At 40.6% G+C, this 71,128-nt stretch overlaps 3 protein-coding genes across 8 annotated transcripts; 2 read left to right on the forward strand and 1 right to left on the reverse strand.

The window, feature by feature from the left end:
• Positions 1-4,737: 4,737 nt before the first annotated feature.
• Prkaa1 (protein kinase AMP-activated catalytic subunit alpha 1) lies at positions 4,738-29,330 on the forward strand. 5 transcript variants are annotated; one of them, XM_090332006.1, is made up of 10 exons: positions 4,738-4,874; positions 11,465-11,606; positions 13,211-13,304; positions 13,721-13,765; positions 17,758-17,902; positions 19,510-19,597; positions 22,352-22,576; positions 25,095-25,581; positions 25,693-25,819; positions 28,680-29,330. In XM_090332006.1, exons 1-10 carry the CDS (start codon positions 4,748-4,750, stop codon positions 28,922-28,924), a joined length of 1,725 nt encoding a protein of 574 aa, XP_090188132.1. In that variant the 5' UTR covers positions 4,738-4,747; the 3' UTR covers positions 28,925-29,330. The 5 variants fall into 5 exon arrangements, with proteins under 5 accessions (XP_090188132.1, XP_090188133.1, XP_090188134.1 ...); XM_090332008.1 differs by lacking the exon at positions 4,738-4,874 and adding an exon at positions 5,442-5,499; XM_090332007.1 differs by lacking the exon at positions 13,721-13,765.
• A 3,057-nt stretch (positions 29,331-32,387) lies between these two features.
• On the forward strand, positions 32,388-54,557 carry Ttc33 (tetratricopeptide repeat domain 33). 2 transcript variants are annotated; one of them, XM_090332012.1, is made up of 5 exons: positions 32,388-32,609; positions 34,812-35,033; positions 45,846-45,927; positions 48,098-48,229; positions 51,890-54,557. In XM_090332012.1, exons 2-5 carry the CDS (start codon positions 34,813-34,815, stop codon positions 52,241-52,243), a joined length of 789 nt encoding a protein of 262 aa, XP_090188138.1. In that variant the 5' UTR covers positions 32,388-32,609; position 34,812; the 3' UTR covers positions 52,244-54,557. The 2 variants fall into 2 exon arrangements, with proteins under 2 accessions (XP_090188138.1, XP_090188137.1); XM_090332011.1 differs by having other exon boundaries at positions 32,389-32,713.
• A 3,773-nt stretch (positions 54,558-58,330) lies between these two features.
• Positions 58,331-68,124, reverse strand: Ptger4 (prostaglandin E receptor 4). The gene is made up of 3 exons (XM_090331164.1): positions 68,040-68,124; positions 66,690-67,602; positions 58,331-58,941 (listed from the first exon to the last, which is right to left on the reverse strand). Exons 2-3 carry the CDS (start codon positions 67,581-67,583, stop codon positions 58,351-58,353), a joined length of 1,485 nt encoding a protein of 494 aa, XP_090187290.1. The 5' UTR covers positions 67,584-67,602; positions 68,040-68,124; the 3' UTR covers positions 58,331-58,350.
• Between the last annotated feature and the right edge of the window lie 3,004 nt (positions 68,125-71,128).

Genomic DNA, 71,128 nt, shown 5'->3' on the forward strand with positions numbered 1-71,128 from the left:
TACTGAAGTTTTGGAGAAAAGTCGTGGCTATTTCCACAAGGATAATTCCTGCCTTCTGGGTAACCCTTAACCCTTCTTAAATAAATGGTTTACCTCCCTCCAATTTTGCATCCTTTCCCACAACCTAGAATGACCTCATCAAGTTATCTCCACCCACCACGCCCTCCAGCTAATAATCTATGGGTACAAACTTCATCTCTTAATATTCCCTCCTAAAACATATTAATGTTCACATCCTGGCAAACCTCGCTATAGATAATGGCTATGTGTCTTCTCATGTGTCTAGGCATATATGTTAAAATTTATGTATATTATATATTGCATACGATAGCATCTATCAGATTGCTTTGCTTGCTACTAGTCACAGCCATCATGTTTCTTTGTTTTATAAAGTCTTAGAGCTTAGCGAACTCCAACACATAATTTTTTGTGTTATTCATTTATTTGCCAGTCCTGGGGCATGAATTCAGGGCATGAGCACCGTCCTCGGGCTTTCCTGAAGGCTAGTGCTCTACCACTTGAGCCACAGCACCATTTCTGGGTCATGGGGCTTGAATTCAGCCTGGGTGCTGCCCCTGAGCTCTTCAGCTCAAGGCTACCACCCTACCCTTGAGCCACGCCCCACGTTCTAGAGATTAATTGGAGATATGAGTCTCAGGTCCTTTTGTGCCAGAGCTGGCTATGAACCTTGATCCTCAGATCTCAGCCTCCTGAGTAGCTAGGATTACAAGCCTGAGCCACGGTGCCCAGCCCGGCAATACATCATTAAAAAAAATCAATATCAAATATTTTCCCCAACGTAACTGCAGTGAAGCTAAGGAAATATTAGGCTGAATCATTAGAAGTGTATGCAGAACACAGATTATTTTTTTAGTTCTGACCATCACATTTAGAGATGGATATTGAGGATATGTAGCATCCATCTTGAGTCCTGTAACATCTCCGAAAAAGACTCAGGAGAGACACAACTCTCTTAAAAGCTGTAACAGAGGGCCCGGGAGTTTGGCCTAGTGGTTAAAGTGCTTGCCTAGCATGCATGAAGACCCGGGTTCGATTCCTCGGTACCACATACATAGAAAAAAGCCTGAAGTGGTGCTGAGGCTCAAGTGGTAGATCTCTGACTTTGAGAAAGTCCAAGGACAGTGCTCAGGCCCTGAGCTCAAGCCCATAACTGGCAAAAAAAAAAAAAAAAAAAAAAAAGCTGTAACAGACTGGAAACGAAGCAGCTGTTCCTGGCCCAGACCCTCCATGAGACTGGAGACGAAGTACCATAGCACTGGACTATCTGGGCATGTTCTCATCACATAAGTGGTTCATATTAATAAAAGTAGGAGAACTGGGGGCCAGGAGTTTGGCCTAGTGGTTAAAGTGCTTGCCTAGCATGCATGAAGACCCGGGTTCGATTCCTTGGTACCCCACATACATAGCAAAAAGCCAGAAGTGGTGTTGAGGCTCAAGAGCTAGAGCTCTAGCCTTGAGAAAGTCCAAGGACAGTGCTCAAGCCCTGAGCTCAAGCCCAGGACTGGCAAAAAAAAAAAAAAAAAAAGTGGGAGAACTGAAGCTTGCATACCATTCGGTTTTGTCTATTCTTAGTGTGGATTCAGTTACTTACCACTCTTGTCCACTTACAATACACCTTGCTTTAGTATGGGACAGAGTTGTGACAAGTCAGGACTATGGGTAAACCAAAGTCTATGTTTGCCTCCATCTTGGGAGAATGTTGAGCCATGTGAATGTTATTTGTTGTGGTTAGGGGAGGAGAAATATTAGAAAACTGTCACTGTAGATCTTTTTTTCTTCCAGGTAGAGACTGTGATGTTTCATGTTCTTGACAAAATTTGCGAGTGTTTGGTAGATAACAAATACTTAAAGGCACAATGAGCAGATCTGGAGAGAGATGGATGGCAAAATGAAAGGAAAAGAAAGGACTAGAAATTTTGATGAAACCTTTAAAACAATAATGAAGAAGAGAAAAAGCTGGGATACAAGAGGCTTATTTATTGTTTTAGAAATAAAATTGGACACAGGCTTTTATTGAAGGAATGAAGGAAGGAATAAAGAAAGAAAGAGAAGGAAAGAAGAAAAGGAAGACGCTGGCTCCAGTGTTCTAATTCTAGCTACTCAGGAGGCTGAGTCCTGAGGATTTGGTTCCATGCTAGCCCAGCCTGGGGAATCCTTGAGCCTCTTATCTTCAATTAACCACCAGAAAAGTAGATGTGGCACTGTGGGTCAAAGAGGCAGAATGCCAGCCTTGAGTGAAAGAGCTCAGGGACAGCACCCAGGCCCTGAGTTCAAACTCCATGATTGATTGACCAACCAGTCAACCAACCAAGCAACACCCATGAAAATTCCACCTCAAAACACTGAGCAGTTTGAACTGCTTAAATGGAGTCTGGTAAGACAGCTAAGATGACCTCTATGTTCCCACCCAACTTTCTCATCTATGACTGTGGGCCTTTTTGTTTCCCCAAGAATGCTTTTCAATTTATTAGAAAAATATCTGACAGTACAAAAACCAAAACAAGCTGGTATTTCTGTTTCCCTCCTCCAATGGCATTACATTTTTTTTCATGGTCTCATAAATAGAATGCAAATGGATTTGCAAAATTGGAGAACGATTTCTGCTTGGCGGGGACCCAAGAGGGCCCAAGCTGCAAAAATCTCATAAGGCAAGGAGGTGGATGTGAGGAAGCATGTTGATTCTTTTGCCTGAACCCAAATAGATCACTAATCAAAGAAGTCTAACCAAATATCTTTTTTAAAAAATCCTTCTATGTAAGTTTAGTCTATATTGCAGTAGAACCTGATCAATGAAGGGCAACTATTCTGTTTTCTAGCTAAGATATAGAATATCTATTAGATAGATAGATATAGAGTCTGTTCTTGAACTGTTCAGCTCAAGTCCAGCGCTCTACCCTCTGAGCCACAGCACCACTTCCGGTTTCCGAGTCGTTAAATGGAGATAAGAATCTCAAGGTCTTTAGTGCCTGGGCTGGCTTTTCACCAAGATGCTGAGATCTCAGCCTCCTGAGTAGCTAGGATCACAGGTGTGAGCTGAGATACATATGCTCAAGACCGGGATTTCTCTTTCGTGTAACATTTTTCTTGGAACTAAACAGTTAAGCTCTTTTGGTTTCATAAACAAAAATGAGGCAATTAGAAGAGCTGCTAATTTTCATTGGGATTTAAAAAAACGGCATTTTCAGTGTTTTAAAAATCCCACTTTATGGAAGAAGGTGAACTTTTGCCTATTGACACTAGCCCAAATGAGTGAGAGGAGTTGAGTAACATAGTCCCTTGAAAATTCTACTAAAAAAAAAAAAGCAAAATTTACTTTCTCTAGCGCAGGGAATGCTAGGGCTCCATTTATGTAGACAAGGGCGGAGGTCTTTGCAGATGCGATAAATATGTGTCAGTTGATCTGCGGGACGTAACTGTAATGGTTGTTTTCAAAGCTACGAAAAAGTGTCTCGCTGAAAATACTAATTTCGGTTCCCGTGAAGTCCTATCCATTTCACACACGCCTGCCGCTGGGGAGACACAAGTCCCGAGCGGCTTCTGGGACGGCGCGACGGCGGCGGAGCTGTCCGGGCGCCCCGCGGCCTCCAAGGGGCAGAAGGAAAGGAAACTCAGACAGACAGACAGACAGACAGACAGACAGACTCGATCCGGCCGGCGGGGTCCCCGGCACCAATTCAGCGCGGCCCTCCGGCTTGGATCCGAGTCCGCGCCCTCCCTGTCCTCTCGCCCGGAGCCGCGAGGGCAGCCCGGGGAGGCCGCGAGGGCGGAGGCCCGGGCAGAAGACGGCGCGGCCGGCCAGCCCCCAACCCCCGCGGACGGACAGGCCGGGGGCGCTCCGGCCACAGCCAGCGGGTGAGGGTGCGAGTACCGCGTTCCCCCCCACCAACCTCCCAGCGCCCCGCGACTTTCCCGCTCCCCCCGCAACCCCCTAGCGCCCCGGGACTCCCCCCCACCCCGCTCCCCCGCAATCCCCCAGGGCCCCGCGACTCCCCCCGCACCTCCCCCAGCGCCCCGTGACTCCCCCGCCCCGCCAGCGCCCCGCGACTCCCCCCACCCCCCGCACCTCCCCCAGCGCCCCGCGACTTCCCCCCAACCCTCAGCGCCCCGCGACTCCCCTCTCCTGCAACCCCCCCAGGGCTCCATAACTCCCCCCGCCCCCCTGCAATCCGTCAGCGCCCCGCGACTCCCCCCGCCCCCCCAGCGCCCCGCGACTCCCCCCTCCTGCAACACCCCCCAGGGCTCCATAACTCCCCCCGCCCCTCCCGCAACCACCACGCGCCCCGCAGCCCTCCCACACCTCTTCTCCGCGCCCTGCAGCCCGCCCTCCCGCAACCCCACCTTGCCCCGCAGCCCGCCCTCCCGGAAACCCCCTCACCCGCACCCACGCAGCCCTTCCTCCGGCAACGCTCCCCGCACCCTCCCCTCCGCGCCCCGCAGCCCGCCCCGCCCACACGCCCCTCCCTGCGCCCGCGCCGCCCCCTCTCGGCGCCCTCTCCGCCGCCCCTCCCGCACGCGCGCCCTCTCGGCCGCCCCTCCCCGCACGCCCTCCCGGCGCTCCGCAGCCCGCCCCGCCAGGGGGAGCGTGTGCGCCCGGCGGCCGGCTGCGGGCCGGAGCGGGCGGCGCAGGGCGGCGGCTGGCCGGGGCCCTCCCGCGTCCCCACCCCCGCCCCGCCCGCCCGCCCCCGGCCGGGCCCTGCCCGCCCCCTCCGCCCCCTCCCGCGGCGCCATGCGCAGACTCAGTTCCTGGAGGAAGATGGCGACAACCGAGAAGCAGAAGCACGACGGGCGGGTGAAGATCGGCCACTACATCCTGGGCGACACTCTGGGCGTCGGCACCTTCGGGAAAGTGAAGGGTGAGGACCCGCGAGGCGAGGCCCGGCCGCCGCCCGGGAGCGGCGCGCCCTCCTCCTCCTCCTCCAGCCCCAGCTCCCCGTCCCCGGGCGCGCCGCGTCCGGGGCCTCGGGGCTGGGCACCCCGCGTCCTGGCGGCTCCCGAGGGCGCAGAGCCCGAGGCCGCCACGGGGCTGCGACGCGGGGCCCGGTGTGTGGGGGGGCGGTCGCCATGGTGACGGCGGAGTCGCGGCGGCGGTGGGAGAGGCGGGGTCGGCCCCGGGGTGCGGACCTCCTCCCGGGGTGCGGGCGTCGGGCCACCCGAGGGCCGCCGTCCGTCCTCCCCCCCCCCCACACCCCTCGCGGGCGCTCCCTTGGCCCTGGGCCAGCCCATCGCTTCCCCGACGGCCCCGGGCGCGGCTGCGGTGGACTCACCTGTCCCCGGGTGTCCGGCACTGGGCCGCTTGGCGGGGAGCGCGCAGCGTGGTGCGGGGGTCGGGAAGGGCCGGAGTCGGTGGTGTGGACGCCCGTCCCGGGCCGGACGCAGCTCCGCGCCTTCGCGGGTTGCGTCTTCAGTGGACCAGGCCTGTTAGGTAGGGCAGATGTGTCCAGATGCCTGCCGTCTGTTTGTACTTGTCTCACCGGATAGGTACGGAACCATCCCATGCGCATCACATTTTGTTTTTTAGGAAAGTGCAGAATCTCAGATCCTTATATAATACCGCCAGTATTCCCAAATACACTTGATTGCTGGCACGCCAAATTGTAGCGCACAAAATTTTAATTATCTTGCTCTCCCTCCCCCTCCCTAAAAAAAGTTTTAGTCGCAGGCTTTGTGTGTTGTATACCTTTCTTTTTTTTTTTTTGTCCACCTTCAAAATATTTAACGTTTTTAGTAGAGGTGTTAGAGGAAGGAAGGTTGGAAGTGGTACCCCTAAAAAAATAATTCATGCATAATGCTATCAAAATATGATTTGCTCTCCTGGAAAGTGGGGCTGTGGGCTCTAGGGTGGGGGTTGGTAGCCTTGCGCCTGAAAGAGTTCAGAGATAACGCCCAGGCCCCAGCGTTCAAGTCCCACAACCGACAATAAATAAATAAAATAAAATAAATGGTTTGCTTTCTATGAATTGCATATAGTCAGGTCTTAGTACATATTTGACTTAAAAGGACAAGTTCATGAAAAGCTATACATGGAGTTCACTGAAGCTTGCCCTCTCAGAGCTAAATAAAACATTTCTGATTTTATCTTAAATTTGAACATGAAACTGGAGAATTGCTGTGTAGTCCATAGGGTAGCAAATACATGCATAAACATTTTTATGAAAATCTTCAAGGCCAGTCACATCAGGAAAAAGTGGAGCTCAGTGGAGGGTGACAGCTGTTATGTTGGGTTTCTATTAGCCTAGGAATATGTTTTTGTGCCCTTTCATTTTTTTTCTTTTTTCCTGTAGTCGTGGGGCTTGGATTTAGGACCTGAACACTGTCTTTGAGCTTATTTTGCTCAAGGCTAGCATTCTACCACTTGTGCCACAGCAACATTCCTGACTTTTGGTTTATGTAGTACTGAGGAATCAAACCCAGTGCTTCATGCATGCTGGGCAAGAACTGTACCACTAAGCCACATTCAGTTTTTGTTTTTGTTTTTTTAACATGCAATTTTATTTACTTATTTATTTTTGAGACAGTCTTGCTGTTTTTCCTCCTGCTGACTTCTGGTTTCCAACTTGCAGTTTTCCTGGCCTCAGCCTCCCCAAAGCATTTAATTTTAGCTACGCAGTTTAGCAGTTATAAACTGCTTTTGAGTTTGTAAGAAACACTCTTCATGATGAGGCACTTTTGATGCCCTCAGCCCTTCTGAAAAGTCTGCTTTGATTATGACATTCATTTCATTTTCCTGATAAGGATCTTAGGTCTCTTTTTTTTGTTTTGTATTTGAGAAGTGGCTGTTGGCACAGCAGATGGGAAAGGAAGAAGCCTTCAGTTTATGGATTTGGTCTGTGATGCTGTGATGTCATGAATCTCTCCAGTGACTCTGCTTGTCCTTAACCTTCAGTTCTCAACCCACACATTCCTCTCTTGAAAACACTATATTTGGGCAAAGTCAATAAACTCCTCAAATGGAGATTTTAGAGGATTAGACACTTTGTTTATAATTATATATGTTCATAAAAGCTGTTTGATATTGGTCAGAATCTTCAACCGGCTCATGAACGTTTATTTTTCAAACAGGACTTCTTCATGGAACTCAGGCTGACCTTGAACCTGACTCAGCTTCCCAAGCCTTGGATTACCTGGCCTAGGCCTCAAAAATTTAAAATTGACAGACAGTTGTTATGGTTTTTTTTTTGTTTGTTTGTTTTGTTTTTGTTTTTTTTATTTCCCAGTAGTCCTTTCTCCTGAGCCAGGAAACCCAGCCTACTTTGTGACTCCTTGGTTCCTTCTGACCAGGGATGTACTTGACTTACAGATGTGCTCTACCTTTGGATAGGCATGTTGGGGGGGTATTTTATTTCAAGTACTTGACAGTGGCAGTAGACAACTCTCTGCAAAGAGGTCATTAGTGATAGAGAAATGTGAATAAAAGCTCTGGGAGAAGGCTAATGTAAGGCTAACCCAAGCCTTAGCTTGACAAGAATTCTTTGGAGTAATAGGATTTGCCATACATTTCAGTAGAGACTATTTGAAATGGTTGTACACATCAGTAAATTTTACATAAAAAAAGAATAGGTTAATGCTGTGGTAGACTATTTGGGGTCCTGAGTTCAAAAGAAAAAAGAATAGAATTTCAAAGAAAAAAGAATATCACTTACTGTGATACTTCACAGTAAGTCACCTCTGGTTATAGAACGTTTAATTTGTTGGGAAAAGGAGGTTGTATATTTATAGTGGTTTATTGTTACCAATGGTTAAAAGTATGTTGGTTCCTTAATATAATTTTGAAATTTTAAAGTAAAGGTTAGTTTGGGATTACGCTAAATTATTTATGAAGTGTTACTACTTTTCTTCTGGCTGTCAAGATGTCAGCCTCTATTTTTGCAAGTTCTTTCTGCAACCCTCCTCAGTTATAAAAATATGGATGAAGCAAAGTTACCTTTCTGTTTTAGCTGGCTCATGCTTGTCCCTAGGGAGGTTGAGATCGGGAGGATTTAGATTTGATGCCATCCTAGGCAAAAGTGCATTAGGCATTGTCGATTCATACCCATGCTTCTAGCTACACCGGAAGCCAAGAGCTGAGAATCCAGGGTTCTAGGGCCAGGAAAGTCCATGGGACTTCTCTGCAACTAACCACCAGAAAACAAGAACTGGAGCTGTGGCTCAAAGAAGGAGAGCACTAGCCTTGAGCTATAAAGAGCCCAGGGACAGTGCCCAGGCCTTGCATTCAAGCCCCAGAACCGACTTCCTTCCCCACCCCCCCACCAAAAAGTGTATGCAACTCTGTCTCAACCAAAAAAAAAAAGGGGTGCCGTATCCAGCAAGAAAAGTCTTAAGTAGGAGGACTGTTGTCCATGTTGTCCTGGGCAGAAAGTGAGAACCTCTCTCCTACAGTACAAAAGGCTGGAAGATTCAAGAGGCAGGCAAAAGTGCCTGCCTAGAAAGCAGAGTTCAAAGCCTCGTATCACACTAGCTCCCACCTCCCCAAACAAGCTTACTATAACTAAATTAAAATGGCAGTTGTTTGTGAGTTTTTCTTAGAGCTCTAAGTGTATTTTAGATAATGAGGCTCTTATCTGATGAATAGCTAGTAAAAATCTTCTCCAGTTATCTTGCTAGCTGTGTCCTTTGCCAAGCAGTTTGATGCCATCCCATTTATACAGTCTTTCTCCTGATTTGTTGTGACTCTGGATCTTTACTTAGGAAATTTCTACCTATGCCTAGGAGCCACCCTAGTGTTTATATCGCATCCTGTAGTATTTTCATGGTATCTGGGCTTACATTGAGGTCTTTCATTTATTTAGAATTGATTCTGGTGCGAGGTGATAAAAAGGATCTAGCTGGGCACCGGTGGCTCTCACCTGTAATCCTTGCTACTCAGGAAGCTGAGATCTGAGGATCGTGGTTCAAAGCCAGTCTTTAGGACTCTTTGTCTCCAATTAACTGCCAGAAAACTGGAAGTGGTGCTGTGGCTCAAGTGGTAGAGCTCTAGCCTTGAGCTGAAGAGCTCAGGGACAGAGCCCAGGCCCAGAATTCAAGACGCACAACCCGGAGGGGGGGGGGGTAGGAAAGGATCTAGCCCCAGTTTTCTGCATGTATGTAGGCAAATTCTGCCAGCACTGTCAGTTGAAGAGGCTTTTTTCCATCCGGTAAACTTCAATCCCTTATCAAATATCGGTGGCTATAGATTTATGGATCCATTCTTACAAGTAGTAAACAGGTAGTAACCAGATAGCAAATTCCGGATAGTGGTTACCTCTGGGGAAGAGACAAAGGAGCAAGAGTTGAGGAGGGGTCTTTCAGGGCTTCTATATCCCGAATGCTTTATAAGCTGGTGGTGGCACAGCTGTTTTGGTATGCCTAATGTTCGTTAACAAAAAAGGATAGCTTTCTCAAATTTTCATCTTTAGAAGCTCACTCCTCACCCCTAAAACTCTTAGTAAGGAAAATAATTTTAAGCAGGAAGGAAATGCTTAGGTAGCTAAAATATATTTAGTAGATATTTGTGTCATTTATAGCCTGTTAAAAATCTTACCTTTCAAATGTATGATCTTGTTTTTACTTTAGTATTATATATTTGCGTAGAAGATTACTTGTTATAATATTCTAAAATTATACAAAGTTCCCTTTCGACAGCAATAACACGATTGTTAGCTAATCTTTAGTTGATTAATCTGCTCTGTCAGGCACTAACACTGAGTTAGTAATGTTTGCTGTGGATGAAGAGCAAGTCTATGGCTTAAATACCTGTTTACCACAGTTTTGCATTGTTGTAAATAGTAGCCATCTGGAGTTAAGCTTTAGCTTTAAAACCACGGGGTACACCCTTTCAGAGAACATAATTCCTGATTCCCAGCATGGTCTGTTTACTGCATTCACTGATTGACTGTGAAGTAGTAGTAAGTTTGACTGCAGTGAGGTTTACTCAGTACAAAATCTTTAGCCTAGTTTTGTGAAAACAGTTGTGATTTTGTGCCAAGACGTTTCTACCTTTTACTCCTTAGTGCTGGTTGGGTAAAGTGGATATGTTTTCAGACTTGTAGTTAGAAGATCTGGCCCAACTTGATCACAGTAATTTACTTAGACAAATTATAAATATATTTGGAACTGCAATTTTTTTGTTTGTTGGTTGCTTGGTTGAGACTTGGACTCTGGGCCTGGGCATTGTCCCTAGGCTCTTCAGCTGAAGGCTACCAGCCCTACCCCTTGAGCCACAGCGCTACTTCCTGTTTTCTGGCAGTTAATTGGAGATAAGAGTCTCGTGGATATTAGTGCCTGGGCTGGCTTTGAACTGTGATCCTCAGATCAGCCTCCTGAATAGCTAGGATCACAGGTATGAGCCACTGTAGTAGGCCAGAGCTGCAATCTTGTTTCTTTTTTTTTTTTTAATTAGTTATGTAGATAGTATTTGCTCCATAAGTTCCAGAGCTGCAATGTCGTTTTTTTTTGGTGTTTGTTTTTAAATTGGTTATGTAGATAGTATTTGCTCCATAAGTTTATTGTGAGGCTGTAATATACACTAACTGTGGATGCTGTCCCTGGGCTTTTTGTGTTCAAGGTTAGCCCTCTACCACTTGAGCCTCAGCTCCATTTTGGGCTTTTTCTGGTAGTAGAGTTCAGATCCTCATGGATTTTCCTGCCTGAGCTGACTGAACTGGAGATCTTCAGATCTCAGCTTCCTGAATAATTAAGTTTCTAGGGTGAGCCACTGACACCCGGTATATGATACTATATTTAAAATAAATATTATGCTTCTGAAAATTTAATATTGAATGTATGTTGGTAATTGGGTTCAAGGCAAATGTTTTTGCTCTTAAGAATGATGCAACAGAATATAACTTGCTGGCTTTAAATTACTAAGACTTTTAAAGAAAGCAGAAATTGGTAAATAAGAATTATTTCTGTTCCAAGAAAGAATATATTTTAGATTCATCAATTTTGAGATATTCTTTGAAATCCTTTTAGAGGGAGACATATCAAAATAATATGTGATTCTTTTCTCCATCTTCCTATGTCACCATGATAATGCACATTGATACCCTGGCTCAAGAACATCCAGAATGCTGAAACATACCCAGTTCTTATTATATGATACTTATTATATGGTTCTTATTATATGGTGCTCCAAAATCATATGGTTTCTATGAAGATGAAGCCTCATTACCTAATGAGTTTTGCATTGCTGAAACAGAGCCACAAAAATTTGTGAGAACTTATAGGCAGGCTAACTAAGTGTGGAGAGATTGACTCCAGAATTGGTCTGCAATTCAAAAATAGAAAAATAGCAGAATGCCTTACTTAACCTTATTGATCTGTTTTTTTGTTTTTTTTTTTTAATGGATCACCTTGGCTTTTCGTAGGGCATTTTCAATTTTGTTTAAAGTATTTTCTGAGTATGCAGCGTAATTTTTAGAGTATGACTAAATGTATTACTAATTTATTAAAATGATTTCTTCTACAGTTGGCAAGCATGAATTGACTGGGCATAAAGTTGCTGTGAAGATACTTAATCGGCAGAAGATTCGAAGCCTTGATGTGGTAGGAAAAATCCGCAGAGAAATTCAAAACCTCAAGCTTTTCAGGCATCCTCATATAATTAAATTGTAAGCACAATTTATTTTAAATCAAACACAGTCTTGTTTTTAATCCATTTTGTTAATCTTAAATTGACAAATGAGAAAGAGCAGTGACATTTCTTCCTGTTTTGCAGGAAAAATTTTCTTCCTGTCCATGTATCTCTGTAACTCCATTCATTGTCAGTTAAGCCTATCTTCATGTTTTAACCTTGTTCATATTACTGCTGTTTTTCTTGTTCTTTCGTGTTTTCTAGACAGATGCCCATCTGATAATGTTTAGTTGCTTTTGTGCTGTAGAATGAATAACTAATTTTGTGTGTAAATTTTTTTTTTCCCTAGCTTGCACTGAAGCCTTGGCTTCAATCCCAGTTGGCAGAGGCTGGGGTTGGAATAAGGAGTAGGAAAAATTCCATACTTCCTGATTTCTATAAGTTGTTAAGTAGTATTGCTGGAGGCAGTCTCGAGAAAGGATCTCCTCTCCTCACTGTGCTTTCTTTCCACAGCTTATGTAGGAAATTCGAATAACAAAACTTCAGGATGTAATGTTGCAAAGGACAGTAATTTTACTGTCGTTTTACAGTTGGTAGTTGTAGGTTATACAGATATCTCACTGCTCATCTTGCTTATATTAGGTAGGTTGTAATTTAAAGCTGCTTAGACTTTTATGTTGAACTAAGTAACTGAAAATTTATTTCACTCTTACCCCTTCTCATTTGTTCAATTAGTTTTAAATACTGTCTGTAGACTGATGACTCCTAAGTGTATATTTCTGATTGTGAAGTTTCTTTTTTGAAGTGCAATCTTCTATGTTTCCTGCTTGCTTTATATCTCCATGTGGATGTCCGTGAGGCATTTCCAGCTGTACATATTCAAATGTTGTCTCCAGTTACATCAGACAAAAATTCAGAAGCCATTCTTAACTTCCCTGTCTTTCACACTGCCTGCCATCCATGTCATCTCAACTTTCAGAATGTGTCTCTGCTCTGTTTTTCAGTACTTTATCCTCATCAGATTGAGCTGAGTCACCCTCATTCCTCTTCGGGCTACAGCACTAGACTTGGCTTCCACCTTTACTATTCAGTCAGTAATCCACATTGCTGCCATGTAATCCTTTTAATATTCACATGACCACTAAAGACCTTTTCACTTTGAGTTGAGGGCAAACCAAAGCCTCCTTGGCTTCTAAAGTTCTGGTCCTTTTGTCTTCAGTTACAACTTTGCTTTTACATTGTTTCTCTCCCAGCTTTGCTCTTAACTTTCATTCCTCAACATATCAAACAGGCTGCCATCTGGAGCCTTGGCTCTTATCCATCTCTCTACCTGGTTTTCTTCTTCCCAGATGACGACATGGTTTGCTCCTTGGCTTTCAGAAGGCTTTGCCCAAATGTGACATTATTAGAGGCTTTCCTGAAGTGCTCTGAGCAGAAGAATTTGCTGTACTGCTGTGACTGCTCATTTATTTACTGTTTTCAGGCTCCAGGAACATCTACAATATAAATGTAGAAAATTTGTTTTATTTCCTTTTAGTTTCCCTAACTCCTAGGATAGTATATTGTAGGTACCTGGGAAATATTTATGAATGAGTTAATATTCGTGTTTTAATATTAGTAGATAATGTTTTCTCTCACCAGGTACCAGGTCATCAGTACACCATCTGATATTTTCATGGTCATGGAATATGTCTCAGGAGGAGAGCTATTTGATTATATCTGTAAAAATGGAAGGGTAAGCAGTTCTGATTTAAACCTGTACATAATTTATAAGTTCCCTTGTCCCTGATTAGCATCAAAATGTCAGACAGCAATTTTAACAGGTCTACTTAATTATTATTTGTTCAGGATCATAGGCTATTTAGAGCTAGAAAGAATTTATAAGATAATAGCTTCAGCTCACTTATACAGATGTGGATATTGAGCCTCATAATTTATATATTTGCTCAAGGTCATGTGACTTAGTAATAGAATTGGATTTAGACCCCAAAACTCTTAATTCTCACATGTATGCTTTTGGGGCATATAAATAGCTCTTTATATATGTCTTGAATATAATTATTCCTTATAAAATATATTAAATACTTAAGGATCTAGGCCTTGCTGGTCAATCCTAGCCACATTTAAATTGCATTCATTTTTTGGTTTCAGAAATCTGATGTACCTGGAATAGTAAGAACAGGCTCGATGAAGGAGGTAGGAATTAGACTTAAGGAACTTAGAATGAGAAGGAACTTTAGAAGACATATTAAACAATAAGTGACATGCTAAACAAAAACTGAAATATAACCCCGTTCTTTTTTTGTTCGTTTGTTTTGTCTTTTTGTCTAGGGGCTTGAACTCAGGACCTGGGTTCTGTCCCTGAGCTTTTTTGCTCAAGACTAGCTATTTGCAGCTTTTTGGTGGTTAATTGGAGATGGGAGTCTCATGTACTTTCCTCTGGGCTGGCTTTGAACCACTGACATCAGATCACATTCCCCTGAATACCTAGAATTACAGGCATGAGCCACTGCTGCCTGACTGTTCCCTCCCTTCCTGCCTCCCTCCTTCCCCCCTCCTCCTCCTCCTCCTCCTCCTCCTCCTCCTCCTCCTCCTCCTCCTCCTCCTCCTCCTCCTCTTCTTCTTCTTCTTCTTCTTCTTCTTCTTCTTCTTCTTCTTCTTCGCCAGTTTTAGGGCTGATATTCTGAACCTAGGTGCTGTTCTTGAGCTTCTTTTTGATCAAGGCTAGTGCTTTACCATTTAAGCCACAGCCCCATTGTGGCTTTTTGTGTGTGTGTGTGATTAATTAGAGATGAGAGTCTCATAGACTTTTCTGCCTGGCCTGGCTTTAAACTGTGATCCTCAAATCTCTGCCTCCTGTTTAGCTAGGACTACAGGCATGAGCCACTTGCATCCAGCCTATACTTTTTCTTATATTCAAGTTACCTGATAGCCCCCTTTTCTCTCCCTCCCTCCCTCCCTCCCTCCCTCCCTCCCTCCCTCCCTCCCTCCCTCCCTCTCTCTCTCTCTCTCTCCCTCCCTCTGCCCTGTGTACATGTGTGTGCCAGTGTCAGGGCTTGAACTCAGGGTTTCTTGCCTTTTTTTTTTTTCCAGTCATGACAGGTGTTCTATCACTTGAGCTTTGGATCCAGTTCAGCTTCTTTGTTTGCTAATTGGAGAGAGAGTCTTTTGGATTTTTTTGCCTGCACTGGCTTCAATTATAATCCTCAGATCTCAGCCTTCTGAATAGTTCAGGTCTGAATTACTAATACCAGGTTCTAAAACCCCTGTTTGAAAGAGTTGTGTTTTATACTGAGAAAACTATTTATTCATTTTTACATAGCATATCTGTTTAACCAAGTTAACTGTAATTGTATTGTTTTTCTGGCATAATTCATTTCCATTGCAGGTATTTTCCTTTTCAGTCTTTCAAACTCCTGTCCTCATCCTGTACAAAAAATCCTACATAGAGGAGTATAAAAGCCAAAACTTAGATTAATACCATTTTTTGTCTTTATCATTTTTTTTGTTTCTTGGTTATTTTTTCTACATGGAGGAATTTCTTCAATTTACCTTTTAAAGTTTTAGGCATTGGATTCAGCTATCTTATATTTACGCGACATTGTTGCTTTCAGAAAATTTAAGTAATCTTTAAAAATATCTTTATTTGCTATGAGATAGTTTTTTTTTTATTTTTTATTGTTGCTGCTGTTGTTTTCTTTTTTTTGCCAGTCCTGGGCTTGAGCTCAGGGCCTGAGCACTGTCCTTGGACTTTATCAAGGCTAGAGCTCTACCACTTGAGCCTCAGCACCACTTCTGACTTTTTTTTGTATGTATGTGGTACCAAGGAATCAAACCCGGGTCTTCGTGCATGCTAGGCAAGCACTTTAACCACTAGGCCAAACTCCCGGCCCGCTGCTGTTGTTTTCTAAATTGTGTTTTGGTCCCTTGAACTATTTCTGTACCTTCTGTGCATTTGGCTCACCATCCTTTCTCATTTATTTTATTTTTCTATGCTCTTTACTTTTCCTCAGATAAGTGGCAATCCTTGGTTATCCACTTAAATTTAAGAGTGAAGTACTATATGCCAAGCTCCTATTGATGGAACGTATTAACTGGTGTGGATCTTCCCATAAATTGAGTTGTTGGAGACTCCTCATATGTCAGTAAGAATAAATATTCCTTAGATCTGATAATTACTGAAGGAGAAACCTTCTACTTTTCTTGAAGGTGGCAGGTCAGCTGTCAGGTCTGCTGGAGCTGGGATACAAGAGGGCTGCCTGTCTCTGTAGTTGGGATGCTGTTTTCATTTAACCCACATTTTCCTCAAAAGGCCTCATGCCTGCTTACATATCCTTAAGACTGGAAATGGCTCAGCCTTACCAGGATAAATTGTAGGTCTTACTCTGCACTAGGGGTGAGTGTCAAAGCTTCTTCCTTCAGTGTTGTCTCTGTAGCCTACCACTCACTTCTGCCTTTAGAACTTTCTGAAATTCAGTTTCTAAGATTTTCCAGGATTCTGGCGTAGATGAGTTTATTTCTGTTTTCTACCTCTGTAGGCTTAGCTTTTCCTCTTTCTCCTGTGGCTCAGTTTTTGTGTTCTGTCCAGCTTGTGGCTGCTCTTGTTTGCAGTCTGTCTTTGTCTTTTTGTCTTTACCTGCCTCTCTTATTGCCTTATCATTTTAATGGTATTTCAAGGAGAGCAAAAGATTTGGTCTGTGATATACAACTGGAAATATGCTTTACCTTTCCTAATCTTTTCAGATATCTCAACAAGATATCTTTTTATCTTTTATGCTGAATTTTGTTAATAAAATGCATTTTTTGTAGCCTAGTTATTTTATCTCTTGGGTTTTGTTTCATCAACTAAAAATTCTTCTGCTCTTTCACATTGTATTATATACTTTTTCAAAATTATGTTTTATTGTTGGGGTAACATATAGAGGGTTACAGTTACATTTGTCAGGCAGTGGGTACATGTTTTTGTTTATGTACAACTCCCCCATTAACTTCTAAGTGAAGAGAGAAAGGGGTTACATTGCTAGAATAATAGTATTTTTTCCTAGAGGAAGAGTATCTTTTTTTTTTTTTTTTGGCCAGTCCTAGGGCTTGAACTCGGCCTGAACACTGTCCTTGGGCTTTCTCATGGCAAGAGCTCTATCACTTGAGCCACAGCTCCATTTCTGGCTTTTTCTATGTATGTGATACTGAGAAATCAATCCCAGGTCTTTGTGCATGCTAGGCAAGCACTCTACCACTAGGCCAAACTCCTCTCAGGAAGGGTAGTAAGTTAGTAGTTATAATATTGCTTTTAAAGGAAATGAATATTTTGTCTTTTTTCCCAGATTATCCATGCCATTTAAGGTGTAGAATTCTGGTTTTAGAATATTAATCTGTGACCTGTTAGAAAATTGCATATTAGAACTGTTTACTTAGAGGACTGATAACTTTTTTTTTATTAAATATGACTTGAGGAGTAAGTGTTGATTATCACTTGTGTGTAGAAACATAGTTAAATAAAGTAAGGGAAAGTTTTTAAAAAGGTAATTGTAGAGTTTTTTTTTCAGTAAGTACATTAAAATACTTTTATAGGTTAAATTAGGGTTTTTCATTTGTTAACATTAAAGCATGCTTATATCATAAAGTGTAATAGTGGGGTAGCTTAGTAATTCATTAATAGTGAATAAATGTTTTTTCCTCATGATGTAAAAAATAGTAAACCCTCCCATTTCAACATAACTTTCACTTTGCTTTCTCTCACTTCAAAGTACTCCATCCTTGACATTATATTTGCTTATTGCTTTATTTATTTATTACTTGATTAGGGTCTTTGTTTTACTGATTACTGTGTCATGTCTACAACTGGAGTGCATTGAATGCATTCTATAAGTATTTGATAAAAGAATGGAGGAGTAAATATTTATGATTTTCAGGAAAAACCATGCCTAGTTTCAAGTAGAAATTGAAACTACTCAGAGCAGCTCATGAACTGGCTATAGAAGAAGGCAAGCCAGGAAATGTAGTCTTAGGCAAATGACAGGGTTAGAAAGCCAAGAGATGTACGCTTACTTTCTCCCCATTTAAAAAGTATTTCGTGAACAATGTTCATGAAACTTTTTCATTTTAAAAAGATTTATGGGATGGAAGATAGAGGTAGAAGGATGCCTTTTAAATGACAGCATTTAAGATACTTTTCCACTTTTTTTTAGCTGGATGAAAATGAAAGTCGAAGGCTGTTTCAGCAAATCCTTTCTGGTGTGGATTATTGTCACAGGCATATGGTGGTTCACAGAGATCTGAAACCTGAAAATGTCCTGCTTGATGCACACATGAATGCAAAGATAGCTGATTTTGGTAAGGATATTTTTATAGTTTTCATATGTCATTAGGTTTAATGACTGTAAGTAACATTCTTCAGGTAGCTTTTATGTACGTCATTTTGTCATTGAACATAAAAAAAAGGAAAGCTAAGGTATTTTCATTCTTACAATGGATGTCTTTAAAGTTGATTTTAATGCTGGGTATTGTGGCATACACCTGTCACCTTAGCGTTGAGTAGGAGGCAAGGAGTTAAGGCAGGCCTCAAAAAAACAAAATTGATTTTTATATAATAAACAACTCAAGTGGCATTATTAGAAAGATAATTTGAAAAGATACCTATTTTTAGAAGAGAAAAAGTAGCACTGTATTTCCAGTATATTCTTTCATAACATGTGCAGAAAAAAGAAACTGAATGAGATAACATTAGTAAAAAAAAACGAAAAGGTAAACCATAGGAACAAAATTATAAAAACAGTAATATATTTGAATTTCACACTGTAAAAACCAATATTTTCAGTGTGGCAAATAGGAGTATGAAAATTGAGGGAAAGAGGGATCTCATTAACAAAGAACTCCTGAAATAAAAAGAAAAAATAACTATCTTCCCCTCCTCACAAAGAAAAGAATAATTTCTTGTTCTTTGAGAGACATTTTAGAGTCTGGTGTGGTGGCACATGCCTATGATCTCAGTCCTTTGGGAGACAGAGGGAGGAAGATCTTGATTTTTAAAGCCTAGTCTGGGTTACATAGTACCACTCTGGCTCAAAAGTAAACTCATTCTATTGTTAAAACTGAATTTACTTTTCTTTTTTTTCCTATGAAAACTGACATTAAGTCTAAGAAAAAAAATGAAACTCAAACATTCTTTTAGTTAGCTCTAATTTATAAAATATTGTAAATATTTTCCTCAGTGTATATAAATAAGACTCATGGAAGAGTTCCATCCAAACCTGGGCTGTATTTTTGTTGTTGTTGTTGTTATTGTATTGTTTTGAAACTGGCTAAATTAGTCAACTTCTTATTTATTAGCTTCCATGTCTCCCCCTTCCCCCCTTTTTTTTTGCCAGTCTTGGGGCTTGAACTTGAGGCCTGAGCATGTCCTTGGGATTTTTTTTTCCTCAAGGCTAGAGCTCTACCACTTGAGCCACAGCACCACTTCTGGCTTTTTTCTATTTATGTGGTACTGAGAAGTCAAACCTGAGTCTTTTTGCATGGTAGGCAAGCAATTTTACCATTAAGCCAAACTCCCGGCCTGCTATATGTCTCTTAACAGCACCTTTTTGATGGGTGAAGGTTTCTTTTTAGAGGAACACTGTAGAACTTCTGTTGATGTTTGAGATTTTTTTCCTCTAGCAATTTCTGCATCAATACAACTTAAACATGCCAAGTTTATTCTACTAAGCAAAGTAACCAAGAACTTAACATGTACTCATTAAGCTTATCTATACTAAATTTTAAATATTGAAATAGATTGCACATTTTAGGACATAATGACAGGATATTTGGAAATAAAGACTAATATGTTGTTAATGCAAGGAACAATATAATTGATCTATTCCTTTAATGCATATTATTTAATGGGGTTCTGTTGGTATTTTTCTCCTTGGAAATCTTGAATAGCTGTATTTGTGCACTTTCAGGTCTTTCAAACATGATGTCAGATGGTGAATTTTTAAGAACAAGTTGTGGCTCACCTAATTATGCTGCTCCAGAAGTAATTTCAGGAAGGTAGTATTCTACATCTTCCTGCCCTTAATACATTTGTAATTGTATAATCTTCTACATTTTTCAGTCTATAGTATCTTACTTAATTCTAGTGAAAAAGGGGGTCATTTATGGGGCTTGAACTCTGGGCCTGGGCACTGTCCTTGAGCTCTTCAGCTCAAGGCTAGTGCTCTACCACTTTGAGCCACAGCACCACTTTCAGTTTTCTGGTGGTTAGTTGGAGAACTTTTCTGCCCAGGCTGGTTTTGAACCGAGATCCTCAGATCTCAGCCTCCTGAGTGGCTAGGATTACAGGTGTGAGCCACCAGCACCTGGCTTATAAGCCTTTCTTATCGGTATGTTTTCTGTCTTAAGAATGAAACATTTTCAATAGATGAAGTCTCCAGAGAGGAGGGTATTAGTTTATAAGTCAACATTATGCTAAAGTGGAGAGCATTTGATTTTTCTCCTGACAGAAGAAATAAAAAAATTGAGTCTAGCAAATTTTAAAGATAGGTAAGTAAAATGTGACAAACAGCAATGTCTAGTTAGAAATGGTTCACTGTTTACCTAGATGAAGAATGAAAACTATAATGCAGTGTGTAGCTGTGCAATGTATAACTTCAGATTTCTCAACTAGATCACATTTTATAGTAGCTTTAAGTTTTCTGGAAGGAAAATGGTGTCCTGAGAAGTTGCAGTGTACTGACAACAAGTGCAGTGATAGTACCATCGGACTTGTTTGTTGGTGGTACATGACTTATAATCCCCAGCACCTGGGAAGGGGCAGAAGCAGAGAATTCTGAGTGTGAGGCCAGTTGGAGCCACTTTAAGAAAAATTTAAGTGAGGCTTTACAGACCACAGGATTCTAAGGATTGTGCCCTTCGGTTTTCTGACTGCCAGCATTGAGAACACGACAGCAGTTTACTAGTGTGGCTTTTCTGGAAGGGGAGTGTACTATTGGGGGGTGTAGGCAGGAACTTTACTTGGTTGAAACACAGTTTGCCCTCTAGTAGAAATTACTGTTATTATAAAAGTGACATACAGAGGGGCTAAAGTTGCATAAGTCAGATAAACTGTACATTTCTTTCTTTTGGGGCAGTGTCACCAGGTCCCTGGCTCTGGCTCTCTGGTTTTCCCTACCCCTAGTAGAATTTTTTTTTTTTTTTTTTTTTTTTTTTTGGTTGCGGGGCTTGAGCTCTGGGCCTGGGTACTGACCCTAAGCTCTACAGCTCAAGGCTAAGCACTCTACCACTTTGAACCACAGCTCCACTTCAGGATTTCTGAGGGTTAATTGGAGCTAAGTGTCTCACGGACTTTTGTGTCCAGACTGGCTTTGAACCATGATCCTAAGATCTCAGCCTTCTGAGTACAGGAGTGAGCCCCTGGTGCCTGGCTTCCCAGTAGAGATTTATAAATAGTTGAGACAGAATTTAATTTTTTTAAAGAGTTTTTGTTCTTCATTACTGAAGATTCAAAATGGAGCCTTGTTTGTTAGCTTTTATAATGAGCTACTTTGTAAGCTGTCAGATAAACTTATTTATAATTATTATTTTAGTTTTATTGCAGTGTTAGTGTCAAATCTAGGGCCTTGGCAAGCAAGGACTCTACCACTGAGTTATATCTTCAGTCCTTTAAATTAACAAATTACATTTCTTGGTTTTCTGTTTCTTTAAATATTTCACATGCTAATTAACTAGATGTAGAAGTATTTCCATAAGATTATTTGCCTGGATTGCTCAATGAAATAATTTTCTGTAAAGGCATAGTTGTGTATAAGACTAGAATTATCAAATTTCATCATCATATTTTTATGTTAGCTTCAGGTCCAGAATTCTTTTAAAAATGATTGCATTTTTGTTGTCTATCTTAATTCTTTTGAGAAATATTTCAGGACCCAAATAACTGGGGACATATAATTAAATAAAGATGAAATGTGCTATGATTATTTAAATGTTCAGTGGGTTGTTGTGAAATTTGATTTCTCAGCTTGGATTCTTTTCTTTTTTTTTTAATTGGTTGTTGGTGTTGAACTACTCAGGGTCTGGGCACTGTCTTGGAACTTTTCACTCTACTTCTGGTTTTCTGGTGGTTAATTGGAGATAAGAATGTCTTGCACTTTCCTGCCCCAGCTGGCTTTGAGCCATGATCCTCAGATCTTAACCTCCTGTGTAGCTAGGATTACAGTCGTGAGCCACCAGTGAGTGCCCAGCTGGATATCAGTCAGTGAATGCAGCTGTTACCTTCAAAGGAATATTTATTGATCAGTTCAATAATTTATTTTAATGACATAAGGGATTTTTTTTCAGATGTTGGGTGATTTAGTTTCTGAAGTTTGTTAAGAAAGTTGTCCACAGTCTACTGCAAATGAGAGTTTTAAATACTCTGTGAGCTCCTTACCCCAGCTTCCTTCCATAGTCAAGATGCTTGGTTCTTAGTGGGTTAGGGGTTCAGAGTTTATCATTAAAGAATTTAATTTCCATAATTAAAGAAATCTGTGTTTGTAAGTTCAGCATTGATCAATTTGTCAAGATTTGACCCTATTGGTAGGAACATGTAAGGGCCATAGTAATATAATACAGACAGAATTTTAGCAGTGTGCAGTAACTTTCAAAACTTAACGTTTGTTTTTAAAGATAATACTATGGTATTAAGTTACTTATATGTAATAGCAATAATTATAAACAATCTTTATGAAATATCTTTTTGAAATATTTGGTTAATTTTGGCTGACATTATTGGTAATTATTTAATAACATTGGTATTTCCTGTTACAGACTGTACGCAGGTCCTGAGGTAGACATATGGAGCAGTGGGGTGATTCTCTATGCTTTGTTATGTGGAACCCTTCCATTTGATGATGATCATGTGCCAACTCTTTTTAAAAAGATATGTGATGGAATTTTTTATACCCCTCAGTACTTAAATCCTTCTGTGATTAGCCTTTTGAAGCATATGCTGCAGGTGGATCCCATGAAGAGGGCCACGATAAAAGATATCAGGTAATCTGAATTATTGTGTAATTCTCTTACAGTATGGATGGATTTTCCTAGTTATATACCTTGAGTCTCATAAAATTAAGTCTGCCATGTTTTATAGGGCACAACCTAATACTTTGAGTGAGGGAATAAGGCAGAAATGATTCAAATCTTTTTCTCAAAATTTAAGGGAGCCATTTCTCATGAAGACTTAAAAATCTTTGCTGCAAACTTTTTCTTCTGTTCATTTTCTTCTTCCCACCACTTACGTGCTCCTTGAGCAGTTCTTCTAATTTCTAGACCACACTTCTCAGAAAAGAAAAAAGAAATAAAGGGATATGGGATATGGGAATAGGGATATGGAATCTTTTTTTTTTTTTGCCAGTCCTAGGGCTTCAACGCAGAGCTTGAGCACTGTCCTTGGGTTTTCTCAAGACCTAGGGCTCTACCACTTGAGTCACAGCACCACTTCCAGCTTTTTCTATGTATGTGGTACTGAAGAAACGAACCTGGGTATTTGTGCAACTAGGCCAAACTCCCAGCCCCTAATGGCCCGGAATCTTAATATAAATAAGAAAGTATTAAGGTAGTGAAGGAGAAAGGAGGATTTATGTGTGAGTTTGAAGCTTGTTCTTCCATTTACCTTATGTTAAAAGTGTAGCTGTTAAAGAGATCGTAAGTTCACCACCACAGGAAAATAACAAATCATCTTCTAAAATAAATACCTAATTGAGAAATGTATTTGCTTTTCAGTTATATATTTTAGAAAATATATGGAAATCACAGAGTGGTGGTATGTATCTGTAATTACTTAGGACTAAGGTAGGGAGGATTAAAAGTGAGAGACTATTCTGGTCTGCATGGCAGTATTTTATTTACAACAACAACAAAAAAAAAGACTTAGAAAAGCTCCAAAGAGAGAAAGGAATAACAAATACTTTGTTTCTATCACTTAGAAGATAGCCATGATAACCATTGTTCTTTGGGGTATTTTTAAGTTCTAGTATGGTTTTTTGTTTTTTGCCAGTCATGGGCTTGAGCTCAGGGCCTGAGCACTGTCCTTGGACTTTCTCTACTACTTGAGCCTCAGCACCATTTCTGGCTTTTTTCTATGTATGTGGTACCTAGGAATCGAACCTGGGTCTTCGTGCATGCTAGGCAAGCACTCTACCACTAGGCCAAACTCCCGGCCCCTCGAGTATGTTTTTAACATAGCTCAAGACAAGTATACTCTTATGTGTAGAGAAAAGAAAGTGGAATTAGGAAATCATTCTGAGCATGGCTTTTCAGTCACATAGAGCAGGGTGCAATCTGACACTACTTCTTACTGTCTTCATGACCTTGTACAACTTCAGTCCTTAATTTGGAACAAGGGATGTGGTTACCTTTGTAGAATTGTTTTGAGGATGAGGAGAGACAATATATGAACCGATAAGCATAAAACACTACCCAGTAAGAATTTAATGCATGTTGCCTGATACTTTTATTAGTATTAAATTGTTTTTGCTTGCTAAAAGGCATTAAAATGAAGATACACACACATACCATATATGTATGTATGTATGTATGTATATATTTTTTCTTTGGAGGGGCTGGACACTGTTCCTGAGCTCTTCACTTCAAGGCTAGGGCTCTACCACTTGAGCCACAGGACCATTTTGGACTTTTTCTGTGTATGTGATATCAATCAAACCCAGGGCATCATGCATGCTAGGCAAGCACTCTATCACTAGGCCAAACTTCCAGCCATACTATGTGTGTGTTATATATACACACATACATACACATGTGCATATATGTATACAGATGCATATATACGTATATGTATATATATTTATATATTTTTTTCCCCCAGTCCTGGCTTGAACTCAGGGCCTGAGCACTGTCCTTGGGTTTTCTCAAGGCTAGAGCTCTACCAATTGAGTCACAGCACTGCTTCTGGCTTTTTCTATGTATGTGGTACCAAGGAATTGAACCTGGGTTTTTGTGCATGCTAGGCAAGCACTCTATCACTGGGCCACACTCCAGGCCCATATATTTTTTTTAATTGGACATAAATTGTACTTTGCTAGTGTTTGTCATGTCATTTGTTCTAAAACGTGAAGTGTAGACATTTCTTTTTTCTTTTTTTTTTTTTGCCATCCTGGGGACTGAACTCAGAGCCTGAGCAGTGTCCTTGGGCTTTCTCAAGGCTAGAGCTCTACCACTTGAGCCACAGCACCACTTCTGATTTTTCTACATATGTTATACTGAGGAATTGAACCCAGGTCTTCGTGCATGTGAGGCCAAGCACTCTCCCACTAGGTCAAACTCCCAGCCTTAGACATTTCATTTTCTATTGCTACATCCTTAAAATCAGAGGAAGGCTGAAGCATTATTCTAACAGTGAGCCAGAAGAGCAATATCATTTTCAAAAGATTGTAATATAGCGTAAATATGAATAACTCATACCCTAAATTCCTCAAAGCTATTGTTTAGTCTTGAATCTACTGAAAATTCTTCTCCAAACTGAACGCTTCCCCGCCCCGCCTACCACCCCCAGGGAACATGAATGGTTTAAACAGGACCTTCCGAAATATCTCTTTCCTGAAGATCCATCATATAGTTCAACCATGATTGATGATGAAGCCTTAAAAGAAGTGTGTGAAAAATTTGAATGCTCTGAAGAGGAGGTCCTCAGCTGCCTTTATAATAGAAATCACCAGGACCCTTTGGCTGTTGCCTATCACCTCATCATAGATAACAGGAGAATTATGAATGAAGCCAAAGATTTCTACTTGGCAACAAGCCCACCAGATTCTTTCCTTGATGATCACCATTTAACTCGGCCCCATCCAGAAAGAGTGCCATTCCTGGTTGCTGAAACACCAAGAGCACGCCATACTCTTGATGAATTAAACCCTCAGAAATCTAAACATCAAGGTGTAAGGAAAGCAAAATGGCATTTGGGAATTAGAAGTCAAAGTCGACCAAATGATATCATGGCAGAAGTATGTAGAGCAATTAAGCAATTGGATTATGAATGGAAGGTAGGAAAAGAACATACATTCTCATTATTAACACATTTTTGCAATCATGGCCTCTAAAATGTAGTACTGAATAATTGATTTGGCCTTGTTTTTTTTCACATCACATGCTAGGTTGTGAACCCATATTATTTGCGGGTTCGAAGGAAGAATCCTGTGACAAGTACCTACTCCAAAATGAGTCTACAGTTATACCAAGTAGATAGTAGAACTTATTTGTTGGATTTTCGTAGTATTGATGGTATGTACACCATACAAAACAGTACATGTGCTATATCAAACCTGTTACCTAGCTTGTCTTATTAGTCTTTGCTTTTTTTGTTTAATACTTTTTGACTTCCTTCTAGTAATTCAAAGCAAATGACTAGAACTTATTGTGCTTTTGCAATATTGATATTTGTAAATTTGTTACTGTAATTTTATAGAGTAGTGTCTTTTTAATATTACCATCTTATAAAATCCTTAAAGCCAAGATACAGTTATATGCTAAAGTTTTCAGCTACACTTCTCTTTTGTTGGATGGTTCTTTTTTCTGTTTTTGTTTCCATTTTCTGGAATTCATTTTGATAAATATTTTATACATATGAAGTTTATTTTGGAAAGTTAAATATTTAGAAATGAATGCCAGTGTTTCTGTGTTTCGTAATATTTTTTCTGCTTTTTAATTATTTTTTAAATTTATTATCTTTAAGCAATTTTATGAAAAGTTACCATTCAACCAATTTATGAATACAGTGCATCTTGCTAAATGTCATCCATTTAATCATTCTTCCTCATCTATTAAGTAATGTTTTTGGGAGAGGGGCAGGTTGTAGTGCTTGAACTCGGAGTCCAGGCACTGTTCCTAAGTTCTTTTGTTTAAGGCTAGTGCTCTACCACTTTTGAGCCACAGCTCCACTTCTAGTTTTTTGTTGGTTAATTGAAGATAAGGATTTTCCTGCTTGGGCTGGCCTTGAACTTCTTTCCTCAGATCTTAGCCTCTTGGGTAGCTAGGATTACAGCAGTGAGCCACCAGTAGCCAATGATGGTGATTTTTGAGACAAAATCTTGCTGTAGCCCCGTCTGGCTTCAAGTTGCAGTCTGTCTGCTTCAGCCTCCCGAGTGCTGGCATTATAGGTGCACACCAGTCTTCTCAGTTCTGTTAGATAATTTCAAAATTAAATATAGGGGATTTTGTTCATTGAAATAAGATGTTATATTATTTGTGGAAAATTATATTGAATGATTAGAAATGGTGCATCTGTGGATATATTTTTCTTTTTTCTTTTGTGCCAGTAATGGGGCTTGAACTCAGTTGCTGATTGCTGTCCTTGAGCTCTTTTTGCTCAAGGCTAGTGCTATGCCACTTGAGCTACAGCTTTGCTTCTGGCTTTTTGTCATTAATTGTTGTGATAGATTTCCTGCCAGATCTGGTTTTGAGCCAGCTGAGATCCTGAGATCTCAGCCTCCTGAATAGCTAGGATTATAGGCTTGAGCCACCAGTGCCTGGATTTTCTTTCCTTTTTACAACTCAAAGATAGTGACTTGTGTTTCTTTCTAATACAAAAACTAAGTCTGAGCTGTGAGAAATTGGCCAACCAATTTCTTTGTATGGCTTTCTTAAAATCTAGTATATGTCTAAAAAAACAGTAATAGTTTAGAAATAAAATTGATTTTATTTTTCCATTCTATTTAGATCAAATCTGCAATCTTAAGGGTTTTTTTTAGCACATAGGTTTACCAACAAATGACTTAAATTTACACTTATATTTGATTTTGTTTCTAGAAGTGGTCTCTTCTATGAAATAAAGAGTAGATAGTTCAACAAGTGTGAAAAACCACAGAATTAAAGTTAGACTTTAGTTCTACACTTACTTTACCTTGCTATTTTTCATGAAAAATAAAGCATGAGATGGTTTCCAAGGTATCTTCCATATTCCAAGTGAATTGATTTTGTGACTTCATAGGAGTTATTATGCAACTGCTATTTATTAAACCCTGGGCTCTTAAAATTAGATTGCAAGATCAATTAATACCTAGACTGTGCACTAAACCTTGACTGTCCATTTCAAGAGTACTTGCTGTGAAGCTGGGAACTAGTGGCTCATGCTTGTAACCCTAGCTACTTAAGAGGCTGAGATTTGAGGATCCTGGTTCAAAGCCAACCTGGGCAGACTCTTAACCTCCAATTGACCACCAGCAAATTAAAGTGACTCAAAGTGGTAGAGCACTAGCCTTGAGTAATAAAGTTTAGGGACATCGCCCAGACGCTGAGTTCAAGCACCATTACCAATAACAACAATTTTTTAAAAGAGTACATACTGTGTATCATAAAGATAGTTTACATTTACCATAGCAAAGATATGGAACCAACCCAGATGCCCCTCTGTTGATGAGTGGATCAAAAAGATGTGGTATTTATACACAATGGAATTCTATGCTGCTGTCAGAACAACATTGCCCCATTTGTAAGGAAATGGAAAGACTTAGAAAAAAATCATATTAAGTGAAGTAAGCCAGACTCAAAGCAACATAGGCTCAATGGTTTCCCTCATTTGTCATAATCAGTAGAAACCTTGGGCTCTCCTAGCAGAGATTTACAATACAACAAAACCTAGATACATAAGGCCATATAGTATGATGTTAAATGAAAGGACCTCCAGGATATAGAAACAAAAGCCATATAATGAGTGATTGTTGTCTTTAATGTACTATGTTATCTCATCTCTTTTGCTGTCCTTTGGTTATCTCATGTTACAGTATTTCACCTTATTATCTGATATATTGTACATATAGTATTTGGTTATTTGAAATCAGATAGGGAAGGGGGGGAAAACAAGATGAGGGGCAGGGGTGGGGGGAGGGAAATGGGGACCAAGACATGAGAAAGGGTATCAATGCATGTGAAGTAATGTACCCTCTATCTGGTGAATATAATGTAACTCTTCTATTAATTACAATAAAATATATGGAAAGTTTATAATAGGCATGTTATCTCAGTGAGGAGGTATTTATAATAAATGTGTTCTGAATAGCCTAGCGATAGTCCACTGAGAAGAAGTAAATGCAGTATTGTTAAAAGATTATAAATTCTAATAAGTTGAAATTTATTTTTTGCCCAGATGAAATTACAGAAGCCAAATCAGGGACTGCTACTCCACAGAGATCAGGATCAATTAGCAACTATCGATCTTGCCAAAGGAATGACTCAGATGCTGAGGCTCAAGGAAAATCCTCAGAAGTTTCTCTTACCTCATCTGTGACCTCACTTGATTCTTCTCCTGTTGACTTAGCTCCAAGACCTGGAAGTCACACCATAGAATTCTTTGAAATGTGTGCAAATCTAATTAAAATCCTTGCACAGTAAACCTAAAATGTTGCTTATTTGTTTGATAGCAATAAGCATGCATAATAAACAATAGCCAAATGCTTCCATTTGTAATCAAGTTTTATACACACACTTATTAATTATATCTAAGGATTGGCCTTTTGAAATGCAATTTGCACAGGGATTGGAACATGACTGAGAGTTACAGCCTGATGTGCAGAAATGAATTAAGATCATTTTGTTCTTTGTTCAGTAGGCATATAGAACATGACATATAATGAATTATAGATCTCTCAGGCTCACTTGTTTTTTTTGGCTATTTTGTATTTGGTGTACACAGGGCTATTTAGATTATTAATTTACCATAAAGGCCTTCAGGTGTTATTACACGTTGATTGTGTTCATTATTTGCTTTATAAATTTATTCAATAAATACTTGCCTAGACTCTGTAGGTTTTCACAGCTGATGTTGTTTTCTGGGTTCCTTAAATAGATAGTATTTCACAGTAGTAGTTATAGTTTGGGTGATTTCTTCCATATTTCCCTTAAAATTCTACATTATATGGTAGGTCATATCAGATAGTAGAATCAGTTTAAAATTTTTCTTTAGCTTGGTAAGTCCCATATACACAGATACTCTAGACACTAAGTTTAATTTTAAAATTTGTTTTCCTATGCCCTGTGTATAATAATGTTCTTTGAAGAGCCGAGTTGCATAAGCTGTAAATAAATTGTGTTGCTTTTGCCAAATTCACAAATTCTTCTTGCTCATCATGTCAGTATGTATTGAATATATGCAGAAATTTCTAATCATTTAATCCTGTAGCTGACAAATTGATTCAGTGCATAAAAGAAATGTCTTGGAATCTTTAGGGTCTTGGATATAATTATTTTGTTTAAAGATAGCAACCCCCCCAATTTTTTATTGAACATTTTAAGAAAAATTAATGTTCCAAGATTGTAAGGTGACCAGATGTATATCTATTAGATTCCGCAGTTACCATTTTTAATATTTTCTTTACATATATGCAAAGATCAACCTAGTTATGCATATATTTTGTGTCTCTTCCTAACCATTTAATGTGTATACATTTATCATTTCTAAGCATCTCCTAAAAGTATTCTAAAGTTCCCCTGAATTTACTGTAAAATTTATATATCCTTAATATCTGATACTCATTTCATATTTAGATTTTTTTCATTTGCCCTTCAAATTTCTATTTTTTAAAAAGTGGTTTTGGGACTTGAACTTTGGGCCTGGGCACTGTCCCTGAGCTCTTCAGCTCAAGGCTACCATCCTACCCCTTGAGCCACAGTGTCACTTTCTGGTGGTTAATTGGAGCTCAGAGTCTCATGGACTTTAGTGCCCAGGCTGACTTTGAACTGTGATCCTCAGATCTCAGCCTCTTAAGTAGCTAGGATCACAGGCTTGAGCCACCTCTCCTGGCTTCAAATTTCTACTTTAACTGGTTATTTCAAGCTAGAATAGAAGTAGAGTTTACACATTCCATTTGATTTTTTACCATTTTAGATTTACATTGTATTTTTGTAAATGAGGAATAAATCAGTTCTTTTATTGTGTAAAGGAGGTTCAGGTTTTCATTGTTTTAATTTAATTGAACTGTCTGAAGACACTCCTAAAGATCTCTGATTTGATATTGATTTCCCCACTCTTATGTAATACATACAGTAGGTGGAAATGCTAGATTTAAAGTGACCTCAGATAAAATTGTATCATGTGTGTATTAAAAAATATATCACCCATATTTGCCTTATACTATTTTAACTTTAAGGAATTGGTGCTGGGGGTGTGGATTGGTGGTTATGAGTGTTTATCTAGCATGTGCAGGGTCCTGCAGGGTCCTGAGTTTAATCTCTAGCACCACAAAATAAAAAACTGTGTATGTTAATCATTTTCCTGTTGCAGTACAGCTCCTCTTTTTTCCTACAGTTTTAGGATGTTGTAATACAGTGAGCACTTAAGTAAGCAGATGCTGATATACTCATATATTACCATGGCATCCATTCTGCCTTATGGTATCTCTAGTACCTCTAGTCATGCACTGAATTCGAAAGAAAAATCTCGATTTATTTTGTCCAAAGCTTATTCTATTCCACTTTTAATTTGAAAAATGTACAAATAGTGAAAATTCCATTTAAATATTAGTTTAAAACTCTGTATCTTGTTCGCAGTTCTCTGTGTGGGGTTTGTTTTACTTACGCTCTCTAACTGTGGCATTTTATTTCTGATGCTAAGAGCATTTTTAAAGTTATATAGATTTGTATATAGGACTAAGTAATAGCTCTATGAACTGTTGTGGGGAGGGAGGGACAAAAGGAGGAACCTGTTAATTAGGACCTTCAAAAATTGTTAATTTTATAAACTTGGTTTCTTTTATAAGTTATTTTGATTTCTTTTAGTTACTGAGTTTTATTTTGAAGATATTTAAATATTGCACTTGTATAAATGTGAACTATTACAGCAAAATCTTTTCTAAGCTGTTAGGGTATTTGAAGTGACAACTTTTGGTTCTGTCTATCAAGGTTGCAATGGAATTTTCACAGATTATTGTAGCTTGCAGATTCTTAACCAATACTGAACATGAATGGAGTCAATGCAAATGATTTCTAATCTTTTTTTATTATCTTTTCAGCAATTTATATTTTTTGTGATTTTATGCAACTGTATTTTTACTTTGTCTTGACAACTGAAAGATGTATAAGGTTTTTGCCAGAAAAGTACTGTATACATAGTTTTAAATGTAACAGATTTACTGATATGTAAAAACAAATTTGCCATTAAAATGGATTTCTCTCAGAGAGGAGCTTTTCTATCAAGTTGGGGTAAATGTGAGCTTAATATATCGTATCTAGTTTAAAATAATTTCACTGAAATAAACATCATTGCTCTTCGATTACATTTTTTTCTTAAGATGCTTTTGTAGTGGTTTAGATTTTAGATAATAGTATATAAAAATCCTATCCTCCCACTGGCATCAGCATCCTTGATCTTGTAGTGATATCACATAAACTGAATGTGTGGGGGCCTTGTGGCTGGCTGTGTAGAAATCCCCTGCATCTGTGTCCCAAGTGGGACTGTTGCAAGAAAAGAAGAACCTGTGTTCTTTTCGGAACAATTTAAAACGGGCTTTATTCTTCTATTTTCTGTGCCAGCTTCGTTATTAATTCCCAGGAAAAGCCTATAGGTCAGCCATGATGCTCGCTGAGGAGCCCTCAAATCTCAACCCGGATTTCCCTCTGTCCTCTGCTAGTTTTAGAAGATGGGTTGTAAAGTCCTTTGGGGCAGGACAGTATGTTATCCTTTACCCCTTTTCGCTGATCGTGCTTAACTCGGGCAATGTCGGACCTTCCGATGTAGGGCAGCTGCACATTTCCCCATGCCTTCACTTCAGAGTCCGGGCTGTACTACAAATCCCAGAAGGCAACGCGGTGCGGAGGGCGGGGGGACAGCGGCGGCTGCTGGGATATGAAATCCCGGAGAAGATACAGGCTCACGAAAGTCATTGCTTTTTCCTCTTTCCGCTTCTCCAGACTACCGGGGACGATTCTATTGTTACCATCTGTTTCTCAGAAGACCCTGAAGCAAAGAGCAGGGCACAAGGACAGGGCACAAAGTAGGTGGAAACGCGTGTGTGACAACTTCCGCTTCCGGTGGCAAAGGGCAAGCGGAATGTAAACACCGGACACGGAGTGGTGGTGTCAGGTAACCGGGCTGTGTGGGTCCGCGGAAGGCAGAGGTGGAAGTCGAGTGGGGTGAACGCTGCGCAGAGGAGCTTCGGAGAAGTCTGACGGGGCGGGAGTGCTGAGGTTGGTGTCTGGGGGTCCAGGATGCGGGTTCAGCCGTCTCGCGTGGCGGCGGGCGCCGGGCCTCGACCTTTCCAGGGCCGGTGGTGTGGCCCGGGGTTCTTTTCCACAGGCCTCGGGGGCGTCCGGAGGGTCTGGCGGCGGGGGTGGAGGGGTGGGGGGGGTCGGGGCTCGGGTCTGACCTGACCTGACCGTCCTCGTGGACGTTGTTGTTTGGCAGTGAAGGGGGGGGTAGCGGATTTCTCTGCCTCTGTCCCCCCCCCCCCCCCCGTCTTCCCCCTCCCCCCTCCCTCCCTCCTTCCCTCCTCCTTCCATCTTCCTCCTTCCCATCCCCTTTTCCTTCTCCCTCCCCCCCGCGGTGGCATTTTTTGGGGGTGAAATCCTTTATTTCTGAAGTCTTTGGGTTCCAGTACATTTATTTGTTTACCCGGAAAGTTGTAGCTCTCGTTATCTGTGGCCGCACAGTGCGTTTTCCCCTTGAGACCCGAGTTCTTGGACCTCGTCTAGTATGCGAGACACTTGACTCAACCACAGTTACGCCCTGCTGGGGTAGAATGTCAACACTAATTTTATCAAGCTCTTATTACTGTAGGAATGATTGAACCAGAACCAGGACTTAGAATTTAGAATACAACGTCATTGTTGGGGAAAAAAAAATGGTACGACATTTGTTCAATGTATAAAATGTCCAATCTGGTTTTTGTCCAAACTGAACATAGAACCTGAATGATTCTCATTTATTTATATAGTCCTTTATCCTGATGAAAAATGATGATTCCTTGTGCATCTAGCTATAGGTTGAGGAAAGCCTCTTCTATAAGAAGTTTTAATTATTAGTTGAGGTAACCTTAGAAGAGTAATAAACGAATCCCTTTTTATGGGAGGTGGGGGCACTACATTGCAATTGACCTTGACCTAGCTAAGTATTGACCTTGGGCTGCTTGCCTCATATTTCTCATGCTTTTCCCTCCTGAGTATCTGGAACACAGGCATGTACCATCAAGCCTGGCAGTTATGACTCTTGTTATTAATATACCCTTTGTGTGTATGTGGATTGCTAAGGTTCAAATCCAGGGTCTTGCACATACTAGGCAAGTAATGTACCAATGAATTCCACTTCCTTTTTTTTCCTGCACTTTGAACAGATGATAACCTCCTATTGTCCTGATTAATGTGAAGCTTACGGTATAAAATGTATAACCTTGTTGTATCTTTATCTCTCAACTTTCCTAAACACTTCAGGTAATATTAACTCCATTATGTCTGCAAGGAATGTGTTCTTGATTCTCTTGCCAAGGCCACAATTGTCAGTTTTTTTGTGACATCAGGCCTCCATACCCCTATACTTTCATTCTGTCCTGATTTGTTACAGCTTCCAGTTTCTAGAGATGTAGGCGAAAATGACAGAAGCTTGAAGGAACAGGCCTTGCTGGGTTTTTCAGACATGAATGAGAACAGGCACCTGAGGGTTATACCTATCTCCAACAGTTACAACTGGTTTTAGCTGGAAGATGGGGAGGATGGTGGAAGTCTGAATGACCTATTTAAATAAAGACAATACATTTGGTCTCCCTTTTTCCTTTCCTACACACCTTATCCCTTGTTAGAAATAGGAGTTTCAGATTTGTCTGACTTTGAACCCCATCCTCAGATCTCAGCATGTGAGTAGCTTAAGATTATAGCCCTCAGCCTTTAGTTTCTGGCCCCATATTTCTTGTAAACTGGCAGAAGTCGAATCTGATTCAGGATTATTCTTTGCAAGAATGCTCAAAAGGTGGCATACAGTTTTCATTAAGGAGCACAGTGATGTAACATCCAGTCATCTTTCTTTGTAACTTTTACCAGTTCTTGATTATTGCCTAGGTCTAGTCATTAAAAATGGTGACAGTTTCATCTTTTTATATTTTATTTGGCTGTTCATTGTCCAAGTTTGAATATTGAAGGCTTTTTTTTTTTTGCCAGTCCTGGGGCTTAAACCCAGAGCTAGGGCTTCATCCATGCTAGGCAAGCACTCTACCACTAGACCACACTCTCCACTCTTAAAGTTTATTTTTATATTTATTTATTTGTGTGTGTGTATGATTCCCCCTGCCTCCCCCAGAATGGCTTCCTTTGGGTGGAAGAGAAAGATTGGTGAGAAGGTGTCGAAGGCCACATCCCAGCAGTTTGAAGCGGAGGCTGCTGATGAGAAGGATGGGGTTGAGAATGATGAAGGCAATTGGCTTCATGCTACTAAACGTAGGAAAGAAATTCTCCAGGAAGACTGTGCTGAGAAAAGTAAACAGCTGAAGGAAGAAGGAGCCAATTTGGCAGAAAGTAAAAGGTATGTTTTAAGAATGTTCTTATGGAGAATAGTTTACATTACCTGTATAACTGTCAGATGGGATGGAGCTTTGAATTCCTTAAGTTCATGTATTAAAAATCTGGTAGAGGTACTAAAATAATATGTTCAGTCACCTGAAAATTCCATTTGCAGAGAAAATGAAGGTTGTTAAGATGTATGATGCTTATAATGTCTGCCCTCCTCTCATTTTTGTTGAGTTTAGAAGAATAGATGGTAAATGAAATATAATCCAATTTCTGCTTAGCAGAAAATGGTCTAAACTCTGGAAACTTTATGGTATTCTGTAAAATAGGCATTTCCTGAAGAATCAGGGCATAGCTATTACAAAATAGACTTTAGTTATCTTTTGTCACTTGCTATTACTACATTTTTCTTCTCTGTTTTATAGGCATATATTAATAAAACACAGGGATTTTTATTGTGATAATTCTGTAGATGCCCACAGTATATATTGTACACATATGCTCTCTCTATTCTCTCTATTATATTCTCCTTCCTCCCTGCTCCTCTTTTCAATATCTGATTTTTTTCTTCTTTGACAAATTCTTCCACAGTGTGGTCCACACTATTCTTTTTTTTTTTTTTTTTTTTTTTGCCAGTCCTGGGCTTGAGCTCAGGGCCTGAGCATTGTCCTGGGACTTTCTCAAGGCTAGAGCGCTACCACTTGAGCCTCATCACCACTTCCGGCTTTTTGCTATGTATGTGGGGTACCGAGGAATCGAACCCAGGTCTTCATACATACTAGGCAAGCACTCTACCGCTAGGCCAAACTCCCGGCCCCCTGGTTCACACTATTCTTAAACTCTTAATTCTCCCATTTCAGTTTTATCAGCACAGGGATCACAGGTATATATCACTCCACCTGGCTGCCATTTAATTTTTATGTACTTGAGCAAATATGTTATAATGCATGGGAATCTTCCAATAGCTTTATTTATTCTTTTCTTTTATTTTTTTTTGCCAGTCCTTGGCCTTGATTTCAGGGCCTGAGCACTGTCCTTGGACTTTCTCAAGGCTAGAACTCTACCATTTGAGCCACAGCACCACTTCTGCCTTTTTTCTATGTATGTGGTACCAAGGAATTGAACCCAGGTCTTCATGCATGCTAGGCAAGCACTCTACCACTAGGCAAAACTCCCGGCCCAGCTTCATTTATTTTTCACCCTTTCCTAGCTAAATTCTTATGCTTCTCTTATATGTAACTGTTTCTTTTTTCTTTCATTGGTCCTGGGGCTTGAATTCTGGGCCTGGGCACTGTCCCTAAGCTCTTCAGCCGAAGGCTAGCATTCTACTACTTGAGCCACAATGCAGCTTCTGGCTTTTTCTGTGTATGTGGTATTGAGGAATTTAATCAAGGGCTTCATGCATGCTAGGCAAGCACGCTAGCTACCACTAAGCTACAATCCCAGACTCTTTTTCCTTTCTATTTCTTTTTCTTTTTCTTTTGGCCAGTCCTGGATTTGGGGTCAGAGCCTGAGCACTGTCCTTGGACTTTCTCAAGTCTAGCACTCTACCACTTGAACCTCAGCACCAATTCCAGCTTTTTTCTATGTATGTGGTATTGAGGAATCGAACCAAGGGCTTCATGCATGCTAGGCAAGCACCCTACCACTAAGCTACCTTCCCAGACTCTTTTTCCTTTCTATTTCTTACTTTGTAATTTCTTTTCCCCTTCCTCTGCCTAGATATTTTATTGGCAATGAGAATTCCTTCTCTTGGAAGGGAAATTGTTTAGCAGATTTTGTCAACAAAATGAATTACTGTATAGATGCAAATAAAAGTGTATCATTATCTCATACCACATAAAAATGGACTGACTAGAAAGTAAGATTTTTAAAAAGATAAGCCTTAGAGAGAAAAAACAATACAGATGTGCTGGGCTTTGGAGGCCCATGCCTGTAATGCTAGCTACTCAGGAATCTAAAATCTAAGAACCAAAAGCCGGGCTGGGCAGGAAGCTCATGAGACTTTTGTCTCTAATTAACATAAATCGAGAGTGAGAGTGAGAGGGAAAGAGAAAGAGAGAGGGAGGGAAAAAGGGAAAGGGAAGAGGGGGAGAAGAAGTAGTAGGGTGAGAGAGCTAGAAGTATATCGGTGGCTCAAATGTTAGATTGCTAGCCTTGAGCACAAAAGCTCAGTTAGGGCTTCCAGGTCCTGTGTTGAAGTCCTAGACTGGCGTGTGTGTGTGTGTGTGTGTGTGTGTGTGTGTGTGTGTGTGTGTATGCACGTGTGTGTGCGCACACACACACTCACACAGATAGATATAACCCTGGTGTGCTGGGTCATACCTGTAATCCTAGCTACTTGTGAGGCAGAAATTGGGAGGATAATGATATTTCCCTGGGAAAAAAGGTAGATATGATGTCACATATTGATCATCTCAGCTGGGTGGGAATCATAAATCAGGGCTGGTAGGGCATAAATGTAACTCTGAGAAAAACTAAGCCAAAAAGGGCTTTTGGGATGTGGCTCAGATGGTTGAGTATCACAAGGCCCTGAGTTCAGATTCCAGTACTACCATAGAAACAGCTAAATACTGAGCTGGGAGCATAGCCTAGTGGTAAGAGTGCTTGCCTTGCATGCATGAAGAACTGGGTTCAATTTCTTGGTACCACATACACAAAAAAATGTGTACCATAAGTGATGCTGTGGCTTAAGTGGTAGAGTATTAGCCTTGAGAATGCCCAAGGATAGTGCTCAAGCCCTGAGTTCAAGCCCCAGGACTGGCAAAAACAAAAGCACAAAACTAAATACAAAGGATAAAATTGTATAGTTGATAGACGATAATTATAATTTTTTGGAGGAATTATTTCTTATTTAGAAAACATTTAAATCTGTATTACAGTTGAATTAATAGTATAGCCGCATTCTCTCTAGACTAAAAGTTCTTGGTACTTGCTTCATCCTTTTCTTCCTATATACATTGGCATACACTCTACATGTAATTTTAATTTTATACTTATAGGTTTTTGTATGTTGTGTGTCTGTGTCGGTACTGTGTCCATACTGTTCTTGAACTTGTGAATATCGATGTTTCACTGGTTCATCCTTTGTCTTTTGACCCATCATCTTGTTTTTCCCTTTCCCTTCCCTGATTCAAATAAACAAGTAAATATATATAATGCACCAAAGTCAGATAAAGCAACAACAGAGTATATAGTAAGCAATAAACAAGGGAAAGAAAGAAAAAAAAGAAAAAACAATAAAGAAATATCTTCACAAAGAACATTAAAAACAATTCCCTATCCTGGAGTTCATTTCATGTAGCCTCTTCTTCTTCTTCTTCTTCTTCCTTCTCCTCCTCCTCCTCTTCTTCTTCTTACCTTTTTTTAAATTGTGATTAATAGAAGGGTTACATTATATTAACCAAATAGAAGGTTACTTCACAAACATTGATACCCTTTCTCATGTTTTGGCCCTACATTTTTTTTGGAAATTATTTTTTTTAATTAAAGAATTTATTAACATTGATTTTTACATCATATTTCAAATGTATTTAACAAACAAGTATTCAAGGAGGGAATCTCTATATACAATCACTAGCACTTAGATTTTAGAACATAATTAAAATTAGGCTGAGGGTTTGTATGTCATAGATATATATTAATCTGTGTAATAAAACATGCCTATAGAATCATACATTTTTATGTCTATGTAGTTGTGTTTATATTTCCAATACCATGTTCATAGCATTGGGTACCCAAATATTGAGTCCTTGCTCTTGTACTGTTTGGATCTAATAGCCACATATTAAGGATACCATGAGCCTTTTGTTCCTTTGGTCTTGACTTGTCTTACTCAACATGAGTATATGGCCATATACATGTAGATTTTGAGCTATTATGTTCCTCTGCTAGAAAAATCCTAGACTCATACTATTACTACAAATGAGGGAGGAGCCTATATTCCTTTGGGGCTGGCTAACTTTTTTTAATATGCAAATCTTATGTTTGAGTGTTACCTCCTCAGCATCCCTGAGGAAACAATCAAGTGGTTATGTGTGTGTCTATCAACTGTAACTTTTGTATCAGTGCTGAGTTTTTGTAATTGTAAATGTTTGTAAGGACTAAGAGCAAGGAAAGTGAACTAGTTTTGAGGTTAGTAACAGTCATCAGAGTGATGGAAAGGGTACCTCTGGAGTAAAATGGTAAAGAAGAGAGAAATTGATGAAGAGGAGGGATAGATTTAATTTTTTTTATAGTTTTTTTTTCTGTTTTTAAGTCTTCTTCAAGATAGGGTTTCTGTGTAACCCAGGCTGTTCTTTATCTCAGTATGTAGTCCATTGATCTTGAACACAGCCCAGGCTTACCTGGAAATTAGGATCCTTCTACCTTTACCTCCTTTGTGCTGAGATTACAAGTTTGTACCACTGTACACAGTCTGTTTTTTTTTCATTTTTCTTTTTTTAAACTCATTGTTTTCTCATTTAGTTCTAGTCAGCACTTAAGAGTTAGATAACTCTAATTCAACATGATCCAGATTACGTCATTGTGGTTCTAAGTTCCGCAGTTTAGATAAATTTCTGAATTAAAAGTCTGGTTCACGTCCCATTTGAACCTTTAGAAGTAATTTGGTGCTTTTTAAGGGAAAAGATGGGACTAGGGATGTGGCTTAGTGGTAGAGTACTTACCACTTGCCTGGCATGCATGAAGCCCTGGGTTTGATTCCTTAGTAACACATAAACAGAAATACCCAGAAGTGGTGCTGTGGCTCAAGTGGTAGAGTGCTAGCCTTGAGCAAAAGAAGCTCAAGGACAGTGTCTAGGCCCTGAGTTCAAGCCCCAAGACTGACCAAAAAAAAAAAAAGGCAAAGATAATCTAGTGGTTAAGAATATGAATTTTAAATTCACTTTACCTGCATTCAAGTCCTACTTATCATTTGCCTCTATAAACTTGGAGTTATTAACTTCTCTGTCACTTTTAGATACTCATATGTAAACGGTGATATATCTATCTATCTATCTAAATAGATCGATCTAGATATAGAGATCTCTCTCTAGAGAGAGAGAGAGAGAGAGAGATTGCGTGTTTTGGTCAGTTGTGGGGCTTGAACTCTGGGCCTGGGTGCTGTCCCTGTACTCTTCAGCTCAAGGCTACCCGCTCTACCACTTGAGCCACCACTTCTGGTTTTCTGACTGTTTAATTGGAGATAAGAGTCTCACGGATTTTCATGCTGGAACTGATTTTGAACCGTGATCTCCAGATCTCAGCCTCCTGAATAGCTAGGATTAAAGGTGTGAGCCACGAGCACCTGGCTGATATAGGGTATCTGAAGATTAAAGAGCAGGTCTGTGTAAACCTATAACATGCCTCTTAGCACCTATTAAGCACTAAGTAAGTAGGATCTTATATGTAACTGGAATATTTCATGCAGTATTGTTTTGGAGGTTATTTTATTTAAATATATGTTTCTAAAATTATAACTGGATAGAATATATCTCCACAATAGTAACAGTATAGGTGCAATAGTCTTAAATCAATGCATACTTTTAACCACTAGGTGGTGACACTTGATTGTCTACATAAATGCTCTAGTTTTCTCTGTTAGAATGTATGTGTAACTCAGATATAACTAGACTCGCTGGGGTCACACACGAAGAATGTAAGTGAGTTAAGGCCACATGGAGCACACTTCCACTGGTGGAGGACTGGGGTACTAGTAAACGCCTGCAGATAAAATGTGTTGTCCTTATTTCCCAACAATGGACTGTGACTTCTTCACAGACTTCTCAGAAAAAGTTTCGTAAAATGAGCAATCATATGTATTTGTGGTGGAGCTCTTGCTAGTTCAGCTTGGTCTTGTGTTTATTTTCCTTATCTGCTTTTCTCCTCATTCTTGATCCCTCGGGGCCTCTTGTGGACCCTAATACACAGATGGCTTGCAGGCTTTGTCCTTAGCCTCTGTTTTCTGTGTAACCCCAAATATAAATAATCCTTAATTTCTTTCTTTGTTTTTTTCTTTCTTTACATTCCACCTCCAGTTAACTTTACCTTTTCCTGCACATTCTAACTCTCCTTTTCATGTCTGTTTTTACTGTTAATTTACCTTCCTTCCTTCCTTCCCTCCTTCCTTCCTTCCTTCCCTTACTCCCTTCCTTCTTTCTTTTTCTTTTTTGCCTGTCCTGGGACACTGTCTCTGAGCTCATTTTGCTCAAGGCTAGCACTCTACCACTTGAGCCTCAACAAAATTTCCACCTTTTTCTGTTTATATGGTACTAAGGAATCGAACTCAGGGCTTTATGCATACTAGGCAAGCATTCTACCACTAAACCACATTCCCAGCCCTACTGTTAAGTTTCTTAATCTATGGTAGGTAGTCTTTTATCTAAATTTCTTCAATAGTCTTGTGACTGGTCTCCTTGTGTACGTTTTTATATTTGTAGGAACTATTCCCCTCCCCTGGGCTTGATTAATCTCATAAACTGCAAATAAATTAATTTCTCTTTTGCATTAAAAACTTGGATTTTCCCATGCACCTACAATAAATCCACATCTGTAACCATGGCCTAATAGATTTTCTGTGCTCATAGCTTCCATTCACTTCTCTAATTAATCTCTTACTTCCATTCCTCCTTATTGTATGTTAATTGATTTTGCTTCCTTTTTTTTTTTTTTTTGCCAGTCCTGGGCTTGAGCTTAGGGCCTGAGCCCAGTCCTTGGACTTTCTCAAGGCTAGAGCCCTACCACTTGAGCCTCAGTACCACTTCCAGCTTTTGTCTATGCATGTGGTACCGAGGAATCGAACCCAGAAATTTGTGCATGCCAGGCAAGCACTCTACCACTAGGCCAAACTCCTGGCCCCTTGGCTTCCTTTTTTTAGAGAATGGAATGTTTTTATCTTACCTTGGGCTCTTCCATTGTTGAGAATGGATATTCTCCATATTTCAGATGACCAACCTCTGTTGTTTTACTCGTCTTAGCTCAGATGCCTTTCTAGGGACTTTCCTCAGTAGGTATTCTGAGTAGCTTGGTCATTACCTGTCTCCTCCCTCTCTCTCTCTCTCTCTCTCTCTCTCTCTCTCTCTCTCTCTCTCTCTCTTTTCTTTCTTTCTTTCTTTCTTTCTTTCTTTCTTTCTTTCTTTCTTTCTTTCTTTCTTTCTTTCGGCTTGTACTCAGGGTTTGGGCACTGCCCTTGGACTTTCTCAAGACTAATGCTCTACCACTTGAACCACAGCACCACTTTTTCTGGCTTTTTCTGTGTATGTGGTACCAAGGAATGTACCCCAGAACTTTGTGTATGCTAGGCAAGCACTGTACCACTAGGTCACACTCCCAGCCATTTCCATTTATTTTTAAAATCCTAGCACTTACATTTGAACTTTATGTCTTTCTTCCCTCTATTCTTCTTACATACACATTCTTTTTTTTGTTGTTGTTGGTTGTGGGGCTTGAACTGTTGGCATGGGTGTCATTCCTGAGCTGTTCAGCTCAAGGCTAGTGCTCTACCACTTGAGCCAAAGCACCACTTCTCACGTACACATTCTTCAGAAAGTAAGATCTAGAAATATAATGAGGATGTTTTTTTATCTTGTTGAAGGTAGCATTCTAAGTAACTCAAATACTGCATGGCTCACAGAAAGTACTGTGTAAATATTTGTTATATCAATAAGTTGTTAATTATATAGCTCATTAAATTTGAAGCTTGTAGACATATCTAATTTGGAGCAAAATAGCTAAGCATACTGGCATTTCAGTATGGTAAGAGCATGCTATCAACTTTCATGTCTTGGTCACCAGCTGTTCTTTGCCTCATTGTAGGATATTATCTCACTTGCCCTTGTATAACCCTTGGACTGTTCACCTTGCTTCCTTCCTTGTGTTAGTTCAGTTGAAAATTGTAAGGTTGTCTTTAAACTGGCTGAATCAAACTTCAGTCATTTATTAACTACAATGACTTTAAATCAAGTGTTTATCTTTCAGTGCTTCCTATCCAGCAGCTGCAGTAGGGCTGTATCTTTTTAGTCTGTTCCAAACTGAAGTTGAATTAAGAGATATGCTACATGGGTTAGGAAAGACCATTGATTTATTACATGCCAACTTTCCTATGATTCTGTGGAGGAACAAAGGTGTGCCACAGGAAAGTAAACCAGAGAGAAGAATGAAAGAGAGAGCAGAGAGGCAAAACCACTACAAATGGAAAACTGCTCATTTATTCCTTGACATCTTTGTGTTCCTTGTGCATCACCAAGCACATTTTACTTAGCCACACCTTTGCTAACAGCATTGGTTATGTTTTCCATATAAAAGCAGTGCAGCTGGGCACTACAGGCTCATGCCTGTAATCCTAGCTACTCAGGAGGCTGAGATCTGAGGATCATGGTTCAAAGCCAGCCAAGGCAAGAAAAGCCCATGAGACTATTTTCCTTTAACCACCAGAAAACTGGAAACGGTGCTGTGGCTCAAAGTGGTAGAAAACTAGCCTTGAGTAAAAGGCTCAAGTACAGTGCTTGAGCCCTTAGTTCAAACCCCATGATGACCAAAAAGAAAAAAAAGTCTGGAAAACAAATAAAAGAAGTGATCCAAGAGAACAAGAGAAGATAATGCATAACAGGACAATGACAGGTATGACTGATACGATGACAGAAGGTATCAGGAGTTCACACAACCCTGACACTTGGTATAAGTGTATAAATTCATGGAAATAGGAGATATGCTCCTAAGCATTGAAAATGTAGGATGGTAGTAGTTTATTTCATTTTAAAAAAGAAAAAGTGTTTCAGAGTTGGCATGAACTGTGTTAAGGTAAGCTTGAGATATACTGAGATTGAACTATTTGGGAGCCTAGGTGTAGATGATGGTTGACTAAATGGCTCTGACACTTAAAAGAGAGATACTGATAGGGAAAAACAGCAATGACAAGGTGGTAGTGGAAGTCATTTCCATATCAGTTTTGTTCATTTCAACCGTTCCTAAGCTTACCATTTATGACTGTACCAATATAGTTCTTTTCCCTATAAACTTAAAACTGGCGAATCATTACCAAAGTACTTGGTTACTTTCAACAGTCATCTCTATTTAGCAAGTTGTTCCTCCTCCTCCTCCTCCTCCTCCTCCTCCTCCTCTTCCTCTTTCTTTTTCTTCTTTTCTTCTCACTGCAAGCACTCTACTACTAAGCCACGTTCTCAGTCCTCAACTAGATTTTTGTAGCAGGACCCTTGGTTACAAGTGGTTGTAGATTTCTAGGAAAACGTTTCTAACATCTCTTATTTACATTTTGTCTTTATTTCTTTTGATGTCCTTCCCTTTTAGTCTTTTAATTTTAATTTTCAGATTTTTAGTAGATATTCACTTTATTTTTATTATTGTAAAGGTGATACATAAAAAAAGGTGATATGTACAGAGGGGTTACACTTGTATAAGCCAAGTAAAAAGTACATTTCTTTTTTGTGGTTCATAAAAATTTGACAGGTTTATTTAAAATTGTTATGAAGTTGAACTGCTGAAACTTGTTCACTGAAACATGTTGAGTTGCATTAATGCTTTATATCCCTGCAGTTATAGTAAACATTCACACACAAATGAAAATGGGTAAACTGCCAATACCTGACTTCTGTCCCCTGTTTTTCCACTGGCAATCATCTATTTAGGTACCTTTTGTCCCAATGGGTACATTCAGAACTTCTAACATTCAGAACTTCTGTTAACAAGAAAAGGGAACTTTGAGAACGAAATGCTTCTCATCCTAGTGGATTCTTAAGTAGGTTCTCCACATATGTGGCATGTTAGCTGGCTGTCTTTTGGCGTAATTGTTACACGTGTGCCATGGATAGTACACAGATTGGTATCTTCAAAAATGCCACCTAGATGGTTCCCACTTGCCTCCTGCGAAGCACCACTAGCTGCGTACTGGAAGTGCAGATCTGTTTCAAAGTCCTGAGCAATTTCTCGCACCTGACACCAGAGAGGAAGCTTGCGAATCTGACCATCTCATTTCACCAGGCGCCAGTGCCAGGCCTGTAGGGATGAGGTTGCGCCGCCGTCCAGCAGAGGGAACGCTCCTCGCGAGCCATTTTCATTGCTAGCTGTTTTCTGGTGCTGTGACACTGGCGGGTTTTCCAGCAGTCGACTTGGAAGGAGCCACTGGTTCCTGGCTAGTTCCTGATTTTAAAATGTGGTCATCAGATGTCAGAAATGAACTCTACAACCCGAGAGGGGATTGGGGGAGGAGAGAGGGAGGTAAAAACGTCAGAAGGGGTAACAATGTTCAAGAAGTAATGTACTCACCATGGAATTCTATGCTGCTGTCAGAAAGAATGACATTGCCCCATTTGTTAGGAAATGGAAAGACTTAGAAAAAATCATATTAAGTGAAGTAAGCCAGACTCAAAGGAACTTAGGCTCAATGGTTTCCCTCATTCGTCATAATCAGTAGAAACCTTGGGCTCTACTAGCAGAGATCTGCAATAGAGCAAAATCTTGATACATAAGGCCATATTGTTATAGTATCTCACTTTGTTATCTGATATATTGAATTTATTTGTATTTGGTTATTTGAAATTTGATAGGGAAGGGGGGAAAACCAAGACGGGTGGGGGGGGTGGGGGGGAGGGTAATGGGTACCAAGACATGTGAAAGGGTATCAATGTATGTGAATTAATGCACCTTCTATTTGGCAAATATCATGTAACCCTTTTACTAATTACAATAAAAAAGTAATGTACTCACTACCTAACGAATATAAATGTAACTGTAACCCCTCTATACATCACTCTGATAGTAAATTAAAAAAAACAAAATGTGGTCATGTACTTTCAAAGATTTACTGAAAATAAATTAACTTTTACAACCACAGATATCGGGAAGCAATTCAGAAGTGGGATGAAGCGCTACAGTTAACACCAAATGATGCTACCCTCTATGAGATGAAATCACAGGTAATTATAAAGAATTTCATTCTCTGTAAAATTATGCTTTGTTGACCATTGACATGCCAAAATACTTTCTCTTTCAAATATAATTTAACTTGAAAAATCATATAATTTATGGATGTCTTATGCTTGAATTTATTTCCTTCATAATGAAATTAGATTTATTATTTATTTATTTATTTTTTTATTTTTGGTCAGTCATGGGCCTTGGACTCTGGGCCTGGGCACTGTCCCTGAGCTCTTCAGCTCAAGGTTACAGCCGGTCTACCCTAGTGAGCCACAGCCCCACTTCCTGTCTTCTAGTGGTTAATTGGAGATAAGAGTCTCACAGTCTTTAGGGCCCCAGCTGGTGGTGAACCTCAGATCTCAACCTCCTGAGTAGCTAGGATTGCAGGCATGAGCAGATGCCCAGCTTGAAGTTAGCTTTTATCTTAATGTATGATAAAATGGGAACAGATGGATTCTTTTTTAAAGTTACCAGTGATCTTTTAAGTAAATGAAAAGTTTCTAATTTGCTTGTCAATTAGCATACTTTTAGCAATAGCTTATGTGGGTCTGGTGCTTTAAAAATGTCCTAGGCCCTCAGGAACAGATTAGAACCAATGTACTTTATTAATACTTTAAAAATAACATTCTGGTTTGACAGTGGTCAGTTAATGCGTCCCCACAGTTCCACTGTGCCTGTTCACTTCCCCCTTGCCCTGGGCCTTCCCTACTTGGCTGCTGTTTTAAAGTTTGCCCTTCCCCAATTTGGGATTTTTACTACAAATCTAAAGCTCTTTCAATTTCATACTGATTAAATCAGTCCTGCAGTATTTGATTAAAAAAAAATAGCATTTTGAAGCTGGGTGCTGGTGGCTTATGCCTAGAATCTTAGTTACTCAGAAGGCTGAAATCTGAGGTTTATGGTTCAAAGCCAGACTAAGCAGGAAAGTCCATTAGATTTTTATCTCCAATTGACCACCAGAAAACCACAAATGACTGTGACTTTGTGTGGTAGAGGACAATGCCCAAGCCCTGAGGTCAAGCCCCATGACTGACAAAATTTAAAATAAAAAAATAAAAGTGTTTTTGATTTGGGCTGGGAATGTGGCTTTGTGGTAGCATGCTTGTGTAGAATGTACAAAGCTCTGAGTTCAATTCCTCAGTACCACAGACACAGACAAAGCCAGAAATGGTGCTATGGCTCAAGTGGTAGCCTTGAATAAATGAAGTTTGGACAGTGCCCAGGCCTTGAGTTCAAGCCCCAGGACTGTCAAAAAATTTTAAAACAAAAATTTTCCACTGTTGGGCTGGGAATATGGATTAGTGGTTGAATGTCTGCCTAACATTCATGAAGTCTTAGGTTCGATTCTACAGACACAGAAAAAATCAGAAGTGGCACTGTGGCTCAAGTGGTAGAGCGCTAGCCTTGAGCAAAAGAAGCTCAGGGACAGTGGCCTAGGCCCTGAGCTCAAGCCCCGGGACTGGCAAAAAAAAAAAAAAAAAGATTAAAAATTGATTTTTAATATTTTGTGGGGAAAAAAACTATAGAGAAAGCTTTGGAACACCTGAGTTAGGTTTTTCTAAGAGACTATTAGTCTCACACAAAGCTGGGTGAGGTGTGGATAATTATAATCCTTGAACTTGGAAGGCTGTGGCAGAAGCATTAGCATTGTGAGTTTGAGATCATCCTTGATTACGTAGTGTTCCTGGCCAGCCTTGGCTATAACAAGACCCTGACCCTGTCTCAAAAATAAGTAGATAAACCGACAATCTTAAAAAAAAATGAGAATTAATAGTCTTTTTTTTTTTTGCTAGTCCTGGGGCTTGAACTCAGGTCCTGACTACTGTCCTTGGGCTATCTCAAGGCTAGGGTTCTACCACTTGAGCCACAGTACCATATCTGGCCTTTTCTTTTTTTTTCTTTTTTTTTTTTTTGTGGGTCATGGGGCTTAAACTAGTAGTTGCTCAAAGTGTTAGAACAATAGCCTTGAGCATAAAAAACTTAAGAACATTGTACAGAGAGCTCAAGCCCCAGAACTGGCACACATGTGCATGCATTCATATGCATGCATGCACACACATGGACAGAAAGTGAAAATATTTGTTTCTATTATGCTCATTTGTTAGTAGTTTGCTAGGTTTATATATATATTCCTAATAGGTAGTGTCTACTCTTCTTTTTGTCATACAGGTCTTAATGTCTCTTCATGAAATGTTCCCAGCAGTACACGCAGCAGAAATGGCTGTTCAGCAAAATCCACATTCATGGGAGTCTTGGCAAACTTTGGGTCGTGCTCAGCTTGGTTTGGGAGAGATAGTTCTGGTAAGGAACTTGTGTTATTACAGTGCTGAAAATTTAACTATCTTTTTGATAACTCTCCCCAAAAGCTATTTATCAAATCTGTGCAAAATCAAACAGAAAATTAACCCTTAAAGGTATTAGTACAGATTGGTTAATAGATGGTCTTTATGATTTATAAACACAAATTATGTTAATGTCTGTATAATTTTGGTAGGGTTAGAATATATTTAGTTCTTTGGCATTATGCAAAGTAAAACAATAAAACTTTAAAAACATAGGTATTTGGGGGGGTGTGGGGGGGGAGGGAAATGGGTACCAAGACATGTGAAAGGGTATCAATGTATGTGAATTAATGCACCTTCTATCTGGGAAATATCATGTAACCCTTTTACTAATTACAATAAAAAAAAACATAGTATTTGGTAAATCACATTTGAATGGACAATAAGCAAGTTTTAACTTTGTGTTTTTGAGCATTAAAGGTGGCAAATTACAGGATAATAATTGGCATTATTATAAGACAAAACCACTTATAAATGTCATGGGGAAATGGAAGAGTAATCCTAACATGCTTAGTTAGCCTCAGGACAGGAAAGTGAGGAAGGGCAGAAGAAGATTTGAAAATGAAACCTAAATCATTGTTCACGGAGCTATATCAAGTTTTTAACATTTAATTTTCATTGGTTTTTAATTTCTATTTATTTTCTTATGCTTTTATGCACAGAGATATAGTAAGAATTGTTGTGTGCATTCATTTTTTTTGTTAAATTTGTTGTACATGATACTCAGCACATCTCTCAACATGTCTCTGTAATACCTGTTGGTGACAAAGGCAAAATTGATAAGAATTGGCTGTGAGAATTGCCTCATTTTTGTTTAGGCACGACTGTCTGACAGTTAACATAATTTAACTTTTGCTGCTGCTGCTACTTTTTTTTCCCTTTTTTGTCAATTGTGGGGCTTGAACTTTGGGCCTGGGTGTTGTCCCTGAGCACTTCAGCTCAAGGCTATCCTATTACTCTACCACTTGAGCCATATCACCACTTTTCCTTTTCTGGTAGTTGGAGATAAGAATTTCACAGACCTTTTTTTTTTTTTTTCCTGTGCTTTTTGGGAAGCTGGGAGCTGTAAGTTTCTTCCAAATTACTTGGTGCTGTATCAGGGGTAGGTTTCTGTGTGAGTGCTCTACATCTTCCTACTAGCTTTAGTAAGTCTGCTTCTTATTTGTATGAGGTACAGCGAAGCCTTCCAGTTGGTTTTGGGATTTCTTAAAAAAGGATTTTGCTTTTTTCTGCAAACTGTTGCTGATGTGTTGCTGTTGCTGTGTGTGTGTGTGTGTGTGTGTGTATGTGTGTGTGTGTGTATACACATCAATGAGAATGGATCAAGAAGTCAGTAAAATCTTTGCTTTTACAGTTGGAATAGGCTACTAAGACAAGCCAACGAGTTGAAGAGTAGGCTTGAACAAATACCACTCAGACAGCTGGATCTTCACATGCAAAAGAATGAAACTAGACACGTATCTTATAAATACCTAAAAGTAATTTACAGTCAATCAAAGACCTATATAAGAACACTTAGAAGGAAATGTAGCTCTAAATTTTGTGTTAGACTTAGCAGTATTTTTCATACATGATACCCAAAGCATAAGCAACAATAACAAAATTATACTTAAAATCTGTACTTCACTCTTCTCAAAATATAATATTAAGAAAATGAAAAGAGATCTTCTAAAATGGAAAAAAATACTTGCAAATTACATATAAGGGTGTCATCTACATATAAAGAAATGTAATTTTAAATACAAAGAACTCTTGTTATTCAGTGACAAAAAGAGTAATTTATAAATGGCCAAAGAATTTGAGTATGCATTTTTTTCAAAGAAGGCATATAAACATTTTATAATGATGTATCATATCATTAGCCACAGGGAAATGCCATTGAGGGGTGACACTGATCAAGATGTATGCACTATATTCCTAGACTGCTTTGGTGAATGGTGATTCCTTTGTCCAACTATTTAATGATAACAATATTTAAGCCCTGTCCCCTAACAGACCATGTTGGTGCAATTCTTCATTTCCAAAAGATAAGGAGGAAAGTTTAGGAGAATGTAGAGAAACTTATCATCATCTATAGGATAGATTATGTTGTTCATGGATAGATAATGTTACAGCTGCTATGGAAAATGACCTAGCAGTTGTTATTTTGTCTGTTGTGGGTCTTGAACTCTAGGCCTGGGTGTCTTCCCTGAGCTCTTCAGCTCAAGGCTACCTCCCTATTCCTGGCTTGAGCGTTGTCCCTGAGCTCTTGAGCTCAAGGCTACTGCCCAATCCCTTGAGCCACAGCTCCACTTCTAGCTTTGTATTAGTTGTTGATTGGAGATAAGAGCCTCATGGACTTGGCTGCACAGGCTGGCTTCAAACCTTGCCTGTTGTGTAGGATTACAGTGTGAGTCACTGAGCCTGGCTTACGTATAGCCGGTTTTTGTTTTATTTTTCTAACGTAATAAATAGCATATCACACTCCCAAAGAGTTTTTAGACTGGCAGTCTTGCCCCAAATTAAAAGCTAAGTTTAGGATTGGGATGTAGCTCAGTGTCAGAGTGTCCTGGTTTTTATGCCCAGTACCAAAAAAGAATAGTCAAAAATACAGTTAAAAAAGGTTCGGTTTCATATTTTTAAAAATTAATATTATACTTTGTTCAACTATGCTGTATACCCATCTCCCTGTAGCCATCACTTTATAATGATTTGTAACGAACCTAGAGCAGATTATGTATCTGTAAAATCCTAAAATAAATCTGTTTTGTGTTTGAGGATCTTTTTAATAGAATACATGTTCTCAAAGAGAGCCTACAGTTGATTTAGATCAGTGTTTCTTGACCAGAAAGGGCATATTGCCACCAGAGGACATATGTCAATATTGGAGACAGACATTTTGGGTTACCACAATAGTGCATATAGATCAGGAATGTTATTGAACATCCTAAAGTACATAGGACAGCTCCGCAGAACAGAGTGGCCCAAGCCACCATGTCAGAGCTGAGGATGATGTGGATCCAAATTGAAGTGGAGGCCTTTTAACAAAGAAGTGTAACTAGTAATTAGGAACACGCCCTCTGAGGCCATTCTGCCTGGCCCCTTCCCAGTCCATGCCTTTGACAACTAATCTCTATGTGTCTGTAAATTAGGATAAAATCTTTTTAGGATAATTGTGAAAATAGGTGAATTATTACATATAGATCTTTTGGATTGGTGGCTAGAGCATAGTAACCTCAGTAAAGGTTAGCATTGTTACGATCTAAACTCTTGACTTCAATAATATGTCTTCCGGGTACCATGCTGTTTGAACTTAGTCCAGGAAATCCCCAGGTTTATGTATTTGCTAATGTGCAGAAATTGAATAATACATTCTCTTGGTTGTAGACTTAAGTATTAGTACCTTTGTTTTAATGACTCTTAGTCCATCAGCATTTCATCTGTCATTTTCTCTCACCTTTTGTACATTGTTTAACAATTATTCAGTCGTGGCAGAAGCCTAATTTCTATGTTTTGGGTTCTAATGTATCAAAGTAATACATTAGAATGTGTCTACATACCCATACATATAGGATCATGTGAAGCATACTGGTTTTTATAAACAAAACAAATGAAACATTCTGACCTGCTTTTTTTCTAGGCAATTCGAAGTTTTCAAATAGCCCTTCACATCTACCCAATGAACCCTGAAATATGGCAAGAAGACCTTTCTTGGGCAAGAACCCTCCAAGAGCAGCAGAAGGTAGCACAAAGGGTTAAAAAAAGTGAAGCATCATCTGGAGCAACACATTTTTCTCCAAAGTCTATCCCTGACTATGACTTTGAAAGTGATGAGATTGTGGCTGTGTGTGCTGCTATTGCTGAGAAGCAGAAGACAGTGTCGGCAAACAAAACAGTGGTTATTGTGTCAGCCTCTGGGACAGTAGAGACTGTAACTGAGAAGGAAGAGGGTGCTACACTGCCAGATAACTCTGCTTTTATCAAAGCCCGATGAAGCTGTACACACCTCAAATTATTTTAGTCTGTCTGCCTGATTGCTACTTAACATGTAGACAAAGACATGGTAGACACACTTACTCTGGAGAGCAAAGACAAGACTACTGTTCAGAAAATACATTTTCTTCAGATGAAGTATATAAAAACACCATGGTAGAATTATTGTCTAGTGTTGGACTGTGCTCTTTAAGTTATGATTTATACTTGAGGTTAAACTACTGAGTAAAATGTATTTTGGTTGATGAACTTAGTTTAATTTGGATATGTTAATGGTTACATTTAAAGGTATGACTTAAAAAGTTATATTCTTGGATAGTGACTAACTTAATAACCAATGTTATATTAAAGTATTGATCCATTGATATTTGTTTCATAGTGAAGGGAATGTATAATTTCTTTTCCTCCTAGAAAAATGATACCATTACTATTTATTCCTCCATCTTTCTTGCTTCCATCTTTGAGTTAAGTCTTCACAAAACTTGAATAATTTTACCATTCATTTTGATTCAAAGTTACCATTTTGTTCCATATAGAATCTTTGAAAGGTTGCCTGAAAAATGCATGCAAATGTGTACATCCTATACATTTTCTTGATGTTTCTTTCTGTTCTGATTTGTGGTTCTGGCTTTTGTTTTCTGTGCCAATGGCTGGGGCTTGAAGTGAGGGCCTGGGTGCTGGCTTTTAGCACTTTATACTCAAGACTGACATTCTATTACTTGAGCCACAGCTCCACTTCTAGTTCTTTGATAGTTCATTAGATATGACTCTCGTGGACTTTTATTGGGGCTGGTTTTGAACCACAGTCCTCATCCTCAGATCTTAATATCCTGAATAGCTAGGGTTACAAGAATGGATTACTTGCTCCTGACTTGTCTTGACATTACTTGCAACAGTAGTAATCATCTCTTAGTATTTGTTAAATGTGTAAGATATTGTTAAATGTTAAATGATTTTTTTTTTTTTTTTGCCATTCTTGAGGCTTGAACTCAGGGTTTGGGCACTCTACTACTTAAGTCACAGTACCACTTCAGGTTTCTGTTTATGTGATACTGAGTAATTGAACCCAGGTTTCGTGCATGCTAGGCAAGCACTCTACCACTAAACCACATTCCCAGTCCATAGTAATTTTTAAAATGTGCATTCTTAAGATGATGGCAGTTACAGACCAACCAACAAATTATACTACATTATCCCACTCAGAATCATTGTTTATTTTCCTTACTTTTAAAACACTTTTTGATTGTAACTTTGCAGCTGATGATTTAAAATTACTTTTTGAGATTGTTCTTTGTGGTTCTAGTTAGTGAAATGAAAAAATAATTAGCAATTTAACTCAAAAAGATTCTTCTAAAAATAAAAAAGTAGGGATACCATTATAATGCCAATGAATGAATATTGTAAGCAAAAATATTTAAAAACTGGAATGTGATTGTAGTCTAATCTCATGTGTATGAAAAGGATATGTTTAAAAAAGTAGTTTATGGCTAGACCTAGTTGTGTTCCAACACTTGTAAGGCTGAGGCAAGAGGATTGTAAGTTTGAGGTCAACCTGGGCTACATAGCAAGACCCTGTCTCAAAAATTTTAAAAAAATTACAGCAAACAAAAAAATAGTACCTTATTAAAAGGATGCAAACATATCCACAAACTATCATTGCTAACATGGAATGATACTTTTATATTACACTTTGTAGTACAATCATTTAGAACTGTTGGGTCTTATTTCTGACACTCAGGAAGATATCATTGGTGTATATTACTTTTTATCTGTTAGAGATAAAAGATAGCCACAGTATGTTAAAGAATCTTACCTAACACTGTTAGAAGTTGTAATTCATTTCCTATATTTTTGTGGGGATGATTCAAACAATAATCTTTTAGTGGGATGTTTATCTTTTTCTTTACAGAGTTGAAGTCAGCACTTGCCTTAAAAAGTATTACATTTCCCCCCTAAATTATACCATCAGAAAGATCCTGGGTTAGAATGGTCAGCTTTAGAATGATCAAATAATTATTCTATTAAATAATAATTATTCTCAAAAGCAGTCAGGTATCTTAAGAAGTGAGTACATGCATTTGGTATGTTGGTTTTTTTTGTAATGATTGTTTTTTTGGTTGTGAAATTTATGGATAGTTTGCATGTTAAGATTTTTTTCAGTTATTTTCAGATGTTAGTTTTCCAAAAATTGGATTCATTTAGTTTCTTTCTGATCTATGTAATTCTGTTATAAGGAAATAATATTGGTTTAGCTATTCCTGTTGATCAACATCCAGGTTGCTTCAGAATTTTCTGTATTATAAATAAAGCTGCTATGTACAAATATATTCTGTGTATAGACATATGTTTTCATTTCTCTAGAAAAGTCTAGGGATAGAATTGCAGAGTCTTAGAGTTGCTAACTGTACATGAAACTTAAGAGTGGCAAACTTTTCCAAAGCATCTACATCCTTTTTCATCTAAAAGCAATTTTTATTTTTATTTTTTTAATTTTTTTTTTTTTTTTTTTGCCAGTCCTGGGCTTGAGCTCAGGGCCTGAGCACTGTCCTTGGACTTTCTCAAGGCTAGAGCTCTACCACTTGAGCCTCAGCACCACTTCTGGCTTTTTTCTATGTATGTGGTACCGAGGAATCGAACCCGGGTCTTCATGCATGCTAGGCAAGCACTTTAACCACTAGGCCAAACTCCCAGCCCTTTAATATATTTTTTATTGTAATTAATAGAAGGGTTATATTTGCCAGATAGAAGGTACATTAATTCATGTACATTGATACCCTTTCTCATGTCTTGGTCCCCATTACCCTCCCCTCCTCTTCCTCCTCCTTTTCCTCTTCCTCCTCCTCCTCCACCTCCTCCTTCTTCTGCCATTCAAGTACTATTCATTCAAAAAATTAACTTTTTTCAATGAGACTTTGTCAACCAGCTTCTCTCTTCAGTTGTCTAGCTAGTTTGTATCTCTTCCACACAAATAGAACTGGCTTGTCTATATGAAAGCCCAGGGGCATTTTGATTAGAATTATATTGAGTTTGTATATCCGTTTGATAAGTATTGCAATCGTGTTTTTTTTTTTTTTTTCAAGGCTAGCACTCTGCCTTTTGAGCTACAGCACCACTTCCAGCTTTTTGTATGTATGTGGTACCGAGGAATACAACGCCAGTCTTCATGCAGGCTAGGCAAGCACTCTAATACTAGGCCAAACTCCTGGCCCCTTGTCTTTTTATTAAAATGGTTATCCTACAGGTGATATGCAAAGGGGTTACTGTTACATTAGTCAGGTACAGAGTACATTTCTCTTTGGACCAATGTCACTGCTTCCCTCACTGTCTCCTAGTTTTTCCTTCCCATCCGTACCCACAAACTGTATAGTTGAATGTTTAGTATCATTGCTGCATTCACTCTTTGTCCCTCCATTTCTGTATCTCCCCTCACTCTTCCAAAGACATATAAATGAACAAACAGAACAAAAAGGGAAGAACGCAAAAACAGCAAAAAAAAAAGCAGCTCTTGTTTCTGTTTCCTAGAGTACACTCTGATAAGTGTTATTTTGTAGGCATTGTGCCTTTCTGGTACTCTCCTCTGGTCTCACAGTGTTTGAATGCCTAGAGACCTGTATACTTTAGACCTGGTATTTTAGATCTAGTTTCTGCATATGTGAGAAAGTATGCTTTTTGTCTCTGAGCTTGGTTTATCTCACTTAAGATTTGTTCTAAGTCCATCCATTTCCCTGCAAAATGACATATTATCCTTTCTAATGGCTGTGTAAAATTCGGTTCAGTGTAGGAAGTACTGCAATCTTAATACTGTGTCTTTCAATCATTACCATGATATAACTCTATTTTAGATCTAATTCATTTTTTGTTTAATTTTATACTGGTGCTGAGACTTGAACTCAAGTCCTTGTGTTCTTCTCAGCTTTTTCCTTCATGGCCAGTGTTTTGCCCTGTTTCATGGCTCCAGTTCTGCCTTTTGTTGTGTCTTGATCATGAGGCTTGAAATCGGGTCCCTGAGCCCTTTCGCACAATATTACCACTTTGAGCCACAGCTCCATTTTTGGTTAACTGGAGATGAGTCTCATGGACTTTTCTGCTCAGGTTGGCTTTGAACTGCAATCCTCAGATCTCAAGTTACAACATGAGCCAGCAGGGCCTGGCAGTTCCAGCCTTTTAGTGGTTATTTGGAGGTAAGACTCTCAAGGATTTGTGTGCCTGGGCTAGCTCAGATCTCAGATTTAGCTAATTTGCATATTTGGTGATGGAACAGATTTAGTCCTGGTCTAGCACTAGTTCCCTGTTACAGAGCTATTAACTTTGAGTTCTGTAGCATTATTAGAATATGTATTTGTACACACACATATATGAATCTTTGAAAGGTCTTTAAAACCTGTAACAAATCAGCCTCACTCCTAGGAATGATTCCCAGTTGAAGTGTCTTAATATTGGAAGGTTCAGCCTTATCTAGATACTTTCTAGCAATGTAGGAATTCCAGACCTGTTCAGTCATTGCTGATCAACTTCTACAATCTCAACACTTAGTAGGTCAAGGCAGGAGAATCTCAAGTTTGATTTCATTCATAGTGTGTTGGAAGATAGCTGGGCTATGGAGTGAAACCCTGACTCAAGCTTTGTAGATAACTGATGCAGGCCATCCTTCAAATTGTTATTTCAGAATAACATTCTCCAGTAAGTAAATCCAATGCTCTCTACTGTTCTTGCAAAATATTATTTCAAAATAAAATTAAAAATAATTTAAAATGATATTGAAGATGACTTCAGACAAACCAAAGCCATACAAGTGTTTCAAAACTGAGGACAGAGAACGTAGATTGAATGCATTTATTTATTGTCATCTCCAAAATAATTTCAATTGTTACAACTGCTTCTTAACAGCATATCACTATCAGGCTCAGAACTGTATCACATCCAAGCAATTCACAAAACATGAATGAAACATGCTTAACATTCTTTGAGACGGGTTCTTCAAATATCTGTGCAGCATATTGGGTCTCAACCCAAACTGAGATGAACCTGACGTGTACACATGCTGAACCTTCTACTGATCGACTCTTCTGACACGTAAGTGTTGTGAACTTAAGCAAGATAAACTCACACATCTCAAAGGTCTTAGTGGGACAACTTGTGTTCCTCTTAAATTATAAGGATTTTCTAGGTCATTCCTCAGGCATGTCAGACTCTGCACACTGTCAGGGGGAGAAAAACCTGCAGAGACTTTTTAGTTTTCATATTATACACTTCAATTATGGGGAGACTATTTAAGTTTTGAAAAAATTTACATAACATCTTTCTTTTTTTTTTTTGCCAGTCCTGGACTTAAGCACTGTCCTTAGACTTTCTCAAGGCTAGAGCTCTACCATTTGAGCCTCATTGGTACCAAACCCGGGTCTTCATGCATGCTAGGGAAGCACTCTACCACTAGGCCAAACTTCTGGTCCCTACATTACATTTTTTAAAGTACCAATTAGTGGAGACGAACATGGAAAATATTTACCGGGGCATTAAGTTGTGAAATCACAATTCTCTGACTAAATAAAGGTAATGACATGATTCTTTCTTTTACTATTGTACATAGCTTGGAGATAATTATATTTTAGACTGCAGTGTTCACAGGTTAATTAATCTTTTATTTTTCAACAATACCAAACTCGTAGAAACATCTATTTTATAGATATTCATTTCACCAACAAATCTTCCAACAACAAATTCCTTGGTGGTTTACTGGAAAAAGGAAAAAAAAACATTGGCAAACTGTAGCTGGTTACACTGACAAGAAAAGGGGTTATCATTTAATTATACCTTGTATTAACAATAAACCTTCTCACAGAGAAGAACATACTTTAAATACCTTAAACCATATTTACAATGATAAAAATTCACATTTCATGCTTTAGTGAGACACTTGAGTCAGCCTTCGTGTTACTGGCGTAGAGTCTGGTGCTGGGTGTCAACTAGAAGTTCTTGGGGTGTCATGAAGAACCTGCCTTCTTCCTGTCCTCCCAGTCAGTGGAAACACTGGTGACCACAGCCATACAGCTGTGACTGCGCCCCCCCCACCCCCATCCCCTGTCCCATGGCGTTTTCCCCCTGTCCTCACTATATACATTTTTCAGACAAGTTCAGTGCTTCTCGAGGAAAGGTGACCTGGAGGGCGCTAGCCTTTGGGCCGGGCCCCTGTGGGCCTAGCCTGCCCGCCTCATCCACCAGCAGGATGCTCTCGGAGGCGTCGGGGCCCTGGGAGGAGTCGGAGGTCTCGGACACCCTCAAGGTCCTCAGCGAGGTGCTGTGGGCGTGGGCCAGGCCCGGTGCTCCGGGAAGCAGGCTTGGACCTCCCAGGGCGTGGTCCCCGGGCTCAGGCAGGTAGAGGAGCGTCTGCGAGGTGCTGCTCAGCTCCTTCAGCTCGCGCGCCAGGAAGGAGCGCGAGTGGCTGGACAGGGCCGAGGAAGTCCTTCGGCTCTCGGAGCAGCGCTGGCCCGAAGTGTCCCCGCGCGACCCGCCGCCCATGCGGCAGAAGAGGCACTTGATCTTCTCGATGGCCCGGCAGAGCACTGTCTTCCGCAGCAGGATGTATATCCAGGGGTCCAGGATGGGGTTCACCGAGGCGATGCGGATGGCCTGCAGATCCGGGTTTTTGCTGATGTCGCGCACCACGTCAGGCTGATACAGCTGATTGATGAACACGCGCACCTGCAGGAAGGCATGCCACAGGCGGTCAGATCTCACCACTCAAACGGTGCCGGAGGCGTTAAGGAACGTTCAGCAGCACGAACTATAGTTTACGCAAGAAACCTTTGCATACACACATGTATATATGTGTATGTGTATACAGTTATGCATATACATATACACACATATATGTATTGTATGTATGTCAATTCCTTTACAATGGAGAGGATAGGCTGTAAATTGTTGTTATTGTTGGTCATGGGGCTTGAACTCAGGGCCCTAAGTGCTACCCCTGGATCTTTCAAGGCTAGTGCTCTACTACTTGAGCCACAGAGCCACATCTGGTTTTTGAGTGGTTAAGTGGAAGTAAGAGTTTCTCTGGAACTTTTCTGCCCCAGCTGGCTTCAATCCGAGATCCTTGGATCTCAGCCTCCCCAGGAGTGAGGAGTAGAGGCCTGAGCCACTGGTGCCTGGCTGCTGTGAACTGTGGAACCAACAACAGAATCTCCTCTCATCTAGAACCACTAGAACATGGTAAGTGCTTTCAGCTTTTTTCTGTGGCTCTCCTATTTTTTTTCTTTCACCCATGCATAGTAATTATCTTGTGTCAACAATTGTTCCTTTATCCCAGACTCTTCTCCAACCCCTTTTCTCTGGCTACATTCCTCTCTTGAAGATAATAGGACTTTAGTCACCAAACTGTACTTCTCACCTGAGTGTCTTCTTGCTGATCCTTTCTCCAAACAGCCACTAGAAGATTATTTCTAAAATGTCTGATTATGTTCCAGTGGCTCCTTTCTGAATCATTCAAGACAAAGTTCAGGTGTCATTCAATAAATCCAGCCTGAACGTCCACTCAGAACTTTCTTTGTGTTTGTATAGCTTTTTGGCCAAGCAATAGCCAAGTGTCCAAAGAGCACAGTTAATAGAACAGTTAGAATGACAGCTCATTTTATTGCTCTTTGAGCTATTAAGGCAAGAAATGTGTCTGTCAGCTGTATGTGCCAGTACATACAGGATACCCAAGCAACCTGCTTGCTATTTTCAAGTTTTAGTTTGGTCTTGATCATAATCTTGTATTTATTCACATTCTTTTATGTGTTTTATTTATTACTCATAATCACCTCACTGTGTTATAGACATGATAGTAGGCTCTGGGGAGAAGAATTATTCTACTAGATGTTATATACTGCTTTTTTTGAGGGGGTGCAATACTGGGGTTTGAGCTCAAGGCCTGGTGTTCTTGCTTAATTTAGCCTTTTCCCTCATGCATGGTGCTCTACCACTTGAACTACCCCTCCAGTTCTGGCTTTTTGGTGATAAGAATCTGATGGACTTTCCTGCCTGGGCTGGCTTCAACATTGATCCTGGGCCTCTTGAGAAGCTGGGATTATAGACATGAGCTACTGGTACCTGGCAAAGGGATGCCACATAGTTGATGAAGACAGAGTAATACATATATATAGACCAGATGACAAGAATATCAGTTAACTGACTGTTAGTGCTGAAACGATGTAGGAAAGGTACACACAGGAAATGGAGTGGGTGGGAACTTATCTAGAAATATAGGGTATTAGAAGATAGTTTCTAGAGGAGAGACAGCAGCACGCAGGTTTGATGGCTGAGAATTGTTAAACTGAGGAGGAAGAAAATAATACTTTGCAGAGAGTTCCATGTGCAAAATCACAGATGTGTGAAGTGCTACACCATTGTCCATTGAAAAGAGATTGGACTGGTGTAAACCTAATGGAAGATGGGAATTTTATTCCTTAGCACAAAAGGCATGTGTTAATACATGGGATTTATTCTTACCTCTCACTCTATTTTACCTAGACCTTGTAACTACAATAGGATTACTTATGTAAAGGTTGAACCTGGAATTTGTATAATAGGTAGTTTTGAGATCAATGTCACTTGTCTAGTGATTGCATTTGGTAATTATTTTAGGTATTAGAAATAAGCAAATCTCACAGCCATTAGAGGAGAAAAATCAACTCACAACAGCATGGCTGGACCTTGAATCTATAGATTAGAATCAAACATTTCTAACTTAACAAGACCTGAGAACCTTATTGCTTTACCATAGAGTGTAATAACTAATGAATCATATTTATGAATCACCAGGAAAGGATAGAAATATTTTAGAAAAACACATAGCAATTTATATAAAAGAAAAAAATAAAAATATTTTAGAGAAATAATTTTAATTAATCTGCAAAAGTCATTGGCCGTGTTATGTTCCGATGGGCAAAATGAATGTTAGTGTCAGGTCTTACAGCAGAATTTGTGTCAACTAGAGATGTAAGGCCTGTAGGTGGCAGTGTTGTTCCACCTAGCAATTCACTAGGATACCCTTTCAACAGCCATTTCCAGGGCTCAGACTGGAATCCGCACAGTTTACACCTGTGAGGTTTTTAATTGTTTCTAGCTAGTTCTCTACCCTACTGTCAAAGGAACACTGATTATTACTGAAGGGAGAACATTTTCTGAACAGTTAAACTAGAATACAATGTTCTGCTATCTAAGGGAACATATAAGGAGTTCACATGCAATTTTTAAATTTCTATGACTTTTTAGAAAGTCAGAGTTGTTGCAAAAAGTTAATGGGATTTTGTAATCAAAGGTGATGAGAGTCAGGAAGGAATGACCCTATTCATCCTTCCATCCATAATTGTAATTAATTCTGACTACTACAGAAGGGAATGAAAGAAAGATGTAACAAAAAAGCTGTAGATTAGTATTCAACAGAGGAGGTATCTTACAATTAATACAAAACACCAAGCCTGATAATTTCGTGTGTTTTAGCAAAGGGGAGTTCATGAGATAACAGAAGGATAAATATAAGCCCCCAAATTCTAAATATAGGCAAGAACCTTGTCCAAAATTGGGATTACTTGAAAAGAATCAGTGAGTGAGGTTTGATTTGTGCTGTCTTCTCTGTTGGAGGTTGATTTCAAATAGAGAAAGTTAAAGACAAAAATTAATTAAAAATCATGCATTTTGTAATTCCTGAATAAATATAGCAGATTCTGCATCACTTTAAAAAGGCGAGTTGATTTCCTCTCCTTAAAGAGACAGAGTCTCAGATAAGTTTGGAAATGAAAATATGCACAGCACTTCAATGTCACATGGGATCTCTTGTCTAACAGGCTCTATATGTTACACAAATAAACAAGTTCAGGCAGCTTTCAGTTTGGAAGAGTGGGCTGCTAATTAAAAAATAAACCCTCTGAGTCAGAGGGGAAAATATCCTAAAACATTCACTGAATATAAACAATACTTCTACTTTCTTATAGTTGGAAGTGAGTCTTACTTCTTTTTTGGTATTAGCTACAGAAATAAACATGTGATTTCTTGTCAATATTCTAAAGTTCTTGACAATAATTAGAAGTTGAGACTCAAGAATCCTGGACCATAATCTGGAGAGGATTTGACAAATTTACAAGAAAGTGAAATGACATGAAAGTTACAAGGGAAGTACAGGATGTAGAGGCAAATACCTAAGTGCTGTAATTAAGCAAACTGCTACTCAAAGTCTGTTCATGTTCTGCACACATTCTTCTAGTGCTCAGCAAAATTGCTGGAAAGGATCATGCGCATTTTCTCTCACAGCTTTTCTTGTGATCTATATAGGAAAACTTGACAACTGGAGAATATACTAATAGTTTAAAACTCCAGATAAGGGATACCTTTAAAATATGGCTAATGACATGGTATTAAAACACAAGCTTCATGTTTATATATGAACCTGTTTGCATGGAACACTGATTGAAAAAAATAAAAGAATGTTGAAATACTGATAAGGCCAAACTTCTTTCCTTCTTTCATTTCTAAAACATTTGCAATACTTCTGTAGCTAGATTTGTGCTTTAATGCTACCCCTCTTCTCCAAGGAATTATCTGGGCATACCCAGTTATCTCACCACTTTGTGAAGAGTCCATAATTGACACAGCTGGTACTGCGAGTCCTCAGCATTACATTTCTCTTCTTAAAGGGTAGTGGAAAAGGTCCTGGGCTTGAGCTGGGCTTAGTCCCTTGTTCCTACTGGGTATCTATCTGGCCACAAGTTCATTAAACTGTCAGTAAATGTCTACATTGCATATTTATGTCTGAAATTGGGTTTTAACCTTACAACTTCAGTATTCTATTAGAAAAAATCTAGAGGAAAGTAAGACTTATTAGTAGACATTCAATAAAACCAAGGCTTGAAAAAATCAACAAAGGACAGTGAGAAGAACATAGGACTTAGATTTCATCCACAGACACCTATTAAGTTGTGCTTAATACATTTTTTCATGCGAAGCTAGGGAAAGTGAGGTACAAACAGGATGAAAACACTGATCTACTTCCTTTCTGGAGTTTTTCAAGACTCCAGTGAGATATTGGTTGTGATTTATGTTACTCTTTAGTCTTTAAAGGTGCCACTATTTGGGCTAGAATTTCATATTATAACTAAAAACACTGCTTCAAGGAATTGTCATTTCTTAACTTAATTAAATTAATAACAAAATACTCAAATCCTTTTGATTCTGCTGTAGTTGTTCTCAAACTTACTGCATTACTTTTATCCATTGATGTGATTTCCACTCATGTGCCATGGAATCCATTTTTAATAGCCCCACTTCCAGTTTGCCCTCCACAAACATACCCATCAATAGTTCTCACCTGCTTCTCTAAGCGTTTGCTGATTAAGTGTGCTGATCAACCCAATAAACACCTCCTGGAAGTTGTTTTCTTAAAGGTTTAAATTTTACTTGACCAAGGTAGAAAATAAAGCAAATTAGCCATCCCACTTCTAAAAGAAAATATTGTTAGTTCAAAGAAAAGAAACAAGGTAGTAACAGATATAGCCTTGCCTTGACTGTGCATGGCAGCATCACTTTCTGGATCATAACAAATAACAGTTCAGTCCAGAGACAAAAGGTCTGGTTATAATTCTTATGTGAGCAGTAGTATTGTAATTATAAAATTGTACACCAGAAATTGAACTACAGCATTTCATTCCAGAGCCTTAAGAGATTGTCTTGCTCAGATATTCCTAAAGAATGCAATATCTTTTCTCTTAAGCTTATGCATCCATCCCTTCAGCTTCTGCTCTGTTTTAAAAAAAATTTCCTGACACCAGCCACAAATAGAAAAGTGGGCCAAAATGACAAGATCCACTTCCCCTTAACTGTTGAATAGTGTTTATAGATCCTCTAGTCATTGCCATCTCTGTTCATTGATTATGACTCACTTCAGAGTTTTGTAGGTTGAAAGGTATTTCTTTTATTCATAATTGATTCCACAACCATTCTGAAATTCCCATTCCAATCTCAGCTCGATGTATGAAGTCTATATTTGGGGGACAAATTAAGTTTTATTTTTTATTATAAACTCAATATCAATCATCTTCAAGAGTCACTTAAAAAGCCTCTTCTCTAGAGGAAGTGCACAAAAACTCGACTGTTTTTCTGTTGTTGCTTGCTTTTTTTCTACATTGTGTCAAGCTTTCTGAAATCCCAAGGAAACTATACCTGGGGGACTCATCAACTTTTCAAATTATTTAAAATGAGTGAAAGATTCTGAATTCCCTCAAATGGGATCTCTTGAGTGGGTTCCATGGAATTTAAAACAGGCACAACTTTCATTTTAAATAGAACTTTGAATGTGAGAAATATTCAAAGTGTATGTGGGGGTGAATAAAAAACAAAGTTATAAAAGTAAGCCAACGAAGATGACAACTGTGAATAAGTTTCCCTTTTGACTCTTTCCGTAATTGCTGAATTGTGGGTGTGTGGGTGGGCAGGGTAATGCACCATTGCTTACCACTAATTTACATTTAAAGTGGTTTTGAAATTAGATTTTAGTAGCCCCAACTAAAGGCTCAAAACTGAAGCTACTGAAGCTACTCCTATTTCTATGAATTTTTTTACTTCTCTCAAAATACAAATGGTCAGTTATTCAGGTTGAGATTACATAACATTTACCATGTTACTAACATTCTTCAGGGTATTTTTGTTAATAAACATGCTGATTGGCAAATGGTAAATAGAACTGCAACAATTTATTGCCACTAGACAGTCAAATAATGTTGGAGACTGTCACAAATGCCCACCCCCCCCACCTTCAGGCTATGTCTACTTCAGTCAAGAGATGCTAAAAGAACCCCAGATGCTAAAGGAGAACATTTTGTTGGTAGCTTTGTAGGAACCAAAGCCCTCAGAAACTTATGTGCATGCTGCTAGCCTCTTGGCTCTAAGTCCTCAGTTCCTTCAAGCGAACGTTCTGAAAATAACAACCACTCAGTTTGTCATTTCACTGTTCTGCAAAATCTAACACAGAGCCCAGAGGGCTTTTTTCCCCTCACTCTCAAATCTCACTGTGTAACAACACCAAGTAAATTACACTTATAGACAGTACAATATATTTATGTGGTCTGAGTGTGACTTAACTCTGCGAACTGCATTGGGTCCTGGAATGGCTTAAAGGCTCCTCTGGCTAATTATATTTACTTCTGTTTATACAAATTGGCAAGAAGCTACTGTAAACTGGCGCTCTGCCATTGCTAAGTTCTTCCATGTACCATCACTTTCATCAGAGATAGAATATTTTTACATCAAAGATCCTTGGACAGTATTAAGAAAGAAAATAAGAGTCCATGATACTTATTAGGTTGGTATTTTATTGAATCCTCAATTGGTAGTTTAATGTTCCCAGACATGTACTGTTTTGAGAAATGGAAAATTATAAACTAGTAAGCTTTCAAGATAAATTCTAAAAACTTGAGTTCTTCCATTCTGTTTTTTTTTTGGGGGGGGCGCATTTTAATAATGACAGGAAAAGTGGAAAACTAGCTGGGGTTTGAACTTTTCTGTTCCTAATATTTTAGCACACTCAATGGCAATTTTAAAGAGGGTGTTATCCTTAACATAAAGTATGCCAAAACTCCGGCTGACACTGAATGAAGGATCAGATGAGAAGTGTATGAAGCCATACAGAGGAGTAGGATTGCAGAAGGAGACATACAGGAGCAGGGCTTGGAGCTGGAAACACTTTTAGGGTCTACACACCACAGGACTTGGACTCTCCACCTCGGTTTCTTTAGAAACCTACTGAACCTTCCTTCCGGTTGCTGAGAATTCAGATTTAATACCCCATGCACCTCAGCCTCCTCAGAACCGGCCCACAAGAAACTTCCTGCTCTGCCGAAAGAACAAGAAACCTGGGTCTCAGCTGTAGCCCATGCAAGAACTATAGTCTGCATGGATTAAGATGTCCCTCCCAGGCATTAAGAGTAGGAAAATAAGTCCAACTCCTGCTGGATTACCTCCCTTGCTCTGACAAGTGAAGGAGTTAGACTGGACTGAAAAACATCTGATCTCCTCGCTAAGAGGCAATGTAACCCAAGAAAACGCCTCCCAGCCTTCAAAACCAAGGCCACAGAGGTGCCCCCCTTGGACGTGTTGCAGCTCGTGCGTTCCGGGAAGGCCTGGGTGGATTTCCCCTGCCCCAGTGACCCAGGATGCCCGGGGCCTTCCGAGAAGAGGAGATGAAAGGGGCGGGCAGGGACCATCCCCGAGAGCTTATTTTGGGGAGGGGGTTGTGTACAGAAGAAACCAGTCGGATGCAGGGTGGGGGGGCACCTGCTCCGTCTGGTGGATGTCTAGACGCAGAAGATCTTTGGGGCTCTTTGGACCCCCGGGGGTGGGGGGAGGAGGGATGGAGGGGTCGGGAGGAGCGCAGGGGGAGGATGGTCCCCTCCCCCCCTTTTCCCCAGCACACTCACCACCAGCGGAATGGAGCAGATGAGCACCACCAGGGAGGTGGCGATGAGCAAGATGACCATCTGGATCTCGGCGCCCGCGATGCGACGGAAGCTCCGACGGCGGCGGAAGTCACCGCCGCTGCTGCGCGGCAGGGCGGGGGACGCAGCCAGGTTTCCCCGGCCGGTGGCGGCGGCGGCAGAGGAGGCGGAGGCCACGAAGGCGGCGGCGGCCGCGTGGTGCTGCTCGAGGCCCAGGGAGGTGCGGCGCATGAACTGGCGGTGCATGCGGAGCAGCGCGCCGCACACCAGCACGTTGCACAGCACGGTGGCGAGGATGAGGAAGGAGCTGAAGCCGGCGTACATGTAGGAGAAGGCGGCGTAGGCCGTCACGTTGGTGGTCCAGTCGATGAAGCACCAGGTGCCCGGGTACTGGCGCCGCGAGTGGCCCAGGCCCATGCCGGGCAGCGCGCAGAAGAGCACGTTGGAGACGTAGACGGCGAAGAGCGTGAGGCCGGCCAGCCGCTTGTCCACGTAGTGGCTGTAGAAGTAGGCGTGGTTGATGGCCAGGTAGCGCTCGATGCTCATGGCACAGATGATGCTGAGCCCCGACAGGCCGAAGAAGAGGAGGATGAAGGTGCTGTAGTCGCACAGCGGCTGCTCGCCGGGCCACTGGCCCTTCATGTAGGTGGCGATGGTCACCGGGCTGACCAGCAGCGTGCCCAGCAGGTCGGTGACCGCCAGGCCGCACACCAGCGTGTAAAACGTGGTCTCCTTCTGCTCCTTGCGCGACTTGCACAGCACCACGATGGCCACTACGTTCCCCACCACGCCGAAGATGAACATCACGGCCGGGATGGTCACCGGGCTGTTGAGCCGCTCGGGGGAGGCGGACGCGTTGACCCCGGGCGTGGACATGACGGCGAGGGCGCGCGGTCTAGGGATAGTGAGACAGACAGACAGACAGACAGACAGACAGACAGACAGACAGACAGACGAGAGGGCAAAGGGAGGTGAGTGCGGAAGTGACCACCTGCCGGGGTTAGACTCGCAGCAGCACCTCCACGGGTGAGAGGAGACCCGGACACCCCACGTTAGAATCCGCGGCCACTTAACCGACAGCGGCTCTCCAGTCCTTCCTCCCCCCGCCCCGGCTCCCCTTCCCCGCCAGCGGCACCGCTTGGCCGGCGGATATTAATATTGATAAGTCCGTACCCGCCCTTCCCGCCTCGGCCGCCCGACCCCACTCCCTGCCTCGCGCAGGCGAGTGAGATCTCAGCCGGGGAAAGCGACTCGCTTAGCGTCCCGGCGTCCACGACACTCCCCCGGGAGGCCAGACGCGGACGAGGACCCGATGGGCCCGTGCCCGCCTACCTGGAGCGGCGCGCCGGGGACGCGGAGACCCCGAGCTCGGAACTCCTCCGACCAGCCTGCGGCCTCGCCCCGCTCCCCCGGCGGCGCGCCGAGCCTTCCACCCGCTGCGAGCCGGCTTTCAGCGACGGCCCATCTTCCGGAGCCGGGATGAGCTTTCAGAAACTCCCAGGAGCCACGGGGGACATCGGGACGGGACTCCAGACGGGAGTGGGGCGTCTTCCCGGGTCCCCACCCCGGCGGTCTCCGGCGGGAAGCCCGCGGACGCCGCCCGCCGCCGCCCCGGGCGCTCCCAGGTGTGCCGCTGCCAAGCGAGCAGGTGGCGCGCGGAGCGCCGGTCCCCGGCTCTGGCCGCCCTTCGCCCCGCGGCGGGCAGGACGCGCGGCGGGCAGGACGCTCGGCTACCGCAACTGGTGACGGTGACCGAGGCCGTCGGCGGAGCCCTGGGGGCGGCTCAGTGTCCTCACGGCCGGAGGCTCGGACCTGGGGCTGCTCATCTTCGTAGCTGGGGCTCCGGCTCCTCGGCGCTGCTTCTGTACAAACTTTTCTCCCCCCCGCACGAGTTTCCCCGGTGGAGGCGGAGTCAGGCTGGCGCGGCCCGGGCTCCCATTGGCTGGCAGGGAACGAGGCGGAGCAGGCGGGAGTGGGGGGAGCTGGGCGGAGCCCCGGGTGGGAACCGGCGGGTGGCTCGGGGCGCGGCGGTAGGCAGCTCGGGTGCTCTCCGGGGTCGGGTGGAGGAGACCCCGGGGAGCCTCCATGCTGTCCAGAGCTGCGTGGGGCGATGGCGCACACTGGTTCCCCTCTCCGGTTCCTTCCCCTTTCTGTGTCTCCTAGTGATACTTTCTATCCACAGTGGGCAACATGTGGGGTAGGACCCTACCCTGGAGTGACAGCTCTGTGTGTGTGTGTGTGTGTGTGTGTGTGTGTGTGTGCTCGTGCGTGCACGCGTGCGCCCAAAACAGCGCTTCGGATGGATCTAGGAGGGCCTGGTGGGTGGATGGGTGGGTAGGTACCAGACTGGGGAGGGGAAACCAGGAAGAAACCATCCTCTCCCCATAAAAGGAGTTCGTTGGCAGTGCCCGGCCCGCATTCTGTAGGACTCTTCAGCAGGAAAAATAATAAAGAAAAGGGAAGACTGAGCCGGGACTGAGAGCTTTCCTGGCTCCCGGGTTCCCGCAGGTGGGATGATTTTTCTCCCCTCTTGTGGAGAGCCTTTTTCTTAGTTGAACACCTCCCAACTGAAGGAAGGGTAGACAGAAGGTTCTGGCTTGGAGCCTGTTATACTGTTGGCCCCCTGCAGCAGGAATCCTTTGGAGGGTGTGAGGGGAGTGAGACAGGTGAGCCAGGAAACTCACCAGGCACTCCCTGCCTCCCGTTTAGCAGGGGAGAGCCTTTCTTCTTGGGGAGAAAAGTTTCCCCTGTATCCGCTGTTTGCTTCTTTTTACTTGATTTTCTAAAAGCTGGAACTATAAATCAGCATAAAAGATGTTAAAAAAGGTTGTGCCACCTAGTCTTTAAAAACTGTGTCACTGTGAAAGGGTATCAATGTATGTGAATTAATGCACCTTCTATCTGGCAAATATCATGTAACCCTTTTATTAATTACAATAAAAAATAAAATATAATAAGAAAGAAAAAAAAACTGTGTCACCTAGTATTTAAAGCGCGCGCGCACACACACACACACACACACACACACACACACACACACACACTAAGATCTTCTCTAAGGTAAACTTGGTCCCTGTAGGTGATAAACAGGCACTTATTGCCTATCCTTATTTCATGAGAGAACAAACCTGTCTAGAATTTATCTGATTTTTTCAGATAGTCTCGGCAACACATGAGAAATGACTGAAACAAAAGGGGCATTCTGGATTTCACCAAGTTTCAGGTGGAATTGCTATCCCAGTGGTAAAACATTAAGGCTCCCTGTGGGGGCATTGCTGTAGCAAAGATCTTTTGTGTATACTGTGTGTACACGTGTGTGTGCTGACATGGGGGCTTGAACTCAAAGCCTCCATCTCCTGCTTCATCTTTTCACTCAAGGTTGGTGCTCTTCCACTTGAACCACATCTCTGCTTCTGGGTTTTTGCTTGTTGTTTGGATATAAGAGTCTCAAGGACTTTTCTGTCCTCCATGTCTTTGAACTGTGATCCTCAGATCTCAGCCTACTAAATACCTAGTAGTACAAGCCTGAGTCACTAGTGTCCTGTTTGCTGTTGTGTACAGTATACTTTTTCATTACAAACGAAGGGGAATTGCACATATGTTAGCAAGTAATAAAAGATTCAGTGGTGATGGGTTATTTTCTGTCTTCTCTTGACACTCTTTAGTTGTCAATGCTTCCATTGAGTAGAAACCTCTTATCAGCATAGAACACAAATCAACATTAGAAAAAAGAAACCATCTTCTGTCCACATCATGCTTTACCATCAACTGTCAGTAGATGCAGGATGTTTATTACACTCACTTTTTGCTAATTATTTTTTGCTTTTTCTTTCATTTTGAAGCTCCTAAAGTGGAATAATATGAATTGGTATACTTGTTAGTTTGTCCTGTTGAAGAATATATTAAGAGTATTACTAGCTCAGGCATACTGCTGAGGAAATGAATGGTTATACTTGACTTGTTAACAGTGAAGCTGTTTTCTTTCTTTCTTTTTTTTCTATGTATGTAGTACCGAGGAATTGAACCTGGGTCTTCATGCATGTTAGGCAAGCATTCTACCACTAGGCCAAACTTCTCACCCCAGTGAAGCTGTTTTCTTACTAGACTTTTAAGTTTTCCTTCTAGTAGTTAAAGAATATAGGAAATAAATAACAGCCCAGGATGTAAGACTTAAAACTATTACAAAGATTAACTTCACATTATTGTTTTGGTTCCCCATTATTTAAAAAAACTTTTAAAAAATTGTTATAAAGGTGATATACAAAGGGGTTGCAGTTTCATAAGTCAGGTAATGAGTACATTTCTTTGTCCACTATTCTTTTTTTTTTTCTGGGTCTTGAGCTCTGGCCCTAGGCACTGTCCCTGAGCTCTTCAGCTCAAGGCTAGCACTCTACCACTTGAACCACAGCACTACTTCCAGT

This window comes from Megascapheus bottae, chromosome 4 (genome assembly GCF_031878675.1).
Source record: "Megascapheus bottae isolate mThoBot1 chromosome 4, mThoBot2.hap1, whole genome shotgun sequence".
Taxonomy (NCBI): domain Eukaryota; kingdom Metazoa; phylum Chordata; class Mammalia; order Rodentia; family Geomyidae; genus Megascapheus; species Megascapheus bottae.

Coding starts and splice junctions, on each gene's coding strand:
- Ttc33 (XM_090332012.1), top strand. CDS start 34,813: ATGGCTTCCTTTGGGTGGAAGAGAAAGATTGGTGAGAAGGTGTCGAAG. Junction 45,928..48,097: donor TCTATGAGATGAAATCACAG/GTAATTATAAAG, acceptor TTTGTCATACAG/GTCTTAATGTCTCTTCATGA. Junction 48,230..51,889: donor GTTTGGGAGAGATAGTTCTG/GTAAGGAACTTG, acceptor CTTTTTTTCTAG/GCAATTCGAAGTTTTCAAAT.
- Prkaa1 (XM_090332006.1), top strand. CDS start 4,748: ATGCGCAGACTCAGTTCCTGGAGGAAGATGGCGACAACCGAGAAGCAG. Junction 11,607..13,210: donor CATCCTCATATAATTAAATT/GTAAGCACAATT, acceptor TTCTCTCACCAG/GTACCAGGTCATCAGTACAC. Junction 22,577..25,094: donor GCCACGATAAAAGATATCAG/GTAATCTGAATT, acceptor TACCACCCCCAG/GGAACATGAATGGTTTAAAC.
- Ptger4 (XM_090331164.1), bottom strand. CDS start 67,583: ATGTCCACGCCCGGGGTCAACGCGTCCGCCTCCCCCGAGCGGCTCAAC. Junction 58,942..66,689: donor TCTGCTCCATTCCGCTGGTG/GTGAGTGTGCTG, acceptor GCCTTCCTGCAG/GTGCGCGTGTTCATCAATCA.